The sequence below is a fragment of the Salvelinus namaycush genome, chromosome 11 (assembly GCF_016432855.1).
Source record: "Salvelinus namaycush isolate Seneca chromosome 11, SaNama_1.0, whole genome shotgun sequence".
NCBI classification, from domain to species: domain Eukaryota; kingdom Metazoa; phylum Chordata; class Actinopteri; order Salmoniformes; family Salmonidae; genus Salvelinus; species Salvelinus namaycush.
The window spans coordinates 16,460,419-16,532,507 of record NC_052317.1 but is presented as its reverse complement, the minus strand read 5'-3'; the positions used below and the strand labels follow the sequence as shown (position 1 = coordinate 16,532,507).

Sequence of the window (72,089 nt, the reverse complement as noted above, 5' to 3'; positions counted from 1 at the left end):
CTTTGTTCCAATGGCACATTGTGTTAGTTAATCCAAGTTTATAATTTTAAAAGGCTAATTGATCATTAGAAAACCAATTTTCAATTATGTTAGCACAGCTGAAAACTTTTGTGTTGATTAAAGAAGCAATAAAACTGGCCTTCTTTAGACTAGTTGAGTATCTGGAGCATCAGCATTTGTGGGTTCGATTACAGGATCAAAATGGCCAGAAACAAATAACTTTCTTCTGAAACTCATCGGTCTGTTCTTGTTATGAGAAATGAAGGCTATTCCGTGCGAGAAATTGCCAAGAAGCTGAAGATCTCGTACAACGCTGTGTACTACTCCCTTCACAGAACAGCGCAAACTGGCTCTTACCAGAATAGAAATAGGAGTGGGAGGCCCCGGTGCACAACTTAGCAAGAGGACAAGTACATTAGAGTGTCTAGTTTGAGAAACAGGCACCTCACAAGTCCTCAACTGGCAGCTTCATGAAATAGTACCCGCAAAACATCAGTCTCAACGTCAACAGAAGAGGCGACTCCGGAAGCCTGGCCTTCTAGGCAGAGTTTCCATGAAAAAGACGTATCTCAGACTGACCAATAAAAAGAAAAGATTAAGATGGGCAAAAGAACACAGACACTGGACAGAGGAAGGTTGGAAAAAAGTGTTTTGGATCTAAATTTGAGGTGTTCGGATCACAAAGAAGAACATTTGTGAGATGCAGAAAAAAATGGAAAGATGCTGGAGGAGTGGTTCACGCCATCTGTCAAGCATGGTAAAGGCAATGTGATGGTCTGGGGGTGCTTTGGTGGTGGTAAGGTGGGAGATTTGTAAAGGGTAAAAGGGACGTTGAAGAAGGAAGGCTATCACTCCATTTTGCAACACCATGCCATACCCTGTGGACATCACTTAATTAGAGCCAATTTCCTCCTACAACAGGACAATGACCCGAAGCACAGCTCCAAACTATGAAAGAACTATTTAGGGAAGAAGCAGTCAACTGGGAATTTTGTCTTTAATGGAGTGGCCAGCACAGTCACCGGATCTCAACCCTATTGAGCTGTTGTGGTAGCAGCTTGACTGTATGGTACGTAAGAAGTGCCCATCAACCAAACCCAACTTGTGGGAGGTGCCTCATGAAGCATGGGGTGAAATCTCTTCAGATTACCTCAACAAATTGACAACTAGAATGCCAAAGGTCTGCAAGGCTGTAATTGCTGCAAATGGAGGATTCTTTGACGAAAGCAAAGTTTGAAGGACACAATTATTATTTCAATTGAAAATCATTATTTATAACCTTGTCAACGTCTTGACTATATTTCCTATTCATTTTGCAACTCTTTTCATGTACGTTTTCATGGAAAACAAGAACATTTCTAAGCGACCCCAACTTTTTGAAAGGTAGTGTATGTTTTAAGCTAAGGATCCCATCTCCTGCTTCCAGACATTTCACCACCTACATTACAAGGGTTGGATTTGCACCAAAAAAATGCTATGTCAGCACAAGGCATGTACAGAATCTAGTATAATGATTAGCCTCATATACATTGTCTACTGGTATCTTTTTTAATTTGATAACATATAGCTTAACAATATGTAAACAGCATGTGAGTTAAGCTATTCTCTGCTTCATATGCACAATGTCAATGTGTGCATTGCAAATGCCCATAAGGCTAATGCCATCATACTGTAGGTCAGTGGTTCCCAACTCTGGTCCTCGAGTACCCCCAACAGAACAGTTTTATTGTAGCCCTGGACAAACACACCTGATTCAAAGGGTCAACTAATCATCAGGCCCTCAATGAGTTGAATCAGGTATGTTTGTCCGGGGCTACAACAAAAATGTGTGCCGTTGGAAGTACTGATAATGGTGTTGCATGCCATTATCAGCTGCAAAATGGGTTCACATGGCTGATATCCTGAAAAAATTGTGACAATCAAATAAAACAATATAATTGGAGAGCTTATGACTGAACAAAAAGGTCATGTTCATTTGAAAATACAACACAGAAACACAGAAAAATTAGAGACAGACTCCCTTCCCCTCTTTATTGCAGGACTGTGATATGTGCTTAATCAACATTAACGCTAGTTCATCCTGAATAATAGTTAAGATAACAATTAAAACAAGTTTTTTTTTATTACTTAAATGAATCAACACTTTCATGTACACTTTGAAATTATAAGTAAGGTAACTCCTATGTAAAGGTTAGACATTTTAGTAACAAGAAGGCTATTTTTACTAAAACGTAATTTCAGGTGAACAAAAAAAGTCAATACCAGTGGCCAACCTCGCTCCATTGATCCCTGATCTACTGGGTGAGCAGACTTCTGTTCCAGCCCAGTAATAGCACACTTGATTATTAACTAATTAAGTTTCATACATTGAATCAGGTGTGTTAGTGCTGGGCTGGAACAGAAGCCTGCACACCCAGCAGGGTTAGCCTGCTCCAGGTGTAATAGTTGTATAAATTGTGTGACTTTTAAACTGTATTTTTGTTCACAAAATTTGCTAACATAGGTACACATATAATACATGGTATACAAGGATTTTCCCTTATTCATTGGGACCTCTTCATCTGCAGACAGGTTTTGACGCCTCTCTGTATCTGAGGACAGAAAACATTACAAAGAAACAGGCTGCATTATACTCAAGTTACAGTAGACAGCCCTGAATATTATGTTGCTATATCTCTCTGTCCACAGTTTCTTGCTAGGGACTGGAACTGGAGAATAGTTTCATAATGTCCTCCCACAAAGGTACCTGCCATATCCGAGAAGCCTAATCTCCCTTCTCTGACAACTGAAAGTGCTAGCTAATCCTTTCACAATCTTCCATGGCTGTTAGCTAGCTACCTACCTAGCTAAATAAAATAAAATTGTATTTGTCACAGACCTTACAGTGAAATGCTTACTTATAAGCACTTGATCAACAATGCAGTTTTAAGAAAATACCCCCCCCCCCCCCCCCAAAAAAAGTAAGAGATAAGAATAACAAATAATTAAAGAGCAGCAGTAAATAACAATAGCGGGGTTATATACAGGTGGTACCGGTACAGAGTCAATGTGCGTGGGCACCGGTGTCAAGGTAATTGAGGTAATATGTACATGTAGGTAGAGTTATGTGACTATGCATAGATAATAACAGAGCAGCGTAGAAGAGTGTGGGGGGGTGGGGGCAATGCAAATAGTCTGGGTAGCCATTTGATTAGCTGTTCAGGAGTCTTATGGCTTGGGGATAAAAGCTGTTTAGAAGCCTCTTGGACCTAGACTTGGCGCTCCAGTACGGCTTTCCGTGAGGTAGCAGAGAGAACAGTCTATGACTAGGGTGGCTGGAGTCGTTGACAATTTTTCCTCTATACCGCCTGGTATAGAGGTCCTGGATGGCAGGAAGTTTGGCCCCAGTGATGTACTGGGCCGTACACACTACCCTCTGTAGTGCCTTGCGGTTGGAGACTGAGCAGTTGCCATACCAGGCAGTGATGCAACCAGTCAGGATGCTCTCGATGGTGAAGCTGTAAAACCTTTTGAGGATCTGAGGACCCATGCCAAATCTTTTCAGTCTCCTGAGGGGGAATAGGTTTTGTCGGTTTTGCCCTCTTCCCGACTGTCTTGGTGTGCTTGGACCATGTTAGTTTGTTGGTGATGTGGACGCCAAGGAACTTGAAGCTCTCAACCTGCTCCACTACAGCCCCATCGATGAGAATGGGGGCGTGCTCGGTCCTCCTTTTCCTGTCGTCCACAATCATCTCATTTGTCTTGATCACATTGAGGGAGAGGTTGTTGTCCTTGTACCACACGGTCAGGTCTCTGACCTCCCTGTAGGCTGTCTCATTGTTGTAGTTGCAACGAAAAAATACAACAAGATAGCTTACTAGCTAATATGAAGTTAACAAGATGGTGATATTTAATTCACATAGCTAGCTACAGTATATAAAGTTAGCTAACTATCAAACATTACGTACCAGCTCATTTGAGTTGGCCTGCACACTAAGCTTCTGTATCAAGCTAGTTAGTTAATAATACATCTCTTTCAAAATATATTTACTTACTTGAATAGGTTCTCCCACTGACTCCATTTTTTGGGTCCTTAATAGTGGGCCATCTTCCCAAAGTTTCCGGCGGTAGCAAAACGTAGCCAGGCATGTGGACGATTGAAGGATTTCCAACAGACTGAGTTTGGTCTTCCAACATGGTGTTCGGTGCAGTTGTTAGGTGATTTGTGATGCAACTGCAAGCCTTCTAATACCGCCTGGTGATGTCACCAGGTGGTCCAAAAACCCCATCCAGCCAAACAAGCTGACATTTCAGGCGGTCTTTTCAAACACTAAAAGTGCATTATGATACTGTAATGTAACTAGCTAAATACATAGCCTCTCCCTAATGTGTATAGCTAACATTGCACCTGACGATACGGTTTGATATGATGTAACATTAGCCATGGTTCAATTTGAACTGGCTAGCTAAGAAGATTTCAACTTATTTTAATTTGCTAGGTAAAGTTTAAGCCTACTGTCTTTACAAGCAAATCAATATGATTGCATAATTGCATATTTACAGCAGAAAATGTTGTATTTTTAACACAAACACAATTTTTTTGATAAAGGTATCTACATTCAAGCTGGCCATGTTTGTGCAATGTTCATATACAGCCTACACTTGTAGGGATATTAGTTCTAGGATTTGTCCCCCGGGAAATAAGCAAACTAGACCGTTGTAGAATATTGTGTTGACAGCTGAGCTGACTGAAGACCGGGCATTCAAATTGCATTTGTTGATAGTCCCAGTCGGTTTTCGAACGTTGCGTCTCCGCCAGCTCACAGTAAAAACTAAATTTTCTTGTTGTCTGCTTGTTTTAGACAATTAAAAACTACATTTAAGAAATGTACAACATTTGTAAAGATAATATTTAAACATTGCCTGCTTCCAATTAGAAAAACGTAATATTGTAGGGCGTCCCTCATGACTCTTTCATGATGATGCTAGCAGCCACTTGAGTGCTACCTAGTCAATAATCTAGCAAAGACTAACAACACAAACTAATGGACTTTACAGGTAGTGAGTTGCGTCACAAACGGACTATTCTAAACAAGTTTAAATGGGTTACCTGTGATAAAATGTTTTCCACACATGTAGCTACATGTAGCCTACTTGGACACCGGGTTGCCACATTTCCCTCTCTCCCACACCTAATAGCCTGAAGCCACAAGGCTCTTCTCACAGGCTCTATTTCCCTACCTGGGTCAGGAGGTCAGAATTGTTCACCTGGTTACATGTACATTGAACAACACGGCAGCTTTTCGGCATTTTTTGTTATTTCTGTTTAACTTAAAATCAACGACGAAGTGGTCACTTTTTTAACGGGGTTCAATGGGAAAGAATGTTTGTTTTCCCAATTTATGGGCGTGGTCGAGGGGAATTCATTCTTATGATGTGAATATCAACTTGGAGTATATCATTTCCACCAGTGGTGTAGTGGAGGGTATACGCAGATATATGCCGTATACCCACGTTTTTGGTGGGCATTACGTATACTCACTACTTAATCCCCACAATGCATATCAAAGTAGTGGTTTGGAGGTATACACCGCCGTATCAATTAATACGGCTGATGGAACAGATCCGAATGTTTAGCTTAAAATGTTGATAAACTATTGTTTCACATTTTAAGAGCACCAATGTGCACACTGTGGTAGGCCTTCCAAAATGCAATTAGAAAATACTGTTCTAAAATGTGCACCGCACATGCAGGTAGTTTCATTGGCAGAGATGGAAATATCCGTTAGAAATTTAGAAAGAGGGGAGATCTATAGATGCAACAACTGTCATGGGTTCCTAATATGACTAGGGTAATGCCTTTGGCTGCTAGACAATTAAAGAAAGTCTTTATAAAATAATTGCCTCCACGTTTCTATGGTGGGATTTTGGCTATTGTCTACTTTGAAGCAAGGTAAGACATGCCTCATAATATGAAGTAAAATGTCCAGGTTTCAAACAATTAAGGAACAGGAAAAATATAGCGATGCTAATGATAGGCCTAACCGATAGGCCTAAACTTTTCAATTAAACTAGATACAAAGTAGCCTATACCTACCTGGTATAATGATATCATGACTATTTGCATCAATCCAGTGGCAATTTGTTTTGCAAACTCCATCTCATGCACGCAACAGAAACACCACTAACCAAACAACAGTGCTTGCTGCCAGCTCAGTTTAATTAAAGGGTAACTACACTCAAAAATCTAAATTTCAGTAGTCAACGGCCTTTCTTTCAATTATTATAGCAGCCGCGAACAGATTTGTTTTTCTAACAATAATATATGTTTCAATATCGCAAAATGAATTTGCTAACAACCTGTTGTCATATTCGCGTGGCTGTTGTCATCAACCAGAAACAGGGTATGCTGTCTTCTCAACGTTCTTTTTACTTCATTACTCAAAATGATGACACCGAAGCAGACATGACTTTTCACTGTGAAAGAGGCTGTTGGTTGGTGATACGGATTCGGACGCGTACTTGCACTTTGAAAAGCGATGTCGAGGTGAGTGAAATAAGTAAACAGCAAATATATGTTTGGTGTTGTCGATGTTTGATGCTGTGAAACTTGAGGAATAGCGCTCAGATTAGCAAATCATGTCATGATAGCTTGGTTGGTACAGGTGAGCACATCAGCGGTGGAGCTCAAATGATTGACCTCTGTCTCATGGAAATAGTTGCTGTGCTTAGCTGTATATAGTCACCTAACTATATAGTTGGTTGTTTTGTCTTGTTTCTGCTGATGTAATTCATATGGGAACAGCCCATTTGCTTGCTATAGCTAGCTAACTAGTTAGACTGTCAGGCAAGAAAAGTTGAGTGTATCGGTAAATTCACTAGCCAGCCATACAGACAACCAGCTAACTAGCCACCGAAATGAAGGCTAGTGTCTTCGTTTTTATCTGTTGGGTTTAGGTTATGGTTTGTAATGTTTGTTAGGTGTAGCTATTCATAGGCTATACATTGCCTCGGTTTTCCTATTATTTGACAGTTTAGCTGTCACATTAGGGTAGTAGATGCCCGCGCAGTGGAGCTCATAAGATGAGTTGGATATTTGTTTACATAGCCAACTAACCTGTTGCTTGTTTTTCCTGTTTCTACCGATGCAATTAATTTGGAAACTGTCCCAGCATTGGAACTAATCAGCTAACATTGGCGAACTCTGTAGTTAGTCTGTCAGACAAGAAAGCAAAAGTTGATGACCGAGAAAGAGAGAGTGACATTGGAATGGGAGGTGTGTAACTGTATCACACAATTTATTATGGAAACTCCATATTATGAAGAGAGTGTGTGTATGTTTGAGAAAAATAAACAGGAAGGAAGAAAGAGACAGTGGGAGAGAGAGAGATTATGTTCCTGATCACAATTGAAGCCCATTTGTTGCTCCTCTCCTCTCCCTCTGTTACTCTGTTCCTCTAGGTCAGTGAAAGCGAAGGAAGTGATGTGAAGAGTCAGGGCTCAACAGCAGAAGGCAGGGAGGAAGGAAGAGGAGTTAGAGATGATTGGAGGGATAGAGATGTGGAGCAAGGAGGGAGGAGTAGAGCAAGAGGAGAGTGAAAAGGAGGGAGAGTATAACGAGAGAGGAACATGGAGAGGAGGAAGAAAAGGGAGAGGAGGAGGAGGGAGAAGGATAGGAAGAGAAGGGAGAGAGCGAGGGATAGGAAGAGAAGGGAGAGGGATGGAAGAGGAGGGAGAGGATGAATCAGAGGGAGAGGAGGAGGAAGAGGGAGAGCATGCTTGAGTGTGTCTGCCCCAAGTCCCGCCATTCACCCTTGTACCACACAACCTGTACCACACAGTGGCAGGGGTTTTGGAGTTGTTTTTAAAATTGGCAGGAACTTAAATCTGTTCCAGATATTGTAATGGATTATAACAAGACAATGGGCGGGGTTGACCATCTTGACCAACTGAGGAGCTATTACAATGTTGGACGCACAGGCAGAAAATGGTGGAAGTATGCGTTTTGAGGGATGCTCAACATTGCCATCATAAATGCGTACATTGTGTGGGGGACCCTGCAAAGGTCCCTTCCCAGAAACCGCAGGTGCTGGTCCCTGAAGGCATTCAAAATGCAGCTTGTGCATTCCCTTTGTGATATTGCAGGAAGTGGGGAGCCAAGAGTGTGGAACCAAGGCATGTGGACCGAGTTGTAACTCATTTGGAAACAGGTGAAGTTTGAAGGGCTCAAGAGAGGGTGTGTGGTGTGCATCTGGAGTGGATGCAGGGCACAGAGTGGGAGATATGTAGAAACCTCCTTCGGTGCTCTACATGTTCTGTGCCACTTTGCAGGATGGGGCAGTGCTTCCAAAAGTTGTTGTTTTGTATGTTCTTTCTTTATGTCTCTATATAACACTAGTTGCATTCACGGAATTGTTGTCAAAGTAGGCTACTATTTCCACATTTTGTGTCAGGCCTGGTCTGTACTAAATCTTACTGACCTACATTTCAAAATAGTCTCTGCATTTTTACATTGTTGCAGAAGTAAGAATCATTGTCATTGTCAATCAAATAGCCTACTTTGTGTGGATTTTGAAATACTTTTGGAATATTGTCCTCTGGTCACATTTTGGATAATTGTATTTATAAGTATAATATATTATACCTGGTACATTTTTAGTGAGTAATTTTGTCAAATTTACTACAATTTAAATACTCTTATGTTTTTTTTGTTGTGTTGCGTGTTCATTTTTTTATAGTGAACAATGGAAGACAAAATGAGTGTTATTCCTATTGACATGAATGTGGTGTCACATTAAAGAGGTGGTGCTCTTTAAAAGTATGTTAATTTATAATTGTTATTTGTTATTTGTTTTTGAGCTATGTCTGTTTGTTTGAAATGTGTGAGAAAATGAGCTTTATCTTGAAAATTCTCAGTAATCTACAGCATCATTCTAGAATTCTATTGGGGTCTAAAGGGTTTAGCATTGTTGTGGACATAGAACATCCAGTTTGTTGTTTTTCTATTAAAAAAAGTGTGACTTTGAGAGTGAACCTGAAAGAAATGGTAAAAATCCATTTGACAGCCTCATTTATCTATTTCAATAGTAGGCCTACTATTAGCCTACTTGCACAGTACAGCTTGGGTTGACCTGACTGTGAAAGACCAATATGGTATTCATAATTTTAGATTATTCAGAGTGTATTTCACTGTCATATAATTTTTCACACAGGGCGCCTTCACTTGCCGGGTCGGCTGTTTGGGAAATGTTTGGAAAAATTTGAGTATACCCACTTTGAGGTACCATTACACCACTGGTTTTCACGGTAACATGTCTTTACATGACGTGCTAAAATGTACATGTCGTGATAAAAAATAGTTGCATGCTACTTTCGCAGTAAGGTGTCTCATGAAACACATTCCAGACAAAGGTACTTATTGCTATCTTGGCATAACTGTGATTTGACAGAGAAATATCAGCTAGCTACACTAAGGAAAAATCTAAACGCAACATGTAAAGTGTTGGTCCCATGTTTCATGAGCTGAAATAAAAGATCCCAGAAATGTTCCATACTCACAAAAAGCTTATTTCTCTCAAATGTGGTGTACAAATTTGTTTACATCCCTTTCAGTGAGCATTTCTCCTTTGCCAAGGTAATCCATCCACCTGACAGGTGTGGCATATCAAGAAGCTGATTAAACATCATGATCATTGCACAGGTGCAACTTGTGCTGGGGACAATAAAAGGCCACTAAAATATGAAGTTTTATCGCACAACACAATGCCACAGATGTATCCCGTTTTGAGGGAGCGTGCAGTTGGCATGCTGACTGCATGAATGTCCACCAGAGCTGTTGCCAGATAATTGAATGTTAATTTCTCTACCATAAGCCACCTCCAACGTCGTTTTAGAGATTTTGGCAGTACATCCAACCGGCCTCACAACCGCAGACCATGCGTATGGCATTGTGTGGGCGAGCTGTTATCTGATGGCCATGTTGTGAACAGAGTGCCCCATGGTGGCGGTGAGGTTATGGTATGGGCAGGCATTACGGACAATGAACACAATTGAATTCTATCAATGGCAATTTGAATGCACAGAGATACCATGACGAGATCCTGAGGCCCATTGTCGTGCCATTCATCCACTGTCATCACCTCATGGCCTGCAAACTAACCAGCCATGATACCCATTGAGCATGTTTGGGATTCTCTGGATCGACGTGTACCACAGCATGTTCCAGTTCCTACCAAGAGAAACACACCCAAAAAACACCCACATTAAACCACACCCCAAAGTCCACTCTCATTTGGGCTTCAGTAATGGCCACTGCATTTCTTAATGAGCACCGGAAGATTCACATGCGGAATAGGTGAGTGCAGTTCACATTTAAGAAAGATTATTATGAATGTGTTTAGGCTGAAACTCCCCCTCCCCAAAGACTGGGATATGTCTCAAATGGCACCCTATTCCCAACATAACACACTACTTTTGACCAGAGCCCTACGGCACTATATAGGGAATAGGGTGCCATTTGGGATGATGCCTGGGTAACCACAGTACAGTATCCACTTTGACCATAATGACCACCTGTGTAGCAATACCTCTGAATATTATTTGTTCAAGCAGCATATCAATTATCTGCATAATTCAACATAGAAGAGCTTAATAGCTTATTACTCACTTGCACCGTTTCATTTGCTCTTAACCATATCGTTTTTGTTTTTACTTCAAACATTCAGAATTTAGTTCCATTTTATATTTTCACAACAATATGAGATTCTATATTTCCAAAATGCTTTTCATAACCTACCAAAAAAATTCAATGATAATTTCTGAAAATACATTACATTTTACTTAGACCATGAAACTACGCCTCAGTTTTCAATGAAAGTGAACGAATGACTACGTTAGCTTCAAACCGCCTCCACTAAATTGACATTTCAGTAAATAACATTCAACAGTCACTCACTGAGTGACTTCCAATGTTCAATGTGTCAAAAATCTAACAATGTGCCATAAATCTAACATTCTGCTTGACAATGTGTTGCTGCTTACTGCTATGTAAGCACTGATTGGTTTAAACCCCGAACCAGCTACTCTGAAACGCAGAGGAGGAAGAGCGAGAGCTTTTTGAGTATTGTGAATATCAGTTCAATGTCCTGAGTGTGGGTGATAAAGGCTTTCTTCTCCAGGTACAAGCAGCCAATTCTTGGATTATTATCCGGTAAGGGCTTTTCTGGAAGTAATTTACAGCTCCCCAGCCACCCATCAGCAGCGAGCGTGTCCGTGAGTGTGCTTCATGTCTTGTTTAGGAGCAAGTCTCTGTCATCACAACAAGCACCCTCCTCTGTCTCCATTCTGAGGCTGCCACTTCTGCACAGCATCACATCAACACAGAGAACTGCGACAACCAAGACCTTCACTGTAAATGAGGAGCAGTGAGAGAATACAAAGAAGCGCTAGAACACTGAGATTATATTCCAACATGACTGAGGTCACAGCTAATATCCAACAAATAAATGATGAAGTATAATATTGATGTTTTACAGTGTATGAAAATAAGTTTGAATTGGAGTTCAATTGTTATTGCAGATTCTACATTTAACTAGTTTGACGATGATCTGCCCTCAATTTGACCTCCTATTCATTTTTAATATACATTGTCACAAAAAGCGTACATAGATGCAATCGTAGGTTACAGAGGAGCCATATACAAGTCCACGGTTCAAGTGGTTATCTATTAACAGGCAGCTAGCTCTACCTTGGTGACATTACACACAAAAAAGACATAGTTCATTAAAGCTCCTCTAAATCCTTTTAACTCTACAGGGACCATCCAGAGACTACCAGGTCAATACTGCCCTCTACAGACAAAACATAATTTGGATGGCTCTTCATTTGTCAAGCTCCACAGGTAAATAGTCCATGTTCACACCACACAGGGAGTAGGAAAAAAATAAATGATAGATGACGAAATGCTGTTTAAGCTAAAGCTGCATGTGTTAGTTTATCAGTGAAGCTCAGACATTTTATTGAGAGTGGAAATTAGATGGCCACTTTATCTTTGATAGAGGTCAAGCCTCACAAGGAAAATGGCAGCAGGATAAGATAGGGGGATTAAAACAGTCTTGTAATTACAGACCACAGAAAAATTATGCAAAACATCATCAATCAATGCTGGAGGTCATACTAATACCTGGGCAGAGTGCATGATGGGACATGGCATGGAAATTGGTTCAGTACCTCCAACGGTGGCTATCTCCTCAACCAGGTGCAGCTGTTATATTCCCCCACTGTCTTTGGAAACATGTTCAATTGGTATGTTTAATTGACTCTCGTAGTACACCTGTATTATAATCATCGGGTCGTTCCATGAAATGAGCGCCTTTTGCATCCATTTGATATATTAAGTAGAAATTGTGCACTAATTTTGCATTTTAAAAGCCTGTTATATTAAGTGATGTGTCCTTTACTATAGACCACATGGAGAATTCAATAAATCTGATTTTTATATGAATAAAGGCTTGCTAAAGTGCTGAAATTCAGCATTTTGACATGTCCTTGTCACTTCTAGGAGGATTTTAACCCACTTGTTCCCAAAATGTTTCAAAATGTCCTAGTTATTTTGTTGCTTTGACAAAGCCATTTCTGAAGATGATTATTTATTTAATGTGATTAGTGATTAATTTACCTCTGTCCCTCATTTTAAGGTCAACCCTGTTATGTGAACTGAACTTTCGTTTTAATATGGTGAAACTATTCTTTTTTTGAATATTTATTTTCGAAAGGAACATTGAACATCTAATATTCAAATTAGAGAGTAAAAGGTGAGCTGGTTTTACTCTTTTTTTTTTTTACATTTTCTCATGTTTTGTGGTGGAAAACTGAGCTGGTCAAGCATAACACCCTGTTACCCATAGATAGACGGGCTAGAAATGTTTTAACAATTTCCTTTTTTTTGCGAAGCTTGCATTTAATTGCCACTCCCTGTTGCACACAACACGCCTCCATTCCTCTGTCACAAGGGTTTTAAGATGAAATCATCAACCCTGTTACTTTATTTGGCACTATTTCTTTTTATTTAACCTCTTGAGATGGGAATTATTATTTAATTTTTTATGAAGCTGAATTCTTTAATTAATTGAAATCAGTTGTTTTTTTTACCAAGTTACACTTCTCAAAAGGCACTGAATTTGTGGAACGACCCTAGTACACTTGTGTATTTCTTATTTTCATTCTGTTTTTATATAAGAGCATAAGAACAATTTGACCCAAAATGAGAGGGGGGGGGGGGGTTGTGAAGTACAGGCTCAAGGTTATCCCAGGTAAGGTGTGACTGGCTGCTTTAACAGAGCTATAATACGAGCTGCCAACCTGTTCCGACACTGTGTGCGTCCCAAATGGCACCTTATTCCTGATGTAGTGCACTATATAGGGAAAAGGATGCCATTTGGGATGCACACTTTCATATTAATGATATGAATAGAATTTCAACACATCCCCAGGACAATAGTCACTGTTTTGATAACTTTTTTTTAAAAACATGTCAGGGGCATTGTATAAATCTCGATGAATAAAATGACCTGAAATATCACAGTGGATATATCTGAAAAATATTAAAAATGTGCAGTTATTAAAAAATAAAATAGAAGTGGAAGCTTAGCAGATGGGATCTATTTGAACTCTGTTATAACTGATGTGTCCTGCGCTTTTATATCTCAGGATGGTGGCGACATCCATCATAACACCACAGAGACAGAATGTGTTGCATATGGCAGCGAGAATATGGGATTTGTCCCAAATGGCAACCTATTCCCTTTGAAGTGCACTACTTTTGAGCAGAGCCATATAAGCCCTGGTCACAAGTAGTGCACTACATAGGGAGTAAGGTGCGATATTGGATGCAGCGTAGTAATAATTCCAGTTAATCACTGTCAGCAGATGCCGGTATTAATAACTATTCACTCATGGTCGCCGGCATACCATGTCATAAATGATTGTGTGTAGAATTTATGAATCTGAGAAACAAATTAAGCTGGAGGGAGGCATGTGCCATTGGTTTGATAGTAGAGGACGAGGGGTGTAGTGTTTAGGATTCTCAACATATCCCTTTCCTGTCCTCTCAACCAAGTCATTGCATGCACAGAGAGCAGAGAACAGGGGTGCTAAAAAATGCATTCTATGTATTATTTATGCAACTTTCACAGCAGTGCGAGCTGCAGAGACTGAAAATGCACCTTGTCGGCTTTTGGTCCCCACGTTGAAATCAATGGAAAGCCCTGCTGACCTGCCACCAGCCACATGAGCGATTGAATTCAAATAGACATTGAGGCTTAAAATACTTCTGCAAGGAAACTGGGGGGGCGGTGGACTTTCAACGCCTTACGTTCCACTGTTGCCCCCTTGCAGTTCAGTTCTGCTCCCACCAACAATGAATAGTCAGTCATCTGTATTCTCAAACAGCAGGTCTACATATCATTGCATAGCAGGGCCCCATTTCCATATGTGTCTTGTCCTGGGGATGTTTCACTCAGGCTTCTTCATGTCTGAGCAACCACGCAAGCACTAATTTATTGACATGAAATAACTGTCATTACATCTGATGCACACACACTTTGTTTGATCCACCATGGTCAGAAAGAGAGAGTGCCTGAGTGACGCATGCAGTTGCAAGCATCAGTCAGACCACACACCAGCTATAAGGGAGGTGGTGTCTAGCTCACCAGCCATTTCACAGAGTGTTTACACTATTAAAGAGTGAGGCCCACGGTTCCTAAGCTCCTTCTCTCAGATCCGGTTTCCCCCCAAGGTATTACAAGAGGAATTTGACCACCTCTTTAAGATCAAGGAGGGGCTCAACATGTAATGACGCAGAGCCCTATGGGATTTTAATTGATACATTTGAATGTTGACAAGATTCATAGGAAAGTAGGAAGCCTACATCAAAAACTAAATTGGAATAATGTGCAAGAACCAAGGAAATGTCGTTCTGATTGTGACTTCAGTACTGTTTATTTTTCTATATATTTTTTATGTATTTCTAATTACCCTTTGAAAATCCATGCTATAAGGATCCATCCTAGTAATGTAAAAACCACCAGCACACTGGTAATCTTGATGGTTCCAACAATATAATAGATCTTATTTCAACATAATGTAAAAGTTAAGTGCTTCTTGGTATGATACAACCTAAATTCACACAGAGCATATCTTGGTTGCAAAATGATGGATATTTGTATTTCCCTGAGAGAAATTCTCCTAAGGATGTTCCACCATAAAGTGAAACCTACCATGACCAGACCCTTACTGTTTGAGCCAAGAAAATGTCTCTCCTTCACACTCCCTGCCTGCAGAGCTGTTTAGAACCATATATAAACCAGACTCACAATTCCCCCAGTCTAATAAACAACACTTTTCTCTATTCTTTCAAATGGCATGCAGTGGCAGACTGCTGTGTCTAATTTCACATTGCAAATATTAGAGTGAGGATTATACACACTTGGCTATGCCAAAATATGATTCAGTTCACTGTATCAACAACTCCCCACTTGGCCATGCCTTTTCATGCTTTTCTCTAAATGTTGTCACTTCAAGTCAGTAAATTATAATTCCCAATGGTTCCCTGACACTGATGAATCAATAAGCCAACCATTAGAATGATAATTTATTGATTCTAAACCTCAGCCCTCTCGACAGGAAAATTTATTCTAAAAGTAATGTGATGATTTCTGTTCGAGATACAGTTGAAGTCGGAAGTTTACATACACTTAGATTGGAGTCATTAAAACTCATTTTTCAACCACTCCACACATTTCTTGTTAACAAACTATAGCTTTGGCAAGTCGGTTAGGACATCTACTTTGTGCATGACACAAGTAATTTTTCCAACAATTGTTTACAGACAGATTATTTCACTTATAATTCACTGTATCCCAATTCCAGTGGGTCGAAGTTAACATACACTAAGTTGACTGTGCCCTTAAACAGCTTGGGAAATGATGTCATGGCTTTAGAAGCTTCTGATAGGCTAATTTACATAATTTGAATCAATTGGAGGTGTACCTGTGGATGTATTTCAAGGCCTACCTTCAAACTCAGTGCCTCTTTGTTTGACATCATGGGAAAATCAAAAGAAATCAGACAAGACCTCATAAAAAAAATTGTAGACCTCCACAAGTCTGGTTCATCCTTGGGAGCAATTTCCAAATGCCTGAAGGTACCACGTTCATCTGTACAAACAATAGTACGCAAGTGTAAACACCATGGGACCACGCAGCCGTCATACCGCTCAGGAAGGAGACGCGTTCTGTCTCCTAGAGATGAACGTACTTTGGTGTGAAAAGTGCAAATCAATCCCAGAACAGCAGCAAAGGACCTTGTGAAGATGCTGGAGGAAACATAAGTATCTATAATACAAAAGTATCTATATCCACAGTAAAACGAGTCCCCTATCGACATAACTTGAAAAGACGCTCAGCAAGGAAGAAGCCACTGCTCCAAAACCGCCATTAAAAAAAGCCAGACTACGGTTTGCAACTGCACATGGGGACAAAGATCGTACTTTTTGGAGAAATGTCCTCTGGTCTGATGAAACAAAAATAGAACTGTTTGGCCATAATGGCCATCGTTATGTTTGGAGGAAAAAGGGGGAAGGCTTGCAAGCCGAAGAACCACATCCTAACCGTGAAGCACGGGGGTGGCAGCATTATGTTGTGGGGGTGCTTTGCTGCAGGAGGGACTGGTGCACTTCACAAAATAGATGGCATCATGAGGTAGGAAAATTATGTGGATATATTGAAGCAACATCTTCAAGACATCAGTCGGGAAGTTAAAGCTTGGTCGCAAATGGGTCTTCCAAATGGACAATGACCCCAAGCGTACTTCCAAAGTTGTGGCAAAATGGCTTAAGCACAACAAAGTCAAGATATTGGAGTGGCCATCACAAAGCCCTGACCTCAATCCCATAGAAAATTTGTGGGCAGAACTGAAAAGCGTGTGCGAGCAAGGAGGCCTACAAACCTGACTCAGTTACACCAGCTCTGTCAGGAGGAATGGGCCATAATTCACCCAACTTATTGTAGAAAGCTTGTTGAAGGCTACCCGCATTTGACCCAAGTTAAACAATTTAAAGGCAATGCTACCAAATACTAATTGAGTGTATGTAAACTTCTGACCCACTGGGAATGTGATGAAAGAAATAAAAACTGAAATAAATCATTCTCTCTACTATTATTCTAACATTTCTAACACTTAAAATAAGGTGGTGATCCTAACTGACCTAAGACAGGGAATTTTTACTGGGATTAAATGTCAGGAATTGTGAAAAACTGAGTTTAAATATATTTGGTTAAGGTGTATGTTAACTTCCGACTTCAACTGTATAAAGTTTAATAAATCGTGTCTCAGCTTATATTTGCATTGTATGACAGAACAGAAAACTGGGACCCATTTGAAACTGTCCAAACAGGGTGACCTCTGAAGTCTAGTTAGTGATGTGTTCCTGCCTGCCTTTCTGCCTGCCCACCCTCAGTTTATTATTACAATGCAGTATAGATCCTTGCCTTGAGACCTGCTGGCATTACTCAGATGCCTAACAACACTTGGCACAGGTGACTCAGGCTTTCCTGCTTTATATTCACTCAGTGTGATACCTAAATAGCAGAGCAATCCCATAATGCTTTGCATTTGACAGATTTTTATAAATCTAATATAGCCTGTGCACTAAGTGTTATTGCTTGTAATATGGTGTGAAACTGTCTCTGGGTTTTATAGGAACAATAGCTGTAATGATAATTGAGAAACCTTGCACCAGAACAGTGTGATTGGTATATTTGCGCTCCATTGTACTCAGTCCATGGTTGTATGTGAGAACTTATAGGATACCATACAATTGTCAGCTCACTTTCAGCAAAGGAAAGAGTCAAAAAAATGTCAACTGAGACTTATAGTATAAACATCAACACCTAAATGGCAGGGACATACTGTATCCTGGACAAAGATTTTAAAGAGGAGAGAAATTGGTATTTTAGACTATCATACCATCTGCGTGATATCAATAGACATCTAGGGTATAGTGATTGGAGTGGTTTTATTACTCGCCCTATCATTTAAAAAGGACATGTGCCATTATTGTTGCCTACACTCCTCAATCTTCAGAGGAGAGACAGAAAGCAGATATCCTTCTGAGAGTTAAATATTAACGATAGTATCAATAAGGCTTGAAAAAGCCAATGGCTAATTGATTTAAACGTCATCTCTCGCACAAGATACAGAGGTAACTATTTAACTTGGTCAAAAACAAATATTCCCCACAATAAAAGATCTATATATACTGTATGCATTATATTCTACACTCAAAATGTTGGAGAGCAATAAACATTTGAATAAATACAAAGCAGGCCATATTTCCTGTATTGATCACCTTACTATTCCAACATCCTGGGGAATGTTTGCAACCAGTAAAAGAGCCCTTAATGTCTCCCCGAGAACCGCATATTACTAAATGGTTGACATGCACAAAACAGATTGGATAACTGTTCCCGATTATTCCAGCAGCATCCAAGTAAACTGTGCTAGAATTGAAGCAACCCCTAAGCATATTCAGATTTGTTTTTTGAAACAATTACAATTTGAGGTACTCTGTTCTGTTGTTATACTGCTTATAAAAGCTACACAAGCATGCAATTATAAAATGTCTCTTTCAAGTTACATTATGGTGATTTAGATGCTTCAATTTGTTTCCACTGTATCTAACCATGTCTAAGGCATGCCTAATCAATGATCCAATCCTACACCACACATCCAACTACCCACTGCTCTGGAAGTCAGTTCTTATTGGTAAATACTGTATGTCCAAAAGCTGAAGAACATACGCACATCCAGGTACTTTCCGCAGGTGCTGGAGTTGTAGGTGAATTCATGGAAAACAGGAAGGAAAACACCGCACACTGCTGCTCATGCTCCCAGGTGATATTTATTTACAATGTTTCCACCCCTAGGTCTTCATCAGGCATACATTTCCCATGTGGGGGTGGAAGGTCCTATATATAGGGGCAGTACTCAGTGACAATACTGTATGTCAACATAGAATATTCCATTTGTTTATATTTGTCCACAGAATACATTAGCTCCCTGGTGCCGTCTAGTTCTTGTGACTGTACCTTAGAGTCCCTAGCATACTGTTACACAAGCTGCTAGAATATTGACAGAAACTGACATCCGCTGACATGACAATCTCTCATTTCATCTTCAAAACATTGTGCCGGGTGGCAGGAGAGAGAGCACGCTCAATTTATCTGAAGGAATGGATGCTGAAAATGTTATAGATAAAATTGCTAACTATTGCTGATACTGATCGGTGCTTAGCAAGATAATAAATTATAGGGAGAAAAATATATGCTGCTATATACATACATTCATTCTAGACTAGTTACATCCTAATTAATGTGAATACACAAACTGTCAAAATAATGTACAATTGGATGTAGCAGAAAATTACACATTGCAATCTTCCTGTTTATTTTTGGTCAAGTGCTTTCCATAACAAATGTCCATTAGGGACAAAGGACGTGCCAGAGAGCTCATTATCCCAGGGCTTGTCTCAGAGATGCCGGTAGAAACCCCCCGACCACATCAACCTGGATTACACTCTTGAGACTGCTTGTCCTAAGAGATTACAAAATGTTTGGAATTATACAGAGTCTCATTAAATTGAGGACGATGGTAGCTGAGCTGCTGGAATTCATTATAATTATGCCTCAGTCATGGTTATGCAGTGTTACTTTCAACTTGCAAGCTCACACCATTTTGCAGAGGGTAAACATCATTGTCCTCTCTTTGCCCTTTTATGTTTGATGCATAATTGTTCATGGACCACAGGTAATTTGGCACGCCAGTGACTGAATAAATTCACAGCTTCAACATTTTGTAAAAAATATGCAGCAAGACAATGTGTCTACAGTCAGTAGCCTTGCAATGCTATTCATTTTGCACCAAGTGCCTTCCCTCTGCAATGCACATACATGAAAAGGCATAGTCGGGCCTCACATCACAATGTGGAACTAGTGTGGGTTGGCTCTGAGGGTTGCATCAGCTCTCTTTCTTTTCACTGCCCTCTCAACACTGACTGTGGAGAGACAAGCGAGCCATTCCCCTTTCCTCAGCCATCCTCTTAGCCAAAAACCTACTTAAAAAAGAACATCTTTGAACTTCCCTCTATGGTCGCCAAGGCATGGGGAAAGCCTCTCTCCACCACTTCCATCTTCACCCCTCAGACGACAGACAAAATGGCATCCAGGACAAGCTGTAGTGTGGGCTGTATTTTGTGCACTAATGAGAACATCTGTGTGGTACCCGCCAGCCTTAGCAACTGTCTCCTAGCAAAGGTGGCGGGCGGCTTGGGCAGGCAGCTGTTGTAAATGTGTCAGTTTACACTGACACAGAGGTTACATCAGCGTGGCACTAAAATAACTCTGCAGTCAGAAGGGGAATTAATACATTCTCACTGCCATTTTTTTATTTCAATCTCCAGAATTTAACTGGTCTCTGAAGTTCCCTTTCTGTGTAATATTTTTTGTGTGGAATTTAATCTTATAGAAAAACAACATTGGAGGGGATTGACCTCACTACTTGATTTAGTAGTGAGGTGGTAAAGATGTTGTAAAAGGTGATCTGTAGGTTGAATGTATGTGAGGCTTACTGTACTAAAGGTTAATGTAGTACCCTGGATAAATGTTCTTAACCTTAATTGCTTCAGTTAATGTCATGTTGTCCGAGATAAGGTGGTCTGAGGGGAAACATTTTACAAGATCAAATGGAACAATGCTCCCCCCTATTGGACATTCCATGTTTTCACAAAGTCTGAGTAACAGATTTGATGCATAATGTATACAGGATTTTATTGTGTAGCATGAGAATTATAAGCAAGAAACATGAATTTGTCAAACCATAACAATTTAATGGTGACAGTGTCTTCCGTCTACATTGTACATATATTATGTCACTTTCAGGACAGTAGTTTGGCTAGCAGAGGAGCTGCCCCTGAGAACAACTACAAGTTAGCAAAAAAGCAGGATTTCAGAAATGGAGCCAACTGGAAAAGTCTTCAACCAGAAACTGGAGCCAAGTGGAAACATCAATATATGAGTAAGTCTCAGCTTCAGGACAACAGTGTAAACTGGGTTTAAGTTGTGGAGACGTGGAAACGACAGTTCCAGCTCCGACACCACAGGCCGACACAAAATGTATACTGGTGCGATTAATGGTCATCCACGGCTTGCACAAACCTAAAGTGCCAGCATGTCAAGCAACAATATTCTCCAGGAGAATCGAATAGAAGCGCATCTGACTGCTCCGAATTGTAATTCACATATATAAGTCACGGTACTTAGTCATCCCACATCTCCCCAATGTAAACCCACCTTTAATATGAGTCAGAGTCTCAGCTTTAGGACAAAAGTGTAACAGCAATGTCTATTTCTCCTGGTTCCCTTCGCCATCTGCTGGCCATTTGACAGAGATGTGATAGGGTTTCAGCTCATTTTCAGAGACAAAATCTGGGGCATGACTCATCAGGTCATGGCCCCTGAATGATTTGGGGAAGGCAATCACGTCCCTGATGCTGGGGGTTCTGACTATAATGGACATTAGGCGGTCCAAACCTAGAGAAGAAGTGAACAAGGGATTTTAGTTAGGGGAATGAAATGATGACTCACAAATGATGCATCACACTTGGCTGCAGGAAGACAAGGGGCCTGGTCTACTAAGTCTACTACTTAGCATCTGTAGAACAAATTGTGAAATATCAAAGCATGAGAAACACAGCTGGGTTTGTCAGTTATGATGGTTATTATGGCTGATAAACCCCATGCAATTCCACCATGAGGGGGAGCCCCAGAGTCCAGTGCCTCGAGCAGGTGAGAGAGGAGAGACGGATCGTCCTGGAAGACAGAACAAACCAGTCAGGGCCCGGTTTCCCAAAAACATCTTAAAGGGATACTACTCCTGGGGACCATTTTTGTCTCTGCATCCAGTATGAATGAAGATAAAGGAAGTTTTGTGAGCCAATGCTAATTAGTCTATGGTATCTAGTAGCATGCTTCCAGTTATTGTGCTAACGCTAGTAAGCAATTGCGCTAATGCTAGTCACCAACTTTATCAGAAAATAAAAGATCAACACCAAACTGATCCTTTGGTCATATGTAAGGCGATCAAAACAAAATGCAGAGGCAATCTGCACCAGTAACGCTAGCTTAGTGTGCAACAACTGGTGGTGGTGAGTATAACCAGAGATACTGGAATATAATCACTTCTCTGGTATAACTTAGCTAACAATGTTAGATACGTTTATTGCTGGTTATGTAGGTAGCTACAGTTGAAGTCAGAAGTTTACATACACTTAGGTTGGAGTCATTAAAACTCATTTCAGCCACTCCACACATTTCTTGTTAATTAACAAACTATAGTTTTGGCAAGTTGGTTAGGACATCTACTTTGTGCATGACACAAGTAATTTTTCCAACAATTGTTTACAGAGATTATTTCACTGTATCCCAATTCCAGTGGGTCAGAAGTTTACATACACTAAGTTGACTGTGCCTTTAAACAGCTTGGAAAATTCCAGAAAATTATGTCATGGCTTTAGAAGCTTCTGATAGGCTAATTGACATCATTTGAGTCAATTGGAGGTGTACCTGTGGATGTATTTCAAGGCCTACCTTCAAACTCCGTGCCTCTTTGCTTGACATCATGGGAAAATAGGAAGGATACGCGATGGGTCTCCTAGAGATGTACGTATTTTGGTGCAAAAGTGCAAATCAATCCCAGAACAACAGCAAAGTACCTTGTGAAGATGCTGGAGGAAACGGGTACAAAAGTATCTATATCCACAGTATCGACATAACTTGAAAGGCCACTCAGCAAGGAAGAAGCCACTGCTCCAAAACCGCCATAAAGAAGCCAGACTACGAAACAAAAATAGAACGGTTTGGCCATAATGACCATCATTATGTTTGGAAGAAAAAAGGGAAGGCTTGCAAGCCGAAGAACACCATCCCAACCGTGAAGCACGGGGGTGGCAGCATCATGTTATGGGGGTGCTTTGCTGCAGGAGGGACTGGTGCACTTCACAAAATAGATGGCATCATGAGGATGGAAATTATGTGGATATATTGAAGCAACATCTCAAGACATCAGTTAGGAAGTTAAAGCTTGGTTGCAAATAGGTCTTCCAAATGGACAATGACCCCAAGCATACTTCCAAAGTTGTGGCAAAATGGCTTAAGGACAACAAAGTCAAGGTATTGGAGTAACCATCACAAAGCCCTGAGCTCAATCCCATAGAAAATGTGTGGGCAGAACTGAAAAAGCATGTGCGAGCAAGGAGGCCTGCAAACCTGACTCAGTTACACCAGCTCTGTCAGGAGGAATGGGACAAAATTCACCCAACTTATTGTGGGAAGCTTGTGGAAGGCTTCCCGAAACGTTTGACCCAAGTTAAACAATTTAAAGGCAATGCTACCAAATACTAATTGAGTGTATGTAAACTTCTGACCCACTGGGAATGTGATGAAAGAAATAAAATCTGAAATAAATCATTCTCTCTACTATTATTCTGACATTTCACATACTTACAATAAAGTGGTGATCCTAACTGACCTAAGATGGGGCATTTTTACTAGGATTAAATGTCAGGAATTGTGAAAAACTGAGTTTAAATGTATTTGGCTAAGGTGTATGTAAACTTCTGACTTCAATTGTATGTTTTGATAAAGCGAGGCAGGCTAGCTAATGTTTTAGCTAATGTTAGCGTAGCTAGCTACCACATTACAACTTAGTTAGGTCATAGATCATACATGTTTATTGTATATTGTCTAGATACTGCTGGTTATGTAACATTATCATTTGATAATGCTAGCGAGGCAGGCTAGAAAACTTGAGCTTGCAAGTTAGTTCATATTTCATACGTATTGTATTGTCTAGGGCAAAACTAAATAATGAATGCAGCTACGGTTTGGTGGTAGCCAACTCATGTCTGAGTCTGACTAATTCAGTGAACTAGGAGCAACAAACTATAATGTCGTCAACGGCCTGAATCAAATCCAACCTGGAGCTACAGTCAGAAAAGCATAGAATTAGCTTGACTCAAGTTACTACCCTGATGACACAGACGGCTTCATCAACAATGGTTATGAGAAAAGTTGTATTTAAAAAAGCCCCAGTTTGGTAAACTACTCGTCTATTACCAAGCAGATACAACTAGTAGAGTCATATTGGTTGTGAAGTGCATTATCAAAAAGCTTTGATCTTTCTTTATAACAAAATGCTATTTACCATTTGGCTGTCTATTGTATCACCCTGTCACAGGCCCTCCCAGTCAACACCACTTCATAAAATGAGGAAGTACATTGTTTATGAGGATTGCCTGGTCAAAGGTCAAAACAGTTTAGAGTTTTGTCCCAATTTACCTTCATAACCTAGCCTGGTGGAACCAGCCTGATAGCTGCGTTTACCATTCCATTTCACATCACATAATGAAATCTGAAGTGAAATAGAAAGGAGAATGCAGCGATCAGGTGGAACTACTGTGGGTTGGCTCTGAGGGTTGTATCAGCTCTCTTTCTTTTCACTGCCCTCTCAACACTTACTGTGAAGAGACAAGCGAGCCATTCCCCTTTCCTCAGCCATCCTCTTAGCCAAAAACCCACGAAAAAAGGAAAGTCTTTGAACGTCACTCTATAGTTGCCAAGGTATGGGGAAGGTCTCTCTCCACCACTACTATCTTCACCCCTCAGACAACAGACAAAATGGCATCCAGGACAAGCTGTAGTGTTGGCTGTATTTTGTGCACTAATGAGAACATCTGTGTGGTACCTGCCAGCCTTAGCAACTGTCTCCTAGCAAAGGTGGCGGGCGGCTTGGGCAGGCAGCTGTTGTTGTAAATGTGGCAGTTTACACTGACACGGAGGTTACATCAGTGTGGCACTAAAATAACTCTGCAGTCTGAAGGGGAATTAATACATTCTCACTGACAATTTTTTTTATTTCAATCTCCAGAACTTAACTGGTCTCTGAAGTTCCCTTTCTGTGAAATATTTATTTGTGTGGAATTTAATCTTATAGAAATACAACATCGGAAGGTGTAGATCCTGTCAAGCTCTGTCAGGTTGGATGGGGGAGCGTCACTACACAGCTATCAGGTCTCTCCAGAGATGTTCGATCAGGTTCAAGTCCGGGCTCTGAATGGGCTACTCAAGGACATTCAGAGACTTGTCCTGAAGCCACTCCTGCGTTGTCTTGGCTGTGTGCTTACGGTCGTTGTCCTGTTGGAAGGTGAACCGTCACCCCAGTCTGAGGTCCTGAGCACTCTGGAGCAGGTTTTTAATCAAGGATCTCTCTGTACTTTACTCCGTTCATCTTTCCCTCAATCCTGACTAGTCTTCCAGTCCCTGACGCTGCAAAACATCCCCACAGCATGATGCTGTCATCACCATGCTTCACCGTAGGGATGGTGCCAGGTTTCCTCCAGACGTGACACTTGGCATTCAGGCCAAAGAGTTCAATCTTGGTTCCATCAGACCAAAGACTGTTTCTCATGGTCTGAGAGTCCTTTAGGTGCCTTTTGGCAAACTCCAAGGAGGCTGTCAAGTGCCTTTTACTGAGGAGTGGCTTCCGTCTGGCCTCTCTCCCATAAAGGCCTGATTGGTGGAGTGCTGCAGAGATGGTTGACCTTTTGGAAGGTTCTCCCATCTCCACAGAGGAACTCTGGAGCTCTGTCAGAGCGACCATCTGGTTCTTGGTTACTTCCCTGACCAAGGCCCTCCTCCCCGGATTGCTCAGTTTGCCCGGGCGGCTAGCTCTAGGAAGAGTCTTGCTGGTTCCAAACTTCTTCCATTTAAGAATGAAGGAGGCCACTGTGTTCTTGGGAACCTTCAATTCTGCAGAAATGTTTTGGTACCCTTCCCCAGATCTGTGCCTCGACACAATCCTGTCTCGAAGCACTATGGACAATTGCTTCGACCTCATGGCTTTTTTTCTGACATGCACTGTCAACTGTGGGACCTTATATAGACAGGTGTGTGCCTTTACAAATCATGTCCAATCAATTGAATTTACCACAGGTGGACTCCAATCCAGTTGTAAAAACATCTCAAGGATGATCAATGAAAACAGGATGCACCTGAGCTCAATTTCAAGACTCGTATCAAAGGGTCTGAATACTTATGTAAATAAGGCATTTCTGATTTTTCTGAAAAATGTCTATAAACCTGTTTCCACTTTGTCATTATGGGGTATTGTGTTTAGATTGATGAGGGCAAAAAATTATTTCAGAAATTTTAGAATAAGGCTGTTACGTAACAAAATGTGGAAAAAGTCACCGGGTCTGAATACTTTCCAAATGCACTGTGTATGTTTGTTTGTCAGATATCACCTCTCCTAACTGCCATTGATAATAGAATAGTGACTATGTATGTGTTCACAGATGCATCTCCACCACTTGGAGACTTGCAAGATGATGTGATGGAGTCCTGACCGACAGACATAATGCTGACGTCTCTGAATGGAGAGAGACCTGGCACTCAACACATCCACACTGTGGAAGTGAAGGTGATTACTAATAATACAGTACAGCACAAATGTCCAGTATTTGCAACACCCTTTTCATTCCATGTGTCACTGATGAACTCTGCCTCAACTTTGCCTATTTCTTCAGATGTAGAGGACTGGAGATGCTTTTGCCAGACGCCTACCTCTGTTGTTTGATGGGGAGACCATAAATGGATTGGCTTTATCTGACCTGTTCAAACTCCAACATAGTACCTGTTTGTGTGTCAGATATTACCTATCCTAACTGCCATTGGTAATAGAACAGTGACTGTGTGTATGTGTTCACTGAAACGTGTATGGAGCCAGCACATGGAGACTTGCAAGATGATGTGATTAAGTCCAGACTGACAGATGGGCTTGATACTGATGTTTCTAAATTGAGAGAGACCTGGCACTTGGCTTGATCATTTTACGAGACAACTTTTACTTGTATTGCCTTTTTTGTAAAATAATCTTTCTATCAGTCAATATGGGGAGAAAGAAACCCTGTATATTCTGCACCAGGATCAGTGAACTCCTGTTGTATACAGGACACCACATAGGGAGATATGACCAGTCTGACATGTTTGCCAAGGTACTCACATTACCACCAGACAAAATGCCGATAGGCACAGTAAATATATCGGCTGGGAATGACAAGGAAAGTTGCACATTAGCAGAACACTACTTCTACGGTATTATGTAAGGGGTTGTTTATTCTACATGGACCTGTTCCTACAATTGAAAGTTAGCAAAACACTTTTTTTTTTTTTTTTTTTTTTTTATATATCTACATAAATTCAACAATTGCATTTATCATATTACTCTGTAGGCTACTGAGCTAGTCAAAGCTTCTTCTGGCATCTCACTGTACATCTGCCTGTAGTTATTGAACTCAACCTGCAGGAGGTTTGCTTATAAAATGGCACCGGAAGAAATGGCAGCAGTTTTACGGGCGCCCAACCAATTGTGCTATTATGTGGGGGTTTTTTGCGTTATTTGTAACTTATTTTGTACATAATGTTTCTGCAACCGTATCATATGGCAAAAATGAGCTTCTGGATATCTGGACAGCGATCACTCACCTCGGATTAGACAAAGATTTTTACTTCAACAAGCAGGACGCACAGGACATACTCCGAACACCCAACAAGCCAACATCCCAGTTATTTGCAAGAGGAAGAGACGCAGGTACAGAGGACACAGAGCGGGGTGCCTCGTAAAGATCCACAGAAGGTGAGTGGGAAAGCTGCCGTTACCGTCAATATTACTCGCCAACGTGCAATCATTGGACAATAAATTAGACGAGGTACGATCACGAAAATCCTACCAACGGGACATCAAAAACTGTAATATCTTGTGTTTCACGGAATCGTGGCTGAATGATGACATGGATATTCTGCTAGCGGGATATACGCTGCACCGGCAAGATAGAACAGCACACTCAGGTAAGACAAGGGGGGGCGGTCTGTGCATATTTGTAAACAGCAGCTGGCGCACGAAATGTAAGGAAGTCTCTAGATTTTGCTCGCCTGAAGTAGAGCATCTTGTGATAAAATGCAGACCACACTATTTGCCTAGAGAGTTTTCAGCTATACTTTTCGTGGCTGTTTATTTACCACCACAGACGGATGCTGGCACTAAGGCCGCGCTCAGTCAGCTGTATAAGGAAATAAGCAAACAGGAAACCGCTCACCCAGAGGCGGCGCTCCTAGTGGCCGGAGACTTTAATGCAGGGAAACTTAAATCAGTTCTACCTAATGTCTATCAACATGTTAAATGTGCAACCAGAGGGAAAAAAAACTCTAGATCACCTGTACTCCACCCACAGAGACGCGTACAAAGCTCTCCCTCGCCCTCCATTTGGTAAATCCGACCACAATTCTATCCTCCTGATTCATGCTTACAAGCAAAAATTAAAGCAGGAAGCACCAGTGACTCGGTCTATAAAAAAGTGGTCAGGTGAAGCAGATGCTAAACTACAAGACTGTTTTGCTATCACAGACTGGAACATGTTCCGGGATTCTTCCGATGGCATTGAGGAGTACACCACATCTGTCACTGGCTTTATCAATAAGTGCATCGAGGACGTCCTCCCCCCAATGACTGTATGTACGTACTCCAACCAGAAGCCATGGATTACAGGCAACAGTCGCACTGAGCTGAAGGGCAGAGCTGCCGCTTTCAAGGCGTGGGACTCTAACCCGGAAGCTTATAAGAAATCCTGCTATGCCCTCCGACGAACCATCAAACAGGCAAAGCGTCAATACCGGGCTAAGATTGAATCATACTACACCGGCTCTGACGCTCGTCTTATGTGGCAGGGCTTGCTAACTATTACTGACTATAAAGGGCAGCACAGCCGCGAGCTGCCCAGTGACACGAGCGTACCAGACGAGCTAAATCACTTCTATGCTCACTTCGAGGCAAGCAACACTGAGGCATGCATGAGAGCATCAGCTGTTCCGGATGACTGTGTGATCACGCTCTCCGTAGCTGACGTGAGTAAGACCTTTAAACAGGTCAACATACACAAGGCTGCGGGGCCAGATGGATTACTAGGACGTGTGCTCCGGGCATGTGCTGACCAACTGGCAGGTGTCTTCACTGACATTTTCAACATGTCCCTGATTGAGTCTGTAATACCAACATGTTTCAAGCAGACCACCATAGTCCCTGTGCCCAAGAACACAAAGGCAACCTGCCTAAATGACTACAGACCCGTAGCACTCACGTCCGTAGCCATGTAGTGCTTTGAAAGGCTGGTAATGGCTCACATCAACACCATTATCCCAGAAACCCTAGACCCACTCCAATTCGCATACAGCCCAAACAGATTCACAGATGATGCAATCTCTATTGCACTCCACACTGCCCTTTCCCACCTGGACAAAGGGAACACCTACGTGAGAATGCTATCCACTGACTACAGCTCAGCGTTCAACACCATAGTACCCTCAAAGCTCATCACTAAGCTAAGGACCCTGGGACTAAACACCTCCCTCTGCAACTGGATCCTGGACTTCCTGACGGGCCGCCCCCAGGTTGTGAGGGTAGGTAGCAACACATCTGTCACGCTAATCCTCAACACCGGAGCCCCTCACGGGTGCGTGCTCAGTCCCCTCCTGTACTCCATGTTCACCCACGATGGCCAGGCACGACTCCATCACCATCATTAAGTTTTCAGATGACAACAGTGGTAGGCCTGATCACCGACAACGATGAGACAGCCTATAGGGAGGAGGTCTGAGACCTGGCCGGGTGGTGCCAGAATAACAACCTATCCCTCAACGTAACCATGACAAAGGAGATGATTGTGGACTACAGGAAATGGAGGACCGAACACGCCCCCATTCTCATCGACGGGGCTGTAGTGGAGCAGGTTGAGAGCTTCAAGTTCCTTGGTGTCCACATCACCAACAAACTAGAATGTCTTGGTGTGTATGGACCACTCGTGAAGAGGGCACGACAAAGCCTATTCCTCAGGAAACTAAAAAGTTTTGGCATGGCTCTTCAGATCCTCAAAAGGTTCTACAGCTGCAACATCGAGAGCATCCTGACTGGTTGCATCACTGCCTGATACGGCAATTGCTCGGCCTCCGACCGCAAGGCACTACAGAGGGTAGTGCGTACGGCCCAGTACATTACTGGGGCAAAGCTGCCTGCCATCCAGGACCTCTACACCAGGTTGTGTCAGAGGAAGGCCCCCACCCCAGTCATAGACTGTTCTCTCTACTACCGCATGGCAAGCTGTACCAGAGTGCAAAGTCTAGGACAAAAAGGCTTCTCAACAGTTTTTACCCCCAAGCCATAAGACTCCTGAACAGGTAATCAAATGGCTACCCAGACTATTTGCATTGTGCCCCCCCCAACCCCTCTTTAACGCTGCTGCTACTCTCTGTTTATCATATATGCATAGTCAGTTTAACTATACATTAATGTACATACTACCTCAATTGGGCCGACCAACCAGTGCCCCCGCACATTGGCTAACCGGGCTATCTGCATTGTGTCCCGCCACCCACCACCCGCCAACCCCTCTTTTACGCTACTGCTACTCTCTGTTCATCATACATGCATAGTCACTTTAACCATATCTACATGTATATAGTACCTCAATCAGCCCGACTAACCGGTGCCTGTATATAGCCTCGCTACTGTTACAGCCTCGCTACTGTATATAGCCTTGCTACTGTTATTTTTCACTGTCTTTTTTACTGTTATTTTTATTTATTTACTTACCTATTGTTCACCTAATACCTTTTTTGCCCTGTTGGTTAGAGCCTGTCAGTAAGCATTTCACTATAAGGTCAACCTGTTGTATTCGGCGCATGTGACAAATAAACTTTTATTTGATTTGTTTGCTGTGATTGAGGTGGGGGGAAACAGCTGACAGATGGGTGTGTCTTGGTGGTGGCAAGGACACACCCAAGAAACACCCACATCAAACCACATCCAAGCCAACTCACGTTTGGCTTCTGTCACCATTTCTTGAGGAGCAAGCCAAAATACAATGCCAAATCAGCAGGTGCAATTCCACTTTAAAAAGTCAAACATAACACAATATCTGCTAAATCATTTCAAGCAATATTGTCCCTGTATGTCTGTGTGGTGCGTGTGTTTGTCTACCATTCACTTTGTGTAGCCAGTTAGCAATAATGATAAATGTCTTCTGGGTAGAAAGACTTTTCCAAAAACGTTCTTAAATGAATGTTAATTGCAAAGTAGGCTTATTGGGCAGAATTATATGATTATTTGTATCACTCAGTTGGCCTTTAGTTTTGAAAACTCTGTCATGACATATGCAGCAGCAAAAACATAGCTAGGCCAGCACATTCCTTTCTTGCAAAATGCGCAATGAAAGTGGTATGACACTCAAATCAAAATGAGTTTATTTTTTTTCAGCCCTCAAAAATGGTCTTCTGATGTGATTTAAGCATTGCCATGGACTCAGAACATCCAATGTCATTTTTTCTCTATGAAAAATTGTACGTTTGAGAGTGTAAAACCGAGAAAAGGGTGCCTATTTGAAAGCTAGAATTAATGAGTAGCTCGGACAATTTAAAAGTAGCGCTCATGCTGGAGAAGGTTGGAGTCGCCTGTTATAGGGTAAGCATTAGAACAAGCTGCCTCATATTTGCAGCCCTAACGTAATATCGCTCTAGGAGCTGATCCATTGTCAGTATTATAATGTTAAGGTAAGATTTGAATGGAGAAAGCTGATCAGATAGCTCCTACAGAGAAATTAACTTAAGGCTAAGACACACCATTACAAAAGTTGGCCATGCGCAGCAGATAACCTGCTGGGTGTTGACGAACGTTGGCGATTCAACATGCAGAATTCAGGAAATAAACAGAAAATGACACCCGATGTTCTGTTGTCAGAGGCGATAGGGTGGCCACTGTTGCTTTTAACCATTCGTTGGCACAGTCTGTTTAGTCCTCATGTCTGGCTTATTCTATTCATCACTGAGCTGGAAGGCTAGTGACAGTATAATCTAGCCTATAGCTACAGTAGTGAATATTGTCTTATTACCAGTAATAATAAATATTACCTTCCGACCTTGCAGCAATTTAGGAGATCCGTGCAGCTCAGAAACTTTTAGATAAAGAGGGAGCAACAATGAGCGCTGTGATTACCAATCCTAATCAGTTGTTTATTTTGAGAGGCTATAATTGCAGTACTAATGGTAACTGCTTGCATATCATCCTCAGCCTGATAGAAATGACTATGTTTGGGAAATCAGCATTCTGGTGCTCTTACTTATCCAGTCCAAGTTCATTACCTTGAGGATTGTCTCCAGGACATGCTGCTGCTCTGAGGCCTTGTGAATAAGAATGGATATTCTCCCCCGATCTCACACCTGTTCAAGACCAGGTCATAATGCTGGCCACGTACCTGCCATAATGACACAGGAGGAATAGATGAATGATACAGACATACGGATACAGACGGTCTCAGTGTAGGCCGTTAAAGGATGCTCTCTGATTTAAAGTTTATTTATATTGACTTATGGGATACTCTTGTTACGATACAAATTAAATATACTTGGCTATGAATTTTGCTTGAATATATAGTTTGGTTTGCTAAACTTCTTGTTTGGACTACATCTTGTTTGAAAATAGCAGTGACAGCAATGTTAGATTTGGATATGAAGATTTGGATATGAAGCTCGAAAATGCTAAAATAGGTAACATTGACTTGAATTGGATTTGTGCCACAAATGCCAAAAAGTTATTTGAAACAGTGGCCAGGTAGACAACCAAAGTATGGCTTGCTGTCATACCTTGTCCATAAACTGCTTACAGGTTAAGGAAACCAAGATGTAATTTGGGTGAACTATCCCTTTAATATTGGGGGGGGGGGGGGGGGGGTCTTTAAAAAATAAAATCACCTGAAACAGCACCACCTAGTTGTCAGAACCTGGAAATATCAGGATGTAGGATTGGACATAAACCTAACAACTTCAATTACTAATTTCCTTGAACAGTGTGGGGGGGGGGGGGGGTCACCAAATTCACTGAGAATACATTACATAGGAAGAAGAAACAATACTGCGAGCCGCAGCTCCATACTACTTGTTAGACATAGAGAACTGATACTGTATACTCGATGTTAGGGTGGGATTTGTGTGGTGTGTGGGGAGTCCATTGTTGGCTTTTGACCATTTCTTTGGATTCCTTACTGATTGTTAGAAAAAAGTATGGTCCAAATTGGATGTACTATATTTATTGAATATTATCTGAATCCTATACATTAAAATTGCCAATTTGGATGCAATCAATTAGCTTAATTTCTAACAGATCAAATTTATATTTCAACAAAATAATGTTGCAGGAACGCTAATCTTATCTGTTTTCTAACTACAGAAATTATTTCAGAACCATCTGAGATGGTGGGTGTCATGGCTTGCTGAAATGACATGGAACAACCCCAGCACATTTCAAAGAGTTTATTTGTACAAAACAGCAAGCAAGGGCACAGAAACAAGCTTCATAAGGTCAGTCAACACTGTTGAGAGGGTTTCTTCTCTCTATAAATATGTGCCCAAGGAGACACTGTGAGGCTGGTAGTAGAAGAGGTGGGTATCCTCAGGGAGAGGTGCGGTGAATGGATGGTGGGCTGAATCAAGCTGCCCAGGGTCGTCTTCTTTTGGCAGGAACAGTGGGAAGTCTACCACCCACAGGGAGTGAAACACTGAGGGGTTTCGAACAGCCATGCCTGAGCCTTCTAGGAGTTCAGCACACTGAAGCCTCAACTTGCCCAACAAAGGGCGCTGTGGGAGGAAATAATAGAAATCAGGAGACTGAAAGCTGCATTCATCGTGAAATAAAATTATATTTATTTTCAGAATGCACTGGCCTTCAACTGCTTGTTCACAAAATAATCTTTGATGCCTGACAATTGACTATTGCGAGGGTGGATTGTTCTCTTTCTTCTATTCTGACATTTGATTGCAATTGCTTCCACATCTTTTAGACAAACGAACACTATTGATCCACAGCTATTTGAAAGACTGTTTCTTTTCAACAAAACAGCCATAATTTTTGGTGCACCAGGCCCAATTACGTGTCTGAGAAAAGATAAAACAGTAACTCAAACCTTGAAGTGTGTTGTGAGTATGAATTTTCCTGTGCAGTTCATATCAAAGCAGCCACTTTGACCACCACATCACTAATTTCAACTAAAAGGGTTATCTTTAATGGGGTGAGGTATGCAGAAGGACATGCTGTATCCCAAATTGCACCATATTCCCTAGCTAGTGCACTACTTAGGCAATAGGGTGCAATTTGGGATGCACCCAGGGTGACCAGATTAGAGTGTAACTCACCACACATTCCTGCATACTAGCAGAGATGAGCAGCAGGTCCCCAGGTCTGGCCTGGGCCATCTGAAGCAGACTTCAATGCACCATCTGCCTTCACCATTCCTAGGAGGAATGGACAAAACACACCACAACCAAAAACACCACGCTTATTTGATATTCCTCTGAAGCAGCTAGCCCCTGGACATGGCGCTGACAGCCTTGAATGCCAAGGAGTCATCAGGTTTTCATATCCCTCTAACCATAAATTGCTAAACCCACAATAATCTTGGTTTATTGATCATATTCCAGATTCATATTTCATGAAGACTGTCTGTTTTCTTTTGCTGAGTGTACTGTAAAAGCAGCAGGGTTTTTTTTAAACATGAGGTAAACATATCTGGTTGAACTGTGTCCTGGCAGTTTTTTTTAGGGGATCCTGATCCTTGCCCCTCAAATGTTTCTGTAGTGAAATAAAGAATGTTCTAATGCACTGAGTGTACAAAACATTAAGAACACCTTCCTAATAATGAGTTGCACCCCTACCCCCCCACTTTTGCCCTCAGAACAGCCTCAGTTCGTTGGGGAATGGACTCTACAAGGTGTTGAAAGCATTCCACAGGGATGTTGGCCCATGTTGACTAATGCTTCCCACAGTTGTGTCAAGTTGGCTGGATGTCCTTTGGGTGGTGGACAATTCTTGATACACACAGGAAACAGTTGAGTGTGAAAAACCCAGTAGCGTTGCAGTTCACACAAACCAGTGGGCCTGGCACCTACCACAATACCCCGTTCAAAGGCGCTTAAATCTTGTGTCTTGCTCATTCCCCCTCTGAATGACACACATACACAATTCATATCTCAAATGTCTCAAGGCTTAAAAATTCTTCTTTAACCGGTCTCCTCCCCTTCATCTACACTAATTTGAAGTGGATTTAACAAGCGACATCATTAAGGGATCATAGCTTTCACCAGGTCAGTCTATGTCATGGAAAGAGCAGGTGTCCTTAATGTTTTTTACACTCAGTGTAAACCATCATCACAAACTTAGACAATCTTTATTTGACCCACAAATCTTAACAAAAGTAATAGGTTATTAGAACCTACTAGAACAGTCTACTAGAATGCTATCTCAAATCCAGTGTTTGCAAGAAATATATAGGTTTTTGTTTCACTGTACTTACTGCTCCATCCGGGACACATATTGCCTGGAAACAGCCTCCTGGTTGGTTGAGGGCCTCTTTCAGGAACTCTATTTCTGTGTTGGGAAATGTTTCACTGATGTCCATGAGCTATACAAGTGCAGTAGGAAACACACATTTTTTGCATTTCAACTTAATTAAGATACTGAAGCAGGATATTATATTTTCTTCCTTCACTATTAGACTGTAGCTTTTAAAAATACCCCACCCCCCAAAACATGGGATAGATCCTCAAAAGGTTCTACAGCTGCAACATCGAGAGCATCCTGACTGGTTGCATCACTGCCTGATACGGCAATTGCTTGGCCTCCGACCACAAGGCACTACAGAGGGTAGTGCGTACGGCCCAGTACATTACTGGGGCTAAGCTGCCTGCCATCCAGGACCTCTACACCAGGTTGTGTCAGAGGAAGGCCCCCACCCCAGTCATAGACTGTTCTCTCTCGAACAACTGTTCGACGCTCATCTGCAAATATTTTTTTACTGTATCTGCCCTCAGAAGTAGTTAATCAAGTCTCTTTATAGAGCTAATCACCGCATTACCTGGGTGAATTCTGGCTGTCTGTCTGGTTTGGAACCTTCATCTCTGTAGCACCGGGCCAGTTGAAAGTACTTGCCAGATATTTTTTTTTACATCCAATTCAGTTCCAATTCACATGCCAATTTTCATGTTTAAAAAATTGCTTAAAACCTCTGAACTAGGCAGGCACATCAAAAGGCAGGGTTGCACCTGTGCATGGATTTATCTAACTTTTTTCTTCCTTCCTCCCACATTCACTCTAAGAGTAAATGTAAATCAGTTTCCCGACAGATGTTTATGTATGAAACAATGGACACAAGGCATCAACTGTATCAATGCCTTGGTGATTCAATACAACCAATCCATGTTCTTTACCTATCTATGACAACCACCATGAGAAGCTGTTTAAACTGTTGAGGACTCGACCAGGTTCTCTTGAGGGCACCACAAACTTCTTTGCACCCTGGAAAATACATAAACATGAGGGGAGGACTGGGTCCTCACTGTTCTATAAATAATTTAATAGAGGAACTACGAGACTATAATCCACATAATTTATCCAAAATTGTGTTTGGATAAAGTAAAATGTTGTGTGAAGTGCACCTACCCCTGGAGTCCTCTTAAATAAGGTGGGTGTTTTCAACATCCACAAACCCTAGAATGGAAACAAAAAAGAATGAACACAAATAGACTACAATACAGTAGGAAAGGAACTGGAGAGGTAACTCAAGGACACACACCATGCACATAGCAGAGGTACTCTCTTATCTTCATCACTAGCTGGGACCTCAGTCTCAGGTTATACTGCATTTGTGACGAATGAAGGTCCAGATACCGATATTATCACTCCCTGATGTGTTTCACCTGTCTTTGTACTTGTCTCCACCCCCTTCAGGTGTCGCCCATCTCCCCCATTATCCCCAGTGTATTTATACCTGTGTTCTCTGTTTGTCTGTTGCCAGTTTGTTTTGTTTTGTAAAACCTACCAGCTTGTGTCCCCTTGCTCATGTCTGTTCTTGTTCCTGTTTTCTAGTCTTTCCCAGTTTTGACCTTTCTGCCTGCTCTGACCCTGAGCCTGCCTGCCGTTCTATACCGTGCCACACCTCTCTGGATTATTGACCCATGCCTGCCCTGACCCTGAGACTGCCTGCCATTCTGGACCTGTTGCACCCTTTCTGGATTCCTGACCTATGCCTGCCTTTGACCTGTCGTTTGCCTGCCCCTGTACTGGAAATACACTTTTGTTACTTCGACACTGTCTGCATCGGTGTCTTACCTGAAACCTGATAGATATTGCATCCGAAGGGATTCAGATTTCTTTAAACACAGAGTAAAGCTCATCAATACTGAAATAGTATTGATAACTGAGAGAAGAAACCACATCAGCCCCTCGAAAGTGAGGCAGCTTGCATTTCTGAATGCAAATCTCTCATAAAAGAAAAATATGGCCAGCATTGCTGTGTGCTGCTTGTTATAACATGGCAATAAAGAAGAGAGAGAAAAGAAGGACCAGTTTAATATTTTAAGTGGGATGCTGCAGTTTTGCACATTGTTACTTATTTTTCTTTGGTATGGTGTAATATTCTATTATGCTGTTCAGATTGTATTCGTTTTGAATGGTTAGAATTATATGCACTTTGTTTACATACATTAAAAAGTTATTCTTTAAATGCAAATGTTTAATAAATTAAAAAAATCGGAACAAACCAATGCATTTTTAAATACATTGTGGTTAAGGTAGAGTATTATTTCATTTAATAATTGAATTAGAATTATTTTAACACCAATCATAGTCAAACTATCGCAAACTGTTTAACTTGAAAAAATACATAACATATTTTTTGAAAGAGCCGTCTCTTTTTGGTGAGCTGAGCCGAACGAGCCTGCTCACTGAAAAGAGACGGAATGCCCATCACTAATACTTACTAGCTAAACAGAAAGCTAGCTTTCATCTAAACTTGTAAAGATCTGCCTTGTAAATTGGCCGCTTGTTGTACATGGGTGCTAGATAGCTACATAGATGAACATGATTTACTGGCAACCTCGATGTGGAAAATTAAACGTTAGTTGCATCATGTCGATTATTCTCAAAACGACAGCGTTTGTTGATTTCTCCAGCCCATGATTTCACCGTGTTCAGTCTGAAAAGACAGCGCCATTGACAAAACTCAATAAATGTGGATGTGCTTGGTACCGACAGTTACGTTGTAGTGTGTCCATTCGTTAGATTTACAGATCAGTAATTTGTGTAACACATGGCGGGGTAGAGCGTTCTATTTCTGGCCTAAGTAGTCAAACGACGATAAGGATATATTACAATATTTGTTTTCTTTATGCTACACATTATCATGAGAGCATTTGAAGATTCAGCTGTATGAAAATATAACTAGATTTTTAGAGGTGGATCCATGACTTATCCGGCATAATTGCCGAGTGAACATAAATCTGCAATTCGACTAAAATGTTGAATGATGCTGTACTTGACTACATTTTCTTATCAAGATTCCAGTTGCATCATGGGAAAGCGCGATGTTCAAATCCACTTCCTGGCTTTGCTGGTGTTATTTTTTTTTTCCAGTGATGGAGGAACGAAACAGGTACAAATATAGTGCACTTTCTTACCTATTTTTAATTAATGTCGATAGACAGCTATGTTATCGAGGTTAGCATATAAAAAGATTGCTAACTAAGCTGTTGGTCAGCGAGGAAAACGAGATCGTATCAAAACAGCGTCTGCTTTGCCAAAACAAAGCTAGCCAGCTAGCGTTAGCAACCCTTTTTGACAGAGAACAAGGCCATGATAGTTAGTATGTGGAAAAGGGGATATAGAGTAATAGCATATTTTTGTGGGTACTAACTCCGCCATGGCTCGTTGGACAAAGCCTACGGGGAAATGTCTGGGGTTGTTGTAGCTAGGGTTTTTGGATTAACTGCTCAAATAGGTCGGGGGTGTGGTATATGGTCAGTATACCACGGCTAAGGGCTGTTCTTACGCACGATGCATAGGGACACAAGCCCTGAGATGCCTAATTGCTATTATAAACTGGTTACCAGCGTAATTAGAGCAGTAAAACATACATGTTTTGTCATACCCGTGGTATACGGTCTGATAAACCACGGCTGTCAGTCAATCAGCATTCAGGGCTCGAACCACCCAGTTCATAAACGGGCTTAGAAGCTCTTATACGCTCAAATCCAAATGTTATTCGTCACATACTTCACAAACAACAGGTGTAGAGGCTAATGGCGAAATTGAGAAAATAATAGCAATGTGAAACATGTAATAATAACCGTAGTAATACATAATGGGTAACACAATGAGTAATGATAACTTGGCTATACATGGGGTACCGGGACTGTACTGTACATTGTTTTAACTGTCTTTATCACAGTTGCAGCCAACAGTATTTTTCAGTGACATGTTTCTGGCAGCCTTCTTCAATTACACACAGGTGTTCAGAACATGCACATGCTAGATGGCTAATTAACACAGGCCTTCCATATACACGTAAAATATCATGGAGATATGGCCGTGTGGGAACAGTAACACTATAAAGGTGTGTATCGATTTAAGGTTTTGTTTTTTGAAAAGTATTTATTGCTGATATGAAAGACCATACCGCAAGCGATGCATGTTAATGTTCAGACCGAGCAATGGGCTCTTAACAAAGTTCCCCCATACGGAAGACACCTTTGTCCAATGACTCTTGTGTAATTTTAATTGAACTTAGTCATGATTAAGAGCTAGGGTACGAGGTAGATATGTACATATAACTTGGAATAAATTAACAGATAAACAGTAGCAGCAACGTATGTAATGAGTCAAAGTTAGTGCAAAAAGGGTCAATGCACATAGTCCAGGTAGCTATTTGGTTAACTATTTAGCAGTCTTATGGCTTGGGGGTAGAAGCTGTTCAAGGTCCTGTTGATTACAGACTTGATGCATTGGTGCCATGCAGGGTGTGGTAGCAGAAAGAACAGTCTATGATTTGGGTGGCTGGAGTTTTTGACAATTTAAAGTCTTCCTCTTACACCGCCTGGTATAGAGGTCCTGGGTGTCAGGGAGGTCGGGTCCAGTGATGTATTGGGCCGTACACACTACACTCTGTAGCGCCTTGAGGTCAGATGCCAAACAGTTGCCGTACCAAGCGGTGATGCAGCCCATCAAGCCTCTAAGGTGCAGTGTTGAGTAACCGGGTGGTAGCCGGCTAGTGATGGCTATTTAACAGTCTGAACACCTTGTGATAGAAGCTGTTTTTCAGTCTCTCGTTCCCAGCTTTGATGCACCTGTACTGACCTTGCCTTCTGGATAGTAGCGGGGTGAACAGGCTGTGGCTCGGGTGGTTGATGATCTTTTTGGCCTTCCTGTGACATCGGATGCTGTAGGTGTCTTGGAGGGCAGGCAGTGTGCCCCCGGTGATGCGTTGGGCAGACCGCACCACCCTCTGGAGAGCCCTGCTGTTGCGTGCCGTGCAGTTGCCGTACCAGGCGGTGATACAGCCCGATAAGATTCTCTCAATTGCAGATCTGTAAGTGTAAGTTTGTGAGGGTCTTAGGGACCAAGCCAAATTTCTTCAGCCTCCTTCATCACACTGTCTGTGTTTGGACCATTTCAGATTGTCAGTGACGTGTATAGGGTTGCACATTTTGGGGAATATTCAGAGGTGGAAACTTTCCGTGGAAATTAACGGGATTATTTTGGAATTAATGGATATATATGTAAGTTATAATTAATACCATTTAAATGTAGTTCTTTTTTACATTGGATATATTTATGTGGAGAAAAACATAAACATTTTACCTTGTCATAAGCAGACATAATTGCATATCCTTCCAATAGAAAAAAAACTATTTAGGTACGAATGTAACTTTAGTTGAGTTGACTCTTCACATGGGATGATTTCACTGAACAACAAAAGAAAGGGAATATTGAATGATCCCCAATGATCCATCGCACCTCCCAAAAACACCTGCCAGATTCTTTTCGTGTCTGAGCTGTTGAATTGCGACTGTACTGTTTTGCCTGTTTGGTTGCCTTATGGAGGGAATAACTCCGCCCCAGGTGGTGAGGGTACAGCACACGCTGATCCTCAACACAGGGGCTCCTCAGGTGTGCGTGCTTAGTCCCCTCCTATACTCCCTGTTCACCCACAACTTTGTAGCCACGCACAACTCCAACACCATCATTAAGTTCATCTTGACTGTCAGGAAGTCCAGGATCTGGTTTCAGAGGGAGATGTTTAGTCTTAAAGGTGCTGCATGGTCACTCTTAAGTTTGCCTTGGCCGTGCAACATTTACAGTGATACGGGCCCTGCGGAAGTCAGATCATTCATACTTCTTGCACTTCATGGAGCAGCGCAGAGCTGTTGTCAAGGAAATGTGTTTGTGTTTATACACAATGGTGTTGAACACTGAGCTGTAGTCAATTAACAGCCATCTCACATAGGTGTTCTTCTTGTCCAGGTGGGAACGGACAGTGTGGAGTGCAATAGAGAATGTGTCGTCTGTTGGGGTTGTATGCGAATTGGAGTGGGTCCAGGGTGTCTGGGATTACGGTGATGGTGTGAGCCATGATGACCAGCCTTTCAAAGCATTTCATGGCTACATATGTGAGTGCTACTGGGCGATTGTCATTTAGACAGGTTACTTTGGCGTTCTTGGGCACAGGGACTATGGTGGTCTACTTGAAACATGTAGGTATTACAGACTGGGTCCGGGAGAGGTTGAAAATGTCAGTGAAGAGACACTTGCCCGCTGGTCAGCGCATGCTGAGTACGCATCCTGGTAATCCATCTGGCCCTGCGTCCTTGTGAATGTTAACCTGTTTAAAGGTCTTACTCACATCAGCTACGGAGAGCGTGATCAAACAGTTGTCCGGAGCAGCTGGTGCTCTCATGCAGAAGACATTTAGCTGGTCTGGTAGGCTTGTGTCACTGGGCAGCTCGTGGCTGGGTTTCTCTTTGTAATCCGTGATAGTTTGCAAACTCTGCCACATCCGACGAGCGTCAAAGCCGGTGTAGTAGGATTTGCTCTTAGTCCTGTATTGATGCTTTGCCTTTCTGATGGTTTGTCGGAGGGCTTAACGTTTTGTTCTATTTGTTCATCAGCTAACGTCACTTCCTGTGAATTTTGAATCATTTAATTATGTAATGAAAACAAGCAGATAAAGGCTTCAAAGTTCATAAAGGTCATGTTAACTGAATGACATCTCTTAGAACAAAATGTATAAACTCTCCTAAGTCTGTGTTAACCTCAGACCTTATTTTTGCCCTTTATCCCAAAACCCATTTTTTCCCCCATAGGAATGGAGGTAACCAGAGGTAACTAATTTGTTTTTTAGGGCTACAATCTGGTGAGCTCTAATTTAATTTGATCCAATGAATGGTACCATCAAATTAAAATAGTTACAATGTTTTATTTGAAAATGTTAATGTTTTTTGTTTTGGTGGCTAATATTTTTTTCATTGAGATTTCTAAACTGGCCATGAACTAATCTCCTTTTAACCTTAACAACCTCATCGTACAGATATTGTCAGCACAAATATTTGTATAAAACAACGCCTAAGTTAGAGCTACGGGTAGAGTAGTCGAGAACATCTGGTTTTAGGGCCTTGAGTTTTTTTTACGTACCTCGCCCGTGTGCCCGCTACATGGGTCCACTTACCCCTACACAGTGGAAACCTCTCCCAGTGATATAGTGCCTACATTGGATCAGCATGGGTCTGTCTAGTACTGCTTTGTACACACCGTGTAGTCACCTTTCTCTAGTTTCAGAGAGTACTGATTTTATCGCACGATGAAGGACGTTGGATTGTGTTGATATCACAAGTTTACTGGAGAACTGAGACGAAGTAGAGACTCTGGACAGGGTGGATATTCGTATAATAAAAAGCAGTTTATTCAGAGGTAAAGATATCTGATACAAGCGTGCACGGACTCGTTCATTCAGCTCGTAAGGAACCTGCAGACAGAGCCCAGATAACAGAGTGCATAGACATTTTATACAGCACAGAAAGTAGGTTGAGTCTGGAAGTTCTGGTCCTCTGGTTGGTTCTGGACAGGTTGTTGTCTTCTCAGATTGGTCCTGATGAGCTGGGCGTCATCCTTCTGAGTCTTGCAGCAAAAGTTCTTTGTTACCAAATGTTCAGCTAAGCAGGAGATTTTGTGTGTGCGTAGATATTCCTGTTTTAATCAGTGTTTATGAAAGGTTTACGTCAGCCCTCTGTCCTTGGGTATGTGTGTGTCTCAGTATCTCGTGAAATGCAGACCCAAGCACCCTTTTCTTATCAGTGTTTATGAAAGGTCTGTGCCAGCCATCTGTCTCTGGGTGTGTGTGGGTCTCAGTATCTGCTTATGAGTTTGTGAGAAACCCTGTTTTGAAAGAAGTTAGTTATAACAACGTAATAGCAATATGCTTGTGTTATTTTAAATGGTATTTATTACAAATCCCCCTCTTCACGTCTCATAAGAGACGTGACAAAAGCTAGGACAAAAGCTATAAATGGCAAAATTAGAGTAAACTTTATCAGAAGATAAAGTTTTGATTCCCCCTCTTCACGTCTCACAAGAGACGTGACAAAAGCTATAAATGGCGTTGAATTAGTCATCAGTCAAATAGCCTGGCTCAGCATCCTCCAGGGCAAGCAGAGGAAACATCTGTCCCTTCTCTGCCTGGTTGGGATCAATAGCAGTAGTTATGATCCTAGTGGTCAGCGTTCGAATACATGGAATGCAGCAGCATCCACAAAGCACCAGTATCGCAGCGAAGACAGATATAGATACCAGTATGGAAGAAACAAGCGTCTTATATTTACCAAACGCATCCATCCAAGAGTCCCACATTGAGGTATTCACTCCTGAGTGGCTCTTCATTTTCCCATTAAGAGTACGAAGACCCTCTAAGGCAACAGTAAGACTACCATCAGTTGCTGTGTTATTGGGAATGAAAGTACAACATTGCTCCCCGAACATGGCACAAACACCTCCGCGTTCAGCCAACAACATATCCACCGCGATTCTATTTTGGAATGCCATCAGGGAAGTAGCTTCCAATTGGCCATGGACCGCCTCGAAGCCTTGTTGAGTCCAATTGCCCAGTTTCTGGACATTAAAATGAATGTAATTAATTCTATCCACATTTTTATTAACTGTACACCACCAGCAAAATGATGATTCAAAACCCGCGGCTACTTGGTCAACCAATTTATACTCATCTGGTACCCCCCTGGGGACGCCAATTTCATCAATGTAAGTTGGGTCCCCAGCAGAAGGGCCTACTGCGCGCTTGGTCCTGGTAGGCCAATATTCAAGACCCAGGGCTTGTATACCGGTGAGCAAATCTTGGACACCTATGGGGTAAACAGAGATGGGCAGCAGAAGAGTTATGAGTGCACAGATACCAGTGGCATTACTGGGAAGTTTGTCAAACAAACGAGTACCCCCACACCACCACCACACATCAGCTCTAGACACTGGTTCAAAGATGGCCGTAAGTATGTGAGTGTACAAGCACCAACTAGCAGGGAGCTTACCCAACAATGTCCCTCCTCCTGTCATGTTTATGCATGTGAAGTTAGCTCTAGCCACGCTAGAGGAGAATATCGGTTTCTTGACCACAGTGGTGACTACCGGATAAACAGAGTCCCACTGTGAACACTTCTCAGGTGGGTTGTCTTTGTCCATAAGGGGCATTAGACAGTCTCCTGTTATGGCGGCTGGGACTATGCGGAGCAATGGTCTAGCTCCCATGCAAACGACGCAGCTTTGCAGGGTCGTGTTAGCTGCTTGTTCGGTCAATAATAGCCAATTGTTAGAGAAACCTGAGATTCCGGTGGCAGTATGAATGGTATCATCAGGGGTGGTAGGAGTGGTGACCATAATAATAGGACCCCAATCACCCTTCCCCTTAGATGTTAAAACAGTAAACCGGTCAGAAATAGCAGAGGGCTGAGCCTGCTGTGTAATGCAGATTTTCAATGGCCAGTAGAGTAGATCCTTGCTAGAATCTTCATATGGTGCTAGTATAAAATCCTGACAACCCGTCCCAGTACCTGGTCGGATAATTAGTGATAATCCCCAATTATGCAATCCAGTCCTAGTCAGCGACAATCTTTGTCGCCAGATAAGAACTTCTTGCCCTGATGAATATCTGGACCAGTCAGGACCAGTCTCAGCGACCAGGTTCTTCCATGACCACTCCTGAAACCCCCCTCTTGTCATGTACCAGTTGAATCTGGTGTACTCCAGACTATGCCCTCCCAGGCCATTCCTAGCTTTTCCCAATGCCCCCCAAGTCAGTGTAATGGTGGTGGTCGCATTAGAGGGTACACATAAGGTGGTGCTTCTGACCTTTGTTGGAGTGCATTGTTGGTCTGTGGGTGCAGTGCTGCGTGCCATACTTCGTTTGGGACGGGAGTAATTGGAGGGAGTGATATCAGGGACGGTGGTTGGGATATGGGTATGGGTATGTATGCGTGATGTGGTAGGGTGTGATAAGTGTTCTATCAACCATGTGAAAGTGCCCATGGACACCCCAAATATTAGTAGGAATATCACAAATAATGGGCCAGATATCCCTAGCCTTGCCCAGGGAGGGAGAAATGTCCCTCTAACTGGGCGAGGTTCCTTTTTCAGGGGAGGCGGAGTTTGATGCCGCATCACCTGAGTCAGGAGTGTCTTCATTTGGAATCGAATTTAGGCCGCTCAAATCAGCTCTGACTTCTGTCAGTGTTCTGGAAGGAATTGGAGCTGGAGTGCAATGTGTGAGGTGGTGCCAAGGTGCGCCTGATTTACCTTTGACCTGAACTGAGTGTGAAGTAACCTCCTTCACTTCGTACAGTTCAGTCCACCTGGGTTCCAGCCACTTTCTCTTGTGGACTTTAACCCCCACCCAGTCACCATTTTACATTCAGTGGTGGCGTGCCTCCTGGCAGCTCCCCCTCTCGGACCTTGTGAATCTGTTTGGAGAGAGCTGCAGAAAGTTCCGTCAGTTTTTTCACATATTTACATCAAGAGTGGGCATATGACCTCCCTCTCTTGGTGGACCAGGCATGACTCTTCCAGTCATTATCTCATGAGGAGAGAGATGGGTGCCTGCCCCTGGAGAGGCTCTCATGGCCATCAACCCCAGAGGCAGGGCTTCAACCCATATCAACTTCGAACCTGCACATACCTTGGCTATCTTAGCCTTCAAAGTTTGATTGGCGCGTTACACGAGACCCTGAGATCGGATTTGTCGTGGGACACCATACCTAGGTATGAGTTCCGTTTGTAGCCACCTAATGACTGACTTAGCATCTTCCCCTGCCGTTGGTACTGCCCCAACCCATGATTCTTTGGTCTAAAAATTCATTTAACTTAAGTTTTGAGACGGTAGTGGCGGCCATGGCTATATTAGCAAAAATTAGGGTCTGGTTCGACTATCTTAGTGCACTTAGCCCGTCACTGGCCGAGACCAGCAATGTATCCTCGGCGCTGACACCGACTTATCTCTGGTGCCCCACACTCGTACACAAAGAATTATTTACAGCAGTTATTACTGTTAATCAGTTTTTCGAGTTATTATATATTTTCCCAGAAGGTATCAGAATCGCCCTTCCGGAACAATATATTAACAAACTCAAGCGCTTTTAAAATAATTATCAATTCAATTTTAAGAATTATTTTGCAATAGTTATTATCGTTTTTCAGTTTTTCGAGTTGTTATATATTTTCCCAGAAGGTGACAGAATCGCCCTTCCGGAACAATATATTAACAAACTCAAGCGCTTCTAAAATAATTATCAATTCAATTTTAAGAATTATTTTGCAATAGTTATTATCGTTTTTCAGTTTTTCGAGTTGTTATATATTTTCCCAGAAGGTGACAGAATCGCCCTTCCGGAACAATATATTAACAAACTCAAGCGCTTCTAAAAGAATTATCAATTCAATTTTAGGAATTATGGAAATACCAACAGCACAATAGAGGAAAAATACAAGTCAGTTTTCAGCTCGGCGGCTGTACCACGGGCCAAAAGAAGACTCAGCTGTCCTCCCAAAAGTTATCAACTAGTGAGTCTCGTGAAAAGGCCAATCTTACACAACATTCAAATTAACATTTCCACATTTGTATTTTATTACATAACAACATTAATACATTGATCGCAGGTTAAGTTCTTCACAGTGCATCTAGTTAAGTGCCAAGTCAACCATTGCCCGCTATCTGAACTTGTATTTTTATTTTTATTTTGTTGATTCCCCCTAGGTAACTTCCAAGTGTTTTAACCAATCAAATGTCGTTAAGTCTGGGGAACCTTTTCTAGACTTGGATTCTCACGGAATTCTCACTCAACCCGACTATCTGAATCTTTTTATCAAGTCAGTTACAATTATAACACAATTACTTGGATTCTCACGGCTTCTACCCGACTATGTGAATCTTTTTACAACACACATTTACTTAGATTCTCACGGCTTCTACCCGACTGTGTGAATCTGAGTCTCACGGCTTCTACCCGACTATGTGACTCTCTATAAGTTATTTGGATTCTCACGGCTTCTACCCGACTATGTGACTCTCTATATCTCAGATATCTTTACATGTTTACTTTTACATTTACAATAGACATTTATCATAAATTTAACAGTAACCCATACTCAACCTCAGTACTTCTGATCTTTAATTTGGATTTTCCTAATATACAATATGCAGATTTTTGATTTAACAGGTACTGCTTACCTTTGTTTTGACGGCCGTCTAGATCAGTTTTCTGAGGCGAGCTGGATTCCCGGCTGCTCCTTCGGACAGGTCACCCTTCCTTTCTGATCCGTCTCTTACTTGTCTCTTTTCTCTATCAACTTTTATGGACCGAATTCAGAGAAGAAAACCATCCTCTGCTACCAATTTGTTGATATCACAAGTTTACTGGAGAACTGAGACGAAGTAGAGACTCTGGACAGGGTGGATATTCGTATAATAAAAAGCAGTTTATTCAGAGGTAAAGATATCTGATACAAGCGTGCACGGACTCGTTCATTCAGCTCGTAAGGAACCTGCAGACAGAGCCCAGATAACAGAGTGCATAGACATTTTATACAGCACAGAAAGTAGGTTGAGTCTGGAAGTTCTGGTCCTCTGGTTGGTTCTGGACAGGTTGTTGTCTTCTCAGATTGGTCCTGATGAGCTGGGCGTCATCCTTCTGAGTCTTGCAGCAAAAGTTCTTTGTTACCAAATGTTCAGCTAAGCAGGAGATTTTGTGTGTGCGTAGATATTCCTGTTTTAATCAGTGTTTATGAAAGGTTTACGTCAGCCCTCTGTCCTTGGGTATGTGTGTGTCTCAGTATCTCGTAAAATGCAGACCCAAGCACCCTTTTCTTATCAGTGTTTATGAAAGGTCTGTGCCAGCCATCTGTCTCTGGGTGTGTGTGGGTCTCAGTATCTGCTTATGAGTTTGTGAGAAACCCTGTTTTGAAAGAAGTTAGTTATAACAACGTAATAGCAATATGCTTGTGTTATTTTAAATGGTATTTATTACAATTGCACAAGCAATATATAAAATGCCGGAGCTGTGTCTATTTCGGCCAGTTCCGAGATAAAGAAAAACACCTAAACTTCCAATGTAGCAATTGCCTGCTAGCCGAAGGCTATAGAGAAGTTGCTACTTTGAGTAAACAAATTGCTAATTTGCACCAGCTATTGGGGAAGCCACGTCCTCCTACCTTCTCGTTCTCCACTCCATTGGCAGCAAACAACACCAAGCTGAGGGGAGTCTCGCCATCAGGCAGACTATCGTCATTGGATTGGCCATTGCAGAAAGGGGATGCTGGTTCTTCTCCAGAGGCTACAGCTAGTGGCTCCTTTGTGGACCAAGCGGTACGGCGTGGGACTCAATGCCAGCGAGGACCTCTATCTCAACCCTCTACAGCGACGGAAGCAATGAGTGTGATCTGTGGTGGCCGAGTTGGAAAAAACAAGAATAAAAATGGAGCTGTACAAAAGGCTTTGGAAGAAAATAATAATGGTAAACGGCTAGCTACCGTTTTAATCGGGAGCTCAATGATAAAGCAAGAGTCAATCCAAGATACACGCACACTTAGTTTTCCAGGTGCTAAAGTCACTGATTTAATAAGGAATTTTACCAGTAGTCAAGAAGCAGATTCCTGACACAACAACAGTTGTTGCACGTTGGGCTAAGGCTAGAGAAACTTCTAGCTCTGACTGGCAGACTTTTAGGCAGCTGAGAAACCTGTGCATCAGACTTGTTAGAAGAACAAAATCGGATTACTATGTGATTCGTTTAAATGACTGTTATGGGAATCCAGCCAAATTCTGGAAAGTAGTTAAAACATTAAAGAACAATATGCACTCCACACTCCCAAATCAGATAGGGTTGGATACTGGACTCATTACTGATAAGAACGCCATTGCCAATGCCTTCAACAATCACTTCATTGTAGCGGGCAATCTTTTTGAGAAAATGTCGACCACAAATGAAGGAAGAAAATATACACATGAAGGGATTATGCATGAAGTATGCTGATGGTCAAGATTTCTCACTAAGCCTCTTCACAGAGGAGAAAGTTATTGATGCCTTAGCCATAGACACTATGAAAGCAACAGGGGCTGACAAACTTGGCCCAGGGTTGCTGGTTAGAGCTGCACCACTTATCGCTGGTGCTCTTACTCATATTTGTAACCTCACGTTAACCTCTGGGGTCATACCTAAGATTTGGAAAACTGCCTATGTGCTGCCTCTGCACAAAGGTGGGGATACTGGTGACCTTGATAATTATCGAGCTGTCTTGTCTTGTAAAAATGTTAGTCATTGGTAAATGTACAGCTGTGATCTTTCTTGTCTGACAACTGCATACTGAACTAATTTAAGTCCGGTTTTAGACCGGGGCACAGTACTATCACAGCCTCCACACTGGTTGTAAATTATATTGTAAGAGCGTTGGATAAGAAGTTGAACTGTGTTGCTTTGTTTGTTGATCTGTCGAAGGCGTTCGATACAGTTGATCATTCTCTTCTGCTGAAGAGACTGACCTCATTGGGGTCGGCCTCAGATACGTTTGTGGTTTCAGAATTATCTCAGTGATAGATCTCAGGCTATTATTGCAGATGGGGTAAAAATCTGATTTTGTCACTGTTCACAAAGGAGTCCCACACGGTTCGATTTTAGGTCCTTCATTATTCACTATATACATAAATGATATCTGTAACTCAGTGAAAAAAATGCAACTTTCATTTCTATGCTGATGACACAGTACTATATGCCACAGCCCATCACTCGCTCAAGAATTTACATTCCTGCAGTTTGACTTTGAATTGCTTCAAGATGCACTTGTAGATTTTAGGCTGGTGCTTAATTCAAGTAAAACTAAGTATATGGTATTTTCACGATCCAAAAGTATACAATTGGAATCTGAACATTGCTACCCATGATGGCTCTCTTTTGGAACGTGTTCCCACCTGTAAATACCTTGGAATTTAGTTAGATGATAATCTCTCTTTTAAAACTCACACACCCCTCTGTGGGTGAGAGAGGGTCTGGTTATCTATTGCCAAGCTGATCTGATCCATTCGGATCCTCATAGAACAGTCATGACATTGTGAACAGGCACAACTCTGGTAGTCTTTTCTCAAAGTTGCCGGGATATCACGTGTCCTACTCATCAGTACACTCGTAACAACCTAAGCATTACTAAACTTCTATCAAATAAGCCATACATTTTGTTGCCCAAATTCAACACTCATTGACTTGCTTGGTGTGTGTGAAAAAAATAAAAACCGCCACCTGCTGAAGAAGACAGATTTTGGGCCCAGTTATCTATCTCACTTCACCTCTTCCCCTCTGCTGCCCAGCATTTTTATACATGACCCTAAGCATGATGGGACATTAACTGCTTAATTAACTCAGGAACCACACCTGTGGAAGCACCTGCTTTCAAATACACTTTATCCCTCATTTACTCAAGTGAAGCCATTATTTTGGCAGTTATCTGTATGTTTTCTTTAGTTATATTCTTACTACAGTGTTTCCCTCCACCTTTGAAAAGGAAATATGTTAGATGTCACTAGAAGTTATATAGTCAGAATAAGAACCAGGTGCCTTTCTTTTCCTTTATCACCTAAAGCAGGGTTTCCCAATCTTGGTCCTGGGGCCCCCCTGGGTGCACGTTTTGGTTTTTGCCCAACCACTACACAGCTGATTCAAATAATTAAAGCTTGATGATGAGTTGGTTATTTGAATCGGCTGTGTAGTGCGAGGGCAAAAACCTAAACGTGCACCCAGGGTGGTCCCCAAGACCGTTTAGGAAACCCTGACCTAATCCTAAAGAAGTTCATATCAAAACAATGAATGGCATTTACTCATGTTGGCCTAACGATTTCATAAACAGAGATTTAACTTTGACTTTAACCATTGTGTTTTTTGTACCTCATATCGAAACGGCAGATCATCTTTCAACTTACTAAAACCTTTTGGGATGCATTTCGGTACTGGATCACATATAATGATCTATTCATACCCACCCTAACATTTAAATAATATCTTATTTTTTTATGGAGGACAGGAAAGCCGAATGTATGATCAAATTATTATTATTTTTTCACTGCCCCGTTTCTTTTTAGCAGGCCAATCATATGGTAAGCCTATTTTTGTTAGGATTTAGCCCGGTGTTAAGATGGGCCTACTATAGGAAAATATGGGATTCTCCTTCCTACTCCCTGCCAGTTCATGCTGTAGCTTATTTTACATTCAGCAAGCGTACATAGAGGCTCGAGATGTAGCCTATAGCCAGTTAAGCATATGCATATTAGCCCATCATTCATAAGCTCAATGTTAGGCTTAATACTGCGGTGGGTATATCCAGTCAATTTACACAGCGAAAGAAAAAGTTGATCAGATAATGAGATCCTATCTGATGTATGTCTGCGCTCCTGAGCTTCACTGAGTGTGCGCCCTACTAGACCCCGGGTACGCAGCAGTTAAATAAGATATCCTCATGGTCTGTTGAGTCTCGGTCTTCGGTGTGTATCAACGTATTCTGTGTTTATTTTGTTTATGCTTCACAATGCTAACAGGAATGTAGGTAGCAGCCATCTGGAAATGAGGTAATCGGCTCGGTCTTCCCTTATAAATTTGTATGCCCAAATATGGTAGTAAATCGCACCAAAGATTTGAAGACGCCGATCAATAGCCAAGATAATCAGCTTCCACAGACACCTTGCTTTTGCAGATAGGGGTTACCTTCTCATACCAGACTGAATTGAATTAAAAAAAAAAAAAAATCTAATAGGGTCCCCAAGGGGACTTTACAAATAAGAGGTTAAACAAGGTAAAGTTATATAAACAATTGTTGAAATTGGTTAAATCCAAATAAGCCCTTGAGCTTTATAATATTCTCTGTAATTTGATTCCTAAATAGACCATTCTGTGTTTTATTATTTTATTTAAATATACATTTTCTCAGTCTGTTTATTGAAATAAATAATGGCTTTTTGAAAATGTTTGTGACAAACTACTACTTTTCATAATTTTCACCTATTTTTTTATTAACTTTGTATGCATGGTGTAAAATAATACAATGTTTCACTAACTATCCTAATGTGATCTGTTCTTTACAGCACTGAGGAGACCCCACGCAACAATGCCTTGGCACAACGAAGGAGCAAGAGTTACAGGCAATCAATGCGAAGCTGTGTTGAAGCAACTCATCTGGCATACACATCAGGCCTTCTGACAGCTCTAAGAATACCAAGAAGTAGAAAGGCTCCAAAGTCATGTGATATCACAGTAAGTAGCTAAGGCCAATCAATGTGGTTGTATTCACAATTCTTCTCATACATCATTGTTGACGAGTCAACTAATCTGTATGCTTGATTTGTAGCCCTGCTTGACATATTTTCATCAGACATAATTTGAGTGTATAATATTTAGATCTATCTGATGTATGTCTCTTTGCTGTCTAGAAACAGGTTGACCCAGACCAAGTAGCACTTCTGGTGAAGAAGGAATGGCAGCTGTCGTATGTCACACCTTTGTACCAGTTTAGACACACTCAGTTGAAATCCTACTCAAAGCAACTATCAGCTTTCATCGTATCAGAGAAGCAACAGGGCCTGGCGATTGAAGTTGGTCAGGAGTTGGGCTTCAAGGTCAATTTTTCTGTGGTCCTTGGGTTGGCAGAGACGGATAAAGATGCTGAAACAGTTTTCATACAGGTAAGGGTTTTTCCTCTAAATGTAGTTTGGAGTTCATACTTTATTCTTCTGTGGAATCCCTTGACTGTGGTGTTTATTGCCATCTGTTCTCATCACAGATTCTCTCCAAACAAGCGTTTTCTGCAAAAGATGATGCTCAGAAGGTTGTGTGGAGCGGCTGGCTGACCTGCGTCAACGGTGACTTGGATTATCTCCGATCACTACCCCTGGAATTTGTCAGTTTGCCTTTGTTCTGCACCAGAGGACCAGAATCGCTCACAGTGTTGGTCAAATCCTGGTTTGAAAAGACATTTGACTGTTGCTTCGGCCCTCTTGGTATCAACTCTACCAACCTCCAGTGGCTCGCATCCCTATGGACTGGGTGCCACCCCACCATCAACATCCAGTACCTGAAACTGGTCTGGACTCTCCCAACACTACCCCCTATGGATGTTACGTACACCGTCCACCCACAAGATGCCTGGGAGCTTTGGGACAGCATGCGGCAGGTTGACACTACAGAGGACAGCATCAGCATTGATGAGGTCACCGGGTTCATCAAAGGGCTGCAGTCACACTTCTTCAGGCACTTCAGGATAGACTTGTCCGCTGGGTCACTGATGCAGATCTCCACGGCTTTGGGTTCTTCTCACCATAGTGGGAAAATCAAGGTAGATATGCACATATATGGAAAATCTAACATATCTATATCTAGTCTAAACGCAAGTGACTGGCTATTTGTAACATGTAACTTGCATGTCAAATGGGCTCAGCCACACACTTAAAAAGGTGAACAATTATATAGTATGTAATTAGTACAGTATGTTTTTAACTTGTGAATGGATTTCCAACTAACCCTTGTGTAGCTGACACGTGGTTCGAGATAAAGTAGTATCCGTTATCTAACTATTCATTTTCCATCACAGATTGCAAGCCCTAATTACATCCCCACCATCCTGCAACTGCTGACAGAATGTGCTCTCCTGAAGATGCCCATCTAAGCAGACTATCTTTGACATCACAAATCTGTTTGTTTGTGTTTTGTAAAATACCTGTATACCACAAAATTACTGTCCATATAAAATTAAACCGTTTGACTTTTTTAATATTCATGTATTGTATGAAAAGGCAAATGCATACATTTCAAAATAGCAATGCTTTTGCTGATTGTGTACCTTGCCATTGTTCTGTGGTTTGGGTCACTCTAGATATTATTCACTAGAAGCGCAATAGTGTAGAAGTAAATGTGTTACAGCTTAAACTTGCCAATGTTGGTTCTGTCAGTGTGGGGTGATAGTTGATTAATCAGGTTTGATACATGGTAAACCGTCAAGTAACTTGGGCAGTTCTGAAGATGTCATTGTTTCAGTCCAGATACAGTAATTGGCAAACTGTAAGAAAGCCTGGTGTCCCAGAGAACTAGCCTAGTGATTTCCTAAATGGTAGAGATGTAACAACAAAAATAGTACATGTAAATACATTTCCAAAAACAATTGTTTGAGCTTAAAGTTTGAAATAAAGTGTTTTTATTAACAGCATGGGGTATTTTGTCAGTACAGACAATTCCACGTCATCTAATAGGGGTAAAATGCCAGGCTTACAGCTCAAAGAGAAATGTCAGACCTTCAGCAAAAATAAAGCACCAATACATTTGCCCTCAACGGTTCCATACTTTTGTGAAAGGCTGCGTTTACAGCGGCAGCCCAATTCTGATATTTTTTCCAGTTATTGGTATTTTTTCCAAGCGGAGCTTTTCACAGCTGACCAATTTGTGGAAAACAATTGGGCTGCCTGTGTAGATGCAGCCACTGGTTAGCTCTTAAACATATCTGATGTGATTGGTCAAAAGACCAATTAGTAGGGGGGAAAATGATCAGAATTGGGCTGGCTGAACACAGCCAAAGGGACACATTCATTTAAAAAATTTGGTGATCAGGCTAATAATTACTTGTGAACACTTGCATAATCTGACACATTTGGGTGATAACATATTTACAGGGGTTGAGTTTCAGCAAAACGCATGATCGTATATTTTGCTCAATAGCAGTAACAAATGGTAACATGAGATTCATCAGGATTTACATAATTTAAAAAAGTCTAAGCATATTACTGAATGTCCATCTGTTTTGCATGGTCACCAATTAAGAGGTGCATAATACATCAACCAGTTCATTATTCCTTACTGTGTCTTAGATGAACCGCAATGCAACTAATTCCTCAAGAAGAATCTATAATAGATTAAAGTGCAAGACTGTCTCAGAAATGTGTCAATGTAAAAAAAATGTATATCCCCTGTCCAGTCTTTAATGGGCAACAATCTTGTATGAAACTGTTGTAATATTGTGTAAGTGCCACCGTACCAACAATTGACCCCAGTTGTGAACGTAGAAATCCAGGTTATGCTCAGTGTGTCAAACTAATAAAAACAGCAACAAACAAAAAATTCACAGTGCATTTAATTTAGAGATTTAAACTGCCTAACAAGTTCATCCACTTTTCACAACGAGGATCAAGGGAAGCAGTGAGACCACATCTTGCACCCTCAGTTCTCTTTGAAGATTCTTCTTCATGCCCCATTTAATATTTCAATGGAAACTAAACGGTATAGTATAACCGGTACCACAGCAAAAATCTGAACTGTATCTTAAAGTGCGGCTGCAGTATTCCATTTCAGTAACCGAAAAAGAGGAAATGAAGGGTTTTCCCCCCATGATGTCAAACAATAGCTCATGTCATTGATCTATTCAGAGTTGGTTCCTCTTGGCCTTGTCAAGTCATAATACAGGAAGTACAGAAGAGAGATGAACCGTAGGCTCCTAGATAAGCCTACCAGACTTGACACAGGAACAGTAAAGCTTGTAGTCACAAGACATTTCCTTGGCTTGCCAATAACATGGCTGTGTTACAGTTAATATAGACTTCGTTCCTTGCATGATAAACAATGTTTCTTTCGGAGGCACATGCGACGGTGAGGCCTTTGACCTGGAGGTGCTACCATATGTGTGATTCACAGTGAGTCATTTTGATAACACCAACCCCTCCTCCAAGTCGCCTATAGTTCATTCCACCATAGAGCCTGGAGGGAGAGAAGGAAATTAATATCTTCACGTTCAACACAAGCCCTCTAGGGATAATATGTCTCAACCTGTTGCATGCGGTTACCTACCTCCATGTGTTAGCGTCAGGATCATAGACCTCTATTGTTTTAAGATACGTTGTCCCGTCAAAGCCACCCACAGCCATTAACTGGCCATTTACCACTGCTAGTCCAACCTGCAAGACAAACAATGCTCCAAACATCAACAGGTGTAAAGCAACAGATTCATTTTCTAGCTAGTTAATCCCAACTTTCACTAAATTACCTGATTTGATTGAAAAGTCCAACACTTCGACTCTTTATCCTAAAATAAAGCACCCAAACCAAACAGAAATCAATGTGAAAGATCCAGACTGACCCCACTACGTCTTGAAGTCATGGCTACAACAGGTGACCACTGGTTGGTCCTGGGGTTGTAGCGCTCGGCACTGCTCAGCTCGGTGGTGTCGTCCCGGCCTCCTACGGAGTAGATCATGTCCTGGTACACTGCACAGCCCAAGTGTTTTCTCCTGGTGCCCATGGGAGAGACGGTGTGCCAGCGGTTCTCCTGGGGGTTGTACCTCTCTACTGTGGTAAGATTGGAGCAGAGGCAGAGCAGACATGGAGTAAGAAAGGGGATTAGAGCAGGGTCATATTCATTAGTGTGCACTATACCAAAGCGTAGCAAGTTAACAAGTGTTTCTTATTGGACAAGCTCAGATAGTCTCCCTGTTTCAGTCCGTTTTCATCCATTTGGTGCCTAATGGATACAACCCAGATCTCTAGGGAACTATAGGGACATTGTGTTAAACTTCTACAGTGGATTATCTGTATAAATAAATAGTGTACACCCTGTTAGTGATGTGCTGACTAATGAAAGATATTGTACTGTTTTCTAAGTGCTTCATCTGTACCTGTATTGAGAGGGGACGTGCCGTCTGAACCTCCCACTGCATAGAGGAAGCCCCCCAGTACAGCCACGGCTACACCCAGGCGTCTGGTGCTCATCGAGGCCACGCGCGTCCATTTGTTCTCCTTGGGGTCATATCTGTAACAGATCATGCATAGTCACATTACTTAGTGGAGTCAGCTTTCTGTGATATTTCAGGAGGCATGTCAATTGTTTGTTATAATACTTTTAGTATTGCAAGATGAATTGTCTTTGCCTCAGCATGATAGAAAACAGTGTGATTTGTAGAAGACAAATACAGCAAATGAAACCGTGAATATGTATTGTAAGTGTGACCTTTCAACAATGTTGAGGCAGGATACTCCATCTTGGCCCCCTACTGCATACAGATACCCTCCCAGGACAGCCACACCCACACTGGTCCTGCACGTGCTTGTGGGAGCTACATCACTACTCCACTGATTTGTCTTGGGGTCATACCTGTAGTGGAGAGTGAGTTCAGTACAGTACACTAAGATAAGGAAGTTCAACAATGGAAGGAAGACCAGCCTTTTGATAAGATCTAGGGTGTGTCCCAATATTCCCTATATAGTACACTACTTTGACCAGAGCCCTGTGGACCCAGGTCATAAGTAGTGCCATTTGGGACAAGGCCCTATAAATAAACATTAACGAGGTGGTGACCCGGTAGACATCGTTTTCAAAACGGGGAAGGAAACGCTAACCTTTCCACACTGTTGAGATACGAGGACCCGTCATGGCCGCCAACAGCATAGAGAAGATCGTCAAGGACGCTGACACCCACTCCACAGCGCCTCTTACTCATGGAAGCCACCATGCGCCACTCGTTGGTCTGTGGGTCATATCGTTCCACACTGGAGATGGCATCCCCACTGCACCACCCGCCAACTGGGAACATGAAGAATTTTTTTTTAAACTTGGTGCAACTTTGTCTCTTCTAACCCTACCCTTTAGAATATTCAATGGCAACATGTTGGAAAAAGTACACGACTGTCATTTTGAAATACCTTTGAAAGCAGAAGTGATCAGACATGGGTACTAAGAGAATGCAGCGAGGTTCAAGAGTTAAGTAACTAACCTGCAAACAGCACTTCTCCACACCGGATGGGCTTCCGAGGGCGTGTTCTTGGCCCTTGCATTAGAGGGCGCTCTTGGGGCAAGAGCAGGTAATTCTTTGCCTCATCAACCAGGTCTCTGCACTCCTCATCACTTTTGATGAGAGGGTCTGATCCTACCGTTCCCACCAGGAATTTTGGGCTCAGAAGAGGAAGACGAACATGCTGGAGGACCTATAACCAGAAAACATATCCTAACTCAATGACTTACCAAGTGGAATAAGTTACAAACACTTTTGATTTTAAACAGACTGTCCTTAGTGTTACATTTCTTTTGTGAATCAAAACTACAGGTATATATCATTGCAACACCACATACCATCTCATACGATTATTTATTTATATAGCAGGTATTATCACCTGTGGCAGCTGTGGCCGGCGCTCCTGAATGCTGTACTTGACCCAGGCCATGACTGCATTGAAAACCTGCTCCTCACTTCGCACATTCAGTTCGTCACTGGAGATTATATCTATTAGCTGGTTGGCTGGAAGCAGCATGAACTCCTCACTCTCCATCACCTGAGGGCAAAGCAAGCAAAATGACCTAAGTCACTCATCAGGTGAAACCTGTTCAAAGTCCACAAAAAGACAGGGGCTGTGCTCAAGAGAATGATGCATGGTAAGGCAGTCAAGTTAAACCGGCAGCAGCATCTAATTCACATTTAAAATTCTGAAAGTTCCGTGGCAGTTATTTCCTGAGGATACAAATAACGTCGGGGTTTAATTTCATGGAAATTCTAAAACAGTATGTAAAGAAAACAAAAGACAATGTAGAAAAGCTATTAACTTTATTGCTGGGATTCACTTTTAAGGCTGTGGGGCTAAAATTACTCAGGGACACCTCTCTCTGGAGTTCACTAACTGGTAACCAGTGTGGATTTTCAAATGACTAGCTAGACTAAGTAACTAACAGGATCCTAAAACCAAAAAATGTCTCTGATAAGCTGAGAGGTAAGATGAGCAACATTATTTTTTCTAAATGACAAAGAAACACTTTTTAGATTGCGCCTCAGAGAGTGAGTGCACAGAGACTCACATGCACCTTACCTCTTGAAAGTTGTGCTGTGTAAACTTGTCAGCTATCCGCAGCAGCTCGCGGCAGGAGTGGGTGTCAGCAAAGGCACGGATACCCAGGCAATTTGAGGGGTCCAACTGGCGCTTGAGGAACTCGCAGCAAGCCTCCTGAATCTCGGCCAGCTGTAACAGACAAGCGGCGGGCAGCAATGTCTGCACATTGCCTTCCTCAACGGTAACCTGCGAAGTGTAGGCAAAGTCAATGAGCAGCTCCATGGCCCGCTCATCAATGTCCCGGATCACAACCTCTGTCTGACGGCTCTCGGCCAGCTCGCCTGTGAACATGGCCCTGAAGTAAGGGCTGCAGGCCGAAAGGATCACTCTGTGGGCATAGATCTTTTTGGCGCCGACCACCAACACGACATCACACAGTTCTCTGTGCTTGCGTAGCAGATTGATGACCTCTAATGTCTGGCGAGGGTGCTTGTCGGACACGTAGGGCATGCGTGCTGGCTGGGGCACACCCTCTGGGAGCTTGTTGGGATCACCCAGTGTGCAGCGTGCGGTGATGTCCATTCCGGTGTTGTCTGGGCGTGCGCTGGTACCCCTGCAGAACAGACACATAAAGCCAGACAGAACAGGGATAAACATCCACAATTTACACTTTAACATTGATTTATCACAAAAAACAGCCACCACAAAAATCCAATCAAAGTTAATAATTGGTAGTCAAAGTTGATGCAATAATTCCTTAAGCTAAAAAGACATCAGCTATGTCTGTCTGAACTATGGAAAGTTGAGGCCTAGATGTGAAAGAACCAAGTACCAAAATAGACATCTCCTTTCAACTAGGCTATGACTTACTGGTCGTCTAGGGTGCAATCCAAGGTCTCTTCAGCTAGCATCCAAGGTCTCTTCAGCTAGCATCCCCCTCGACCAAGCAATTTCCTCAGCAATCAGCTCTTCCAATTATAGCTCAATATGCAGTAGCAACAGTAGAGTGTCTCTGATCTCCTATACAATGTGAAGGGAGCATTGGCTACTACACAGAACAAGTGGGAACTGTCTTTCAAATCTAATTTCACAGTACAGGTGTGAAAGGTCCACGGTACATCAAGACTTACCAGGCTAAATAAGATAAACTGATTGTTTTCCCCCCACTTTTTTCATTCTTCACCCAAAAAGTAGACTCAACGTGGATGAACTTGTCAAACCACAAAGACTAAAATTGGCCTTGAAACATGGGCAAACAGCATTTTGGGTACTGACACAAGTGATACTGGATACAGGCTAGCACTCCCAGTTTCATAAAACCCAAGACATAGGTGAGAATGTCTACTCCACCTATATATAGAGAAAAGAAACGTCCTCTCACTGTCAACTGCATTTATTTTCAGCAAACTTAACATGTAAGTATTTGTTTGAACATAACAAGATTCAACAACAGACATAAACTGAACAAGTCCCACCTACGTGTGTCTAACAGAAATGGAATAATGTGTCCCTGAACAAAGGGGGGGGGGGTCAAAATCAAAAGTATCAGTCAATGCAGCTGGTGGCCACACCAGATAATAAGTACTGCAGTGCACCTCCTCCTCCTCATGGACTGCACCAGATATGCCAGTTCTTGCTGTGAGATGTTACCCCACTCTTCCACCAAGGCACCTGCAAGTTCTTGGACATTTCTGGCCCTAGCCCTCACCCTCCGATCCAACAGGTCCCAGACGTGCTCAATGGGATTGGGATCCGGGCTCTTCGCTGGCCATGGCAGAACACTGACATTCCTGTCTTGCAGGAAATCAGCCATACTGCTCATTCTGTGCGTGGCGGTATTGTCATGCTGGAGGGTCATGTCAGGAAAACCTGCAGGAAGGGTACCACATGAGGGAGGAGGATGTCTTCCCTGTAATGCACAGCGTTGAGATTGCCTGCAATGACAACAAGCTCAGTCCGATGATGCTGTGACACACCGCCCCAGACCATGACGGGCCCTCCATCTCCAAATCGATCCCGCTCCAGAGTCCAGGCCTCGGTGTAACGCTCATCCCGTCGATGATAAACGCGAATCCGACCATCACCCCTGGTGAGACAAAACTGTGACTCGTCAGTGAAGAGCACTTCTTGCCAGTCCTGCCTGGTCCAGCGATGGTGGGTTTGTGCCCATAGGCGACATTGTTGCCGGTGATGTCTGGTAAGGAACTGCCTTACAACAGGCCTACAAGCCCTCAGTCCAGCCTCTCAGCCTATTGTGGACAGTCTGAGCACTGATGGAGGGATTGTGCGTTCCTGGCGTAACTCGGCAGTTGTTGATGCCATCCTGTACCTGTCCCGCAGGTGTGATGTTCGGATGTACCGATCCTGTGCAGGTGTTGTTACACGTGGTCTGCCACTGCGAGGACGATCAGCTGTCCGTCCTGTCTCCCTGTAGTACTGTCTTAGGCGTCTCACAGTACAGACATTGCAATTTATTGCCCTGGCCACATCTGCAGTCTTCATGCCTCCTTGCAGCATGCCTAAGGCACGTTCACACAGATGAGCAGGGACCCTGGGCATCTTTCTTTTGGTGTTTTTCAGAGTCAGTAGAAAGGCCTCTTTAGTGTCCTAAGCTTTCATAACTGTGACCTTAATTGCCTACTGACTGTTAGCTGTTAGTGTCTTAACTGCTGTTCCACAGGTGCATGTTCATTCATTGTTTATGGTTCATTGAACAAGCATGGGAAACAGTGTTTAAACCCTTTACAATGAAGATCTGTGAATTTATTTGGATTTTTACGAATTATCTTTGAAAGACAGGGTCCTGAAAAAGGGACGTTTCTTTTTTGCTGAGTTTTGTAGAATCATTCTGAACTGAACACCCCTTAATTTCGATCATATTACATTACAACACATTTATACATGTTGATTTGACGATTTCCAACAAATCTAGCCTATTTCTGTCACTTGCAATGAAGAATGATGAACTAAACAAGGACACAATTGTCATTAGATGTCAAAGGACATAATTATTTCTTTGACAGATAAAATAATTTTAAAAAACAAAATAAAATCAAGCCACACAACAAAAAACATCTGGACGTCATCACATACCTGCACATTGGCTTTCCATCCATGCACAGAAAACAAATTTTGGTCCCACAACTTTTTGCCAACCTTTGTGAATAGAAAAACAAGGGAGGGATAAGTTACAATTCATTGATAGGGAGGGATGTTAGCCCACACAAGTCACTACCACTGCAACACACATAAAAATGGCTTGGTCCGGGACTCCTGGCAGATAGAAGACCAGCTAGCAGGCTGATACTGTACTACCACTAGTTAATGTTGATGTAGCCAGCAGATGCGACCAGCTTGCTTACAGCTGCACTAGGGTCAGACAGCCTTCCTGTGTAGATTAAGAAACTGCAGAGCTGTCTCAGCCTCCAGTATTTATGCTGCAATAGTTTGTGTCGGGGGGCTAGGGTCAGTCTGTTATATCTGGATTATTTCTCCTGTCTTATCCGGTGTCCTGGTGAATTTAAGTATGCTCTCTCTATTTCTCTCTTTCGGAAGACCTGAGCCCAAGGACCATGCCTCAGGACTACCTGGCCTAATGACTCCTTGCTGTCCCCAGTCCACCTGGTCGTGCTGCTGCTCCAGTTTCAACTGTTCTGCCTGCGGCTATGGAACCCTGACCTGTTCACCGGACGTGCTACCTTGTCCCAGACCTGCTGTTTTCAACTCTCTAGAGACAGCAGGAGCGGTAGAGATACTCTGAATAGCCAATTGACATTTACTCCTGAGGTGCTGACCTGTTGCACCCTCTACAACCACTGTGATTATTATTATTTTACCCTGCTGGTCATCAATGAACATTTGAACATCTTGGCCATGTTCTGTTATAATCTCCACCTGGCACAGCCAGAAGAGGACTGGCCATCCCTCACAGCCTGGTTCCTCTCTAGGTTTCTTCCTAGGTTCTGGCCTTTCTAGGGAGTTTTTCCCAGCCACCGTGCTTCTACACCTGCATTGCTTGCTGTTTGGGGTTTTAGGCTGGGTTTCTGTACAGCACTTTGACATCAGCTGATGTAAGAAGGGCTTTATAAATACATTTGATTGATATGACTCGGAAAACCTACCTCAATTGAGGGATGAGAAATGCATTGTACTACAAATTGTCCCAACTGTTACACAGAGAATACTGAACAACTGCAAAAAAACTAGCAGTGCAATCTTCTCGGTGTAACAGTTGGGATAATGGGACAATTCGGGCTCTGATGTGTCTTAATCTACACATGAAGGCACATGAGTGCAGCTGTAGGCAAGCGGGTCAGATCTGCTAGCTACTTTTGATGCAGATGAGATTGAACTCTATCTAGCTAACTAAACAAGCTAGACAAAACCTCAAACTAAGCTAGGAAATTATTGACACTTACTAGCTAGCTAATTCATATATTTATTTAGCAGTCTGCAATCCATTTTAAAGACTAGTAAAAAGATAACATTAACTATAGAGATAGTGCCTACAAAAATACGCCATTACTAACTCCGCTATGGTTCGTTGGACTATGGGGAAAAGGCGTTTTTGTAGGGTTTTTGGATAAACGCCGAAAACAAGGTCTGTGGTAAATACAGGCTTAGGAGGATCTTGTATGTTTTGTTCTATGAGATTATCATCATCAGCTAACGTCACTTTTTTTTTTTTTTTTACCCCCTTTTTCGTGGTATCCAATTATTAGTAGTTACTGTCTTGTCTCATCACTACAACTCCCGTACGGGCTCGGGAGAGACGAAAGTCGAGAGCCATGCGTCCTCCGAAACACAACCAAGCCGCACTGCTTCTTAACACAGTGCGCATCCTTCCCGGAAGCCAGCCGCACCAATGTGCCGGAGGAAACACCGTACACCTAGCAACCTGGTCAGCGTGCACTGCGCCCGGCCCGCCACAGGAGTCGCTAGTGGGCGATGAGACAAGGATATCCCTACCGGCCAAACCCTCCCTAACCCGGACGACCCTAGGCCAATTGTGCGTCGCCCCATGGACCTCCCGGTCGCGGCCAGCTGTGACAGAGCCTGGGCTCGAACCCAGAGTCTCTGGTGGCACAGCTAGCACTGCAATGCAATGCCTTAGACCACTGCGCCACCCGGGAGGCTAACGTCACTTTTTAATGAATTCTTAAGCATTTATGTAATAAAAAAAAGCACATAAAAGGTATTGTTAACTGACTGATATCTCATATAACAAAATGTTAACCTTAGGTTTTTGGATAAACGCTGAAAATAAGGTATATTCTTTCCCCATAGGGATGGCTGAACGAACCAGAGGTAACTAATTTCCGGGTTTTAGGACTACAAACTGTCTAAGTTAAAATCATAGATTTTATAACTAAACCAAGAGACCAAAGCTTGTCGTGTCCAATGGGAACAAGCAAGGAGGTGGGCAGAGCCGAGCCAAGCAAAGGGGTGGGCAGAGCCAAGCAAAGGGGTGGGCAGAGCCAAGCACGCGCTAACGACATCATATTGGCGCGTTCTAGTAACATCTGCATATTTACGTTTCCGTTAGGGAACGCCTACTCTGAAGTGCTTGTGTTCAATAACTCAATTCCCCTTTGTACTCCTAAACAGCGCGAATTGTTTCAACTTTTGCAAAGGGTGCAGTCTACAAAACTTTGTCCGTTCTGTTCATAACAGATTCTAGTTTTGGGAACAAACGGTATTGAGATCAAATGTTTAATTGATGAGAAGTCCATCTCATTCCATCTTCTCTCACTGCCCGCCAGTGGGCTTCCTCTCACTGCCATATTTGGTAAAGAGAGGTAACGACAACCAGATGCTTGACATTTAAACATCCAGTGAAATTTCTGTCTCGTTGTTCTGTGTCTATATCATAGCGTTGCATTTAGCAAGCTAGCTGGCTTGCCAACTTGGAAATATTCTAACGTTAATTAGCCTTTTCCTGATAGCTAAGTTAGCTAGCTAACCACAAATATTTTCGGTAGAAAAATGCTATTGTTACTGGATCAAGAACATAGGTCTAAAACCACTACTTACCTTATACTTACATTCGAACGTCTAGCAAAGTGTCAGATAGACAATATTTGAAATAATTTGCATGATCACAAGCTACGCTTTTGACATTCCATAAAATTCCAATCAACAGGAAATGTGCACTGGAGAGCAAGGTCCCCCTCAGAACGATTATAGGCTAAGGTTCCGATGTTCGCACTGCACAATAATGGATAAATGTTTGTGGGAAACTTCTTTATCGTAAACGCACTGTTTTAGCATATACACTTTCCACACCATTGAAAATACAGAAAAAGATAGTGATATTTTCATTTTATTTTAGCGATTTATGTTAGCAGGAAATTAGAACAAAAAGTTACCATTGTATTCATGGAAACAATAAATATAGGAGTACAAAAAGGAGTACAAAAACAAAAACATTTCGAAAATGTATCTTTCTGGCAATTAAGAGGCACCAGAGGGTTTGTTTTGGGAAAAGGGTGAGATGGGTAGAAATGCACTTTTCACTGCATGTACAGTTGAAGTCGGGAAGTTTACATACACTAAGGTTGGAGTCATTAAAACTTGTTTTTCAACCACTCCACAAATTTCTTGTTAACAAACTATAGTTTTGGCAATTCTGTTAGGACATCTGCTTTGTGCATGACACAAGTAATTTTTCCAACAATTGTTTAAAGACAGATTAGTTAATTTATAATCCACTGTATAAGAATTCCAGTGGGTCAGTAGTTAACATACACCAAGTTGACTGTGCCTTTAAACAGCTTGGAAAATGATGTCATGGCTTTAGAAGCTTCTGAAAGTCTAATTGACATCATTTGAGTCAATTGGAAGTGTATCTGTGGATGTATTTCAAGGCCTACCTTCAAACTCAGTGCCTCTTTGTTTGACATCATCGGAAAATCAAAAGAAATCAGCCAAGACCTCAGAAAAAAGTTGTTGACCTCCACAAGTCTGGTTCATTTATTGGGCGCAATTTCCAGACGCCTGAAGGTACCATGTTCATCTGTATAAACAATAGTACGCAAGTATAAACACCATGTGACCACGAGGCCGTTATATTGCTCAGGAAGGAGACGCGTTGTGTCTGCTGGAGATGAACATACTTTGGTGCGAAAAGTACAAATCAATCCCAGAACAACAGCAAAGGACCTTGTGAAGATGCTGGAGGAAACAGGTACAAAAGTATCTATATCCACAGTAAAAATGAGTCCTATGTCTACATAACCTGAAAGGCCACTCAGCAAGGAAGAAGCCACTGCTCCAAAACCGACAAAAAAGCCAGACTACGGTTTGCAACTGCACATAGGGACAAAGATCGTACTTTTTGGAGAAGTGTTCTCTGGTCTGATGAAACAAAAATAGAACTGTTTGGCCGTAATGACCATCGTTATGTTTGGAGGAAAAAGGGGGATGCTTGCAAGCCGAAGAACACCATCCCAACCATGAAGCACGGGGGTGGCAGCATCATGTTGTGGGGGTGCTTTGCTGCAGGAGGGACTGGTGCACTTCACAAAATGATGGCATCATGAGGTAGGAAAAATATGTGGATATATTGAAGCAACATCTCAAGACATCAGTCAGGAAGTTAAAGCTTAGTCGCAAATGGGTCTTCCAAATGGACAATGACCCCAAGCATACTTCCAAAGTTGTGGCATCACAAAGCCCTGACCTCAATCCCATAGAACATTTTTGGGCAGAACTGAAAAAGCGTGTGAGAGCAAGGAGGCCTACAAACCTGACTCAGTTACACCAGCTCTGTCAGAAGGAATGGGCCAAAATTCACCCAACTTATTGTGGGAAGTCTACCCGCAACGTTTGACCCAAGTTAAACAATTTAAAGGCAATGCTACCAAATACTAATTGAGTGTATGTAAACTTCTGACCCACTGGGAATGTGATGAAAGAAATGACATCTGAAATAAGTAATTCTCTCTACTATTATTCTGACATTTCACATTCTCAAAATAAAGTGGTGATCCTAACTGACCTAAGACAGGGAATTTTTACTAGGATTAAATGTCATGAATTGTGAAAAACTGAGTTTAAACGTATTTGGCTAAGGTGTATGTAAACTTCTGACTTCAACTGTATGCTGGGAAGAAGCAGCACTGTGCAGGAACTTTTAAAATGTATTTTATTTTTATTTACCCTTTATTTAACTAGGCAAGTCAGTTAAGAACAAATTCTTATTTAAAATGCCGGCCTACCAAAAGGCAAAAGGCCTCCTGCGGGGATGGGGGATGTGATAAAAATATATATGTGTATATATATATATCAATATATATATATGTGTGTGTATATATATACTGTATATATAGGACAAAACACAAATCACGACAAGAGAGACAACACAACACTACATAAAAAGAGACATAAGACAACAACATAGCAAGGCAGCAACACATGACAACACAGCATGATAGCAGCACAAAACATGGTACAAACATTATTGGGCACAGACAACAGCAGAAAGGGCAAGAAGGCAGAGACAACAATACATCAAGCAAAGCAGCCACAACTGTCAGTAAGAGTGTCCGTGATTGAGTCTTGGAATGAAGAATGAACTTGTCAAGCATGGTGATCAAGTTAATGAGTTTAATTACTGCAAGAGGTAGGCTAGGTGTTCCAACCATCACACACACATTAAATAATAATCTCTAATAATACACAATTATATCATGGACATTTTGATTTTCAAACACAGGTTTTTCCCCACTGTATTGTGCGGGTCTCTGGGGCCAGCTTGAGACAGTGAAAACTTTGGGGGAACTTTGTGCCGGCCTGCAGGCAAACAACTTCTGCGGGGGGAGGGCCAGGGAAGTTGCCTCTCGTTATTACAAAATGGATTGTGCAGAATATTTTACCTGGGCAAGTGAGATAGAGTGAAAGTATGAGAATGAGGCACCTGTGTGTGTGTGTGTGTGTGTGTGTGTGTGTGTGTGTGTGTGTGTGTGTGTGTGTGTGTGTGTGTGTGTGTGTGTGTGTGTGTGTGTGTGTGTGTGTGTGTGTGTGTGTGTGTGTGTGTGTGTGAGAGAGAGATGAGAGAAACTTCCTTTCATAGTATGTGCATGTAAAAATAGAATTATTCACTCACTCCAGAGGCTAAGCAGGACTTGAAGTCATATATAACACATGTGAGAGACACCATTGATGACCCAGAGAAGGTTCAAGGAAAACTCAACAAGGAGGATAAGGTAACACAAATACATCAACTCTAAACTATTATACTCCGAGTAGATATCCCTCACTCTTGTTTTTTTTACACCTACTAAAATGAAGTAATTGTTTTCTCGCCACTTAGAACATATGTACAAACACCTGCTCAGCGAAGTCGGATTGGATCCAGAATGCCAAGAACCCATCTTTCCAGGACTTAATTGGGCAATGTCTTCAGGACATTATTATACCCATTCTGTCCAAGCTCACGACTCAACGTGAGAATGACTATTGAGAATGCCAAGGTAACCGGTCAAAATAACTACCGCCACGTAGCACTCACATCTGTAGCCATGAAATGCTTCGAAACGCTGGTCATGGCTCACATCTACACGATCATCCCAGAAACCCTCACATACCGGCCCAACAAATCCACAGATGATGCAATCTCTATTGCACTCTTTCCCATCTGGACAAAAGGAACACATACGTGAGAATGCTGTTCATTGACTACAGCTCAGCGTTCAACACCATAGTGCCCTCCAAGCTCATCACTAAGCTAAGGCCCCTCAGGGGTGCGTGCTCAGTCCCCTCCTGTACTCCCTGTTCACCCACAACTGTGTGGCCCCACACAACTCCAACACTATCATTAAGTTTTCCGACGACACGACAGTGGTAGGCCTGATCACAACGAAGAGACAGCCTAGAGGGAAGAGGTCAGAGACCTCTCTCAACGTGAGCAAGGCAAAGGAGATCATCGTGGACTACATGAAACACAGGGCTGAACCCGCCCTCATTCACATCGATGAAGCTGTAGCGGGTCGAGAGCTTCAAGTTCCTCGGTGTCCACATCACTAAGGACCTATCATGGTCCAAACACACCAACACAGTCGTGAAGAGGGCACAACTATGCCTCTTCCCCTCAGGAGGCTGAAAATATGTGTCATGGGGGCTCAGATCCTCAAAATGTTCTACAGCTGCACAATTGATAGCAACTTGACTGGCTTCATCATTGCTTGGTATGGCAACTGCTCCGCATCCGACCGCAAGGCGCTACAGAGGGTACTGCGTATGGCCCAGTACATCACTGGAGCCGAACTCCGAGCCATCCCGGACCTCTATACCAGTCGGTGTCAGAGGAAGGCCCTAAAAATATTCAAAGACTCCAGCCACCCAAGTCATAGACTGTTCTCTTTGCTACCGCATGGCAAGCGGTACCAAATCGCTAAGCCTGGGACCAAAAGGCTCCTGAACAGGTTCTACCCCCAAGCCATAAGACTGCTAAACAGTTAATTAAATGGCTACCTGGACTATTTACATTGACCCCCATTATTACTATGAATTGTTGTATCTTTATATTTTTGCGCTGACTCTAAGCACATATACTACACTGACACTCCAACACACACACACACATACACACACACACACACACTCATGCATTGACACCACACACACATAGACACATTTTCACACTCTTTACATACACTGCTGCTACTCTGTTTATAATATAACCTGATTGCCTAGGCAATTTTAACCCTACCTACATACGTACTGTATTACCTCAATTACCTTGTAGCCCTGCACAATGACTCAGCATCAGTACTCCTTGTATAAGCCTCGTTATTTTATTGTTACTATTTCCTTTTTTATTGAGTAAATATTTGCCTTAGTTTTTAACTCTGCATTGTTGGGGAATGGGCTCGTAAGTAAGCATTTCACGGTAAAGTCTACAGCTGTTGTATTCGGGGCATGTGACCAATACAATTTGATTTGAGTATGATCGTAATTCAAGTCTACCTCTTTTGTTTATTTTCTTTTTTTGCAAAGGTAATTTTACTATGTCCTTTTATCTACACGAGAAACACTAATTTCACGCCACTTCGATACAAGCTACGACTGGAAGTGAATTTTTCGTAGCAGGTCAGGAGAGTTTACTCAGCAGGTTAGAAGAATTAACGTAGCAGTTTAGGACAATTACTTTAACAGATTAGAATAATTAACATAACAGGTTAGGACAATTAACGTAGCAGGTTAGGAGAAGGTTAAGGTTAGGAAAAGAGTTAGGGCAACCTAACCTGCTACAAAAATCACTTCTGGTCGTAGCTGTATTGAAGTGGTGTGAAAAGAGTGTGCCCCTTATCTACACAACCCATTATGCATAATCTTCTTAACCTATGCTACCCACTTCTATACCACTGACTGAATATCTGTGGCATGAGAGTGATTCATTGCTATTTCTATTTGCAGCTGAAGCCACAGCTAAAGAAAGCAAAAACTGGAGATATAGAATGTGTCACAATCAAATATGCTCACAAATAGTCCAGAGAAGGTCTAAAACTGTTAAACTGACCAAAGTGGAATTTGTCCATCATTGCATGTTCTATCAAAATATTTTAAATAATAAAATATCAGAACCACCATCGTGTATTATGTGTGCATTGTCTTTGCAAGTTAGCAGATGATGGAAATTAATATGACTGGGTTGATGACTGGATTTAGTGTTTTGAGATTTAATTATCAACAGACTGAGAACTATACTTACCACAGGGCGGAGACATAATACAAAGTTCTGTGTTATGAGAAGCCTGAGTCTTAATGAGAGAGAAAATCACTTTGTATTTCAAGACATGCTGAAAGGTAGTATTTATGTAATGTATTGACAAATTATAAAACTAGCAATAACATTTATTATGAGGTATGGTAGTTTCACTCACTTGAAGAAAACTTAGCACATTTGAAATGACGATCAAATAAGTCCATTAGGTATCAATTACATGTATCAAATAGAAAATGAACGTCTGCCCCAGTTTTTTTTTTTTATATTACTTAAAAAATATATTAAATTAGAGTCTACATCAGACATACAGTTGAAGTCGGAAGGTTACATACACTTAGGTTGGAGTCATTAAAACTTGTTTTTCAACCACTCCACACATTTCTTGTTAACAAACTATAGTTTTGGCAAGTCGGTTAGGACATCTACTTTGTGCATGACACAAGTAATTATTCCAACAATTGTTTACAGACAGATTATTTAACTTATAATTCACTGTATCACAATTCCAGTGGGTCAGAAGTTTACATACACTAAGTTGACTGTGCCTTTAAACAGCTTGGAAAATTCCAGAAAATGATGTCATGGCTTTAGAAGCTTCTGATAGGCTAATTGACATCATTTGAGTCAATTGGAGGTGTACCTGTGGATGTATTTCAAGGCCTACCTTCAAACTCAATTCCTCTTGCTTGACATCATTGGAAAATCAAAAGAAATCAGCCAAGACCTCAGAAAAAAAATTGTAGACCTCCACAAGTCTGGTTCATCCTTTCCAAACGCCTGAAGGTACCACGTTCATCTGTATAAACAATAGTACGCAAGTATAAACACCATGGAACCACGCAGCTGTCATACTGCTCAGGAAGGAGACGTGTTCTGTCTCCTAGAGATGAACGTACTTTGGTGCGAAAAGTGCAAGTCAATCCCAGAACAACAGCAAAGGACCGTGAAGATGCTGGAGGAAATAGGTACAA

The 72,089-nt window shown here is 42.0% G+C and overlaps 2 protein-coding genes and 1 pseudogene across 5 annotated transcripts; 1 reads left to right on the top strand and 2 right to left on the bottom strand.

The window, feature by feature from the left end:
- Window positions 1-18,109: 18,109 nt before the first annotated feature.
- LOC120056309 lies at window positions 18,110-35,641 on the bottom strand (annotated as a pseudogene).
- A 2,984-nt stretch (window positions 35,642-38,625) lies between these two features.
- LOC120055867 (centromere protein L-like) lies at window positions 38,626-55,830 on the top strand. The gene is made up of 5 exons (XM_039003896.1): window positions 38,626-38,671; window positions 52,685-52,853; window positions 53,030-53,281; window positions 53,380-53,931; window positions 54,187-55,830. Exons 1-5 carry the CDS (start codon window positions 38,655-38,657, stop codon window positions 54,259-54,261), a joined length of 1,065 nt encoding a protein of 354 aa, XP_038859824.1. The 5' UTR covers window positions 38,626-38,654; the 3' UTR covers window positions 54,262-55,830.
- LOC120055865 (kelch-like protein 20) lies at window positions 55,701-65,530 on the bottom strand. 4 transcript variants are annotated; one of them, XM_039003894.1, is made up of 12 exons: window positions 65,424-65,524; window positions 62,484-62,546; window positions 60,261-60,410; window positions 59,430-60,003; window positions 58,743-58,901; window positions 58,346-58,556; window positions 57,972-58,155; window positions 57,583-57,726; window positions 57,251-57,384; window positions 56,716-56,924; window positions 56,427-56,533; window positions 55,701-56,336 (listed from the first exon to the last, which is right to left on the bottom strand). In XM_039003894.1, exons 3-12 carry the CDS (start codon window positions 60,299-60,301, stop codon window positions 56,252-56,254), a joined length of 1,848 nt encoding a protein of 615 aa, XP_038859822.1. In that variant the 5' UTR covers window positions 60,302-60,410; window positions 62,484-62,546; window positions 65,424-65,524; the 3' UTR covers window positions 55,701-56,251. The 4 variants fall into 4 exon arrangements, with proteins under 4 accessions (XP_038859822.1, XP_038859823.1, XP_038859821.1 ...); XM_039003895.1 differs by lacking the exon at window positions 60,261-60,410 and having other exon boundaries at window positions 65,424-65,530; XM_039003893.1 differs by lacking the exon at window positions 60,261-60,410 and having other exon boundaries at window positions 56,716-56,921; window positions 65,435-65,505.
- Between the last annotated feature and the right edge of the window lie 6,559 nt (window positions 65,531-72,089).

What these genes read in the sequence shown, in the direction of transcription:
- LOC120055867 (XM_039003896.1), top strand. An exon ending in CAAAGTCATGTGATATCACA is followed by an intron (nt 52,854 to 53,029) that starts GTAAGTAGCTAA and finishes TTTGCTGTCTAG; the next exon opens with AAACAGGTTGACCCAGACCA. An exon ending in ACCATAGTGGGAAAATCAAG is followed by an intron (nt 53,932 to 54,186) that starts GTAGATATGCAC and finishes TTTCCATCACAG; the next exon opens with ATTGCAAGCCCTAATTACAT.
- LOC120055865 (XM_039003892.1), bottom strand. An exon ending in TGGAGAAGTGCTGTTTGCAG is followed by an intron (nt 58,156 to 58,345) that starts GTTAGTTACTTA and finishes TCATGTTCCCAG; the next exon opens with TTGGCGGGTGGTGCAGTGGG. An exon ending in CCTGACGCTAACACATGGAG is followed by an intron (nt 56,337 to 56,426) that starts GTAGGTAACCGC and finishes CTCTCCCTCCAG; the next exon opens with GCTCTATGGTGGAATGAACT.